At 36.3% G+C, this 72,089-nt stretch overlaps 4 protein-coding genes and 1 non-coding gene across 6 annotated transcripts in view; 2 read left to right on the top strand and 3 right to left on the bottom strand.

Moving 5' to 3' along the window:
- LOC128231493 (phosphatidylinositol transfer protein alpha isoform-like) overlaps nt 1–19,450 on the bottom strand; it is a 24,729-nt gene extending 5,279 nt beyond the window's left edge. Inside the window, exons 1-9 of the mRNA XM_052944389.1 lie at nt 19,348–19,450; nt 17,138–17,168; nt 16,091–16,296; nt 15,531–15,630; nt 9,342–9,419; nt 6,301–6,381; nt 4,962–5,042; nt 1,260–1,355; nt 219–341 (exon numbers count right to left, since the gene is read on the bottom strand). Coding sequence (XP_052800349.1) covers nt 219–341; nt 1,260–1,355; nt 4,962–5,042; nt 6,301–6,381; nt 9,342–9,419; nt 15,531–15,630; nt 16,091–16,296; nt 17,138–17,168; nt 19,348–19,370 — 819 coding nt within the window. The 5' untranslated portion in view covers nt 19,371–19,450. The remainder of the gene's footprint in view (nt 1–218; nt 342–1,259; nt 1,356–4,961; nt 5,043–6,300; nt 6,382–9,341; nt 9,420–15,530; nt 15,631–16,090; nt 16,297–17,137; nt 17,169–19,347) is intronic.
- Nucleotides 19,451–23,698: 4,248 nt separating this feature from the next.
- On the top strand, nt 23,699–53,053 carry LOC128230230 (twinkle mtDNA helicase-like). Its single transcript, XM_052942328.1, has 14 exons — nt 23,699–23,783; nt 25,529–26,182; nt 28,276–28,372; nt 29,836–29,986; nt 31,701–31,879; nt 32,560–32,731; nt 33,229–33,350; nt 36,742–36,913; nt 42,066–42,200; nt 42,476–42,549; nt 43,146–43,260; nt 46,344–46,529; nt 48,975–49,103; nt 51,210–53,053. Exons 2-14 carry the CDS (start codon nt 25,609–25,611, stop codon nt 51,372–51,374), a joined length of 2,271 nt encoding a protein of 756 aa, XP_052798288.1. The 5' UTR covers nt 23,699–23,783; nt 25,529–25,608; the 3' UTR covers nt 51,375–53,053.
- LOC128233112 (U2 spliceosomal RNA) lies at nt 38,825–39,017 on the top strand. Its single transcript, XR_008260611.1, has one exon. It is a non-coding gene; the product is annotated as a U2 spliceosomal RNA (small nuclear RNA).
- A 129-nt stretch (nt 53,054–53,182) lies between the features above and the next one.
- LOC128230232 (N-acetyllactosaminide beta-1,6-N-acetylglucosaminyl-transferase-like) lies at nt 53,183–54,892 on the bottom strand. Its single transcript, XM_052942329.1, has one exon. It carries the CDS (start codon nt 54,661–54,663, stop codon nt 53,350–53,352), a length of 1,314 nt encoding a protein of 437 aa, XP_052798289.1. The 5' UTR covers nt 54,664–54,892; the 3' UTR covers nt 53,183–53,349.
- Nucleotides 54,893–57,060: 2,168 nt separating this feature from the next.
- Nucleotides 57,061–71,468, bottom strand: LOC128232956 (uncharacterized). 2 transcript variants are annotated; one of them, XM_052946769.1, is made up of 4 exons: nt 64,330–64,410; nt 63,771–63,865; nt 61,608–62,466; nt 57,061–60,984 (listed from the first exon to the last, which is right to left on the bottom strand). In XM_052946769.1, the coding sequence occupies exons 1-4, from the start codon at nt 64,374–64,376 to the stop codon at nt 60,741–60,743; spliced, it is 1,245 nt and encodes a 414-aa protein (XP_052802729.1). In that variant the 5' UTR covers nt 64,377–64,410; the 3' UTR covers nt 57,061–60,740. The 2 variants fall into 2 exon arrangements, with proteins under 2 accessions (XP_052802729.1, XP_052802730.1); XM_052946770.1 differs by lacking the exon at nt 64,330–64,410 and adding an exon at nt 71,255–71,468 and having other exon boundaries at nt 57,092–60,984.
- Nucleotides 71,469–72,089: the final 621 nt, after the last annotated feature.

Genomic DNA, 72,089 nt, shown 5'->3' with positions numbered 1-72,089 from the left:
GAATTTAGAAGATTTATACACTTTGCTGTAAGGTGACATATGGTTCTTATTTAGCAAAAAGGGTCCTCAAAAAATCACAAGCTGATATGTCTTATGTGACATTTTAGTTGTTTAAAACTGCCCTGAATGAATTTTTTCTGAACGTCTAAGTAATATCTAATGCATGATGATAGGCCATTTAATGAGCTGAAAGTACTTCACGTTGTCGATTTGCTTACATTGTTAAGTTCCTCTTTTGTGGCATCTTCAATAGCTCGAATGTCGTCCATTGTCATACCGTGCCACTTGTCCGTCAGACAAAACACCTGACGATGGAAAACTGTAAAAAGCCGATGCTCTTGCTGAAAATACAATATACTTTGTTTAAGTCAAACGTTTCTACTTTAGAGTTGCAAAACAAGACATAACATTATACTCATCTCTTATAAGCATGCTGTTCCACAAGGAAATGGCCTTATGCTGAGGGGGAAACCAGAGTGCCAGGAGGAGACCCATTAATCTGGCTTGATGATCACATAACACTAACATGCCCGGGGCTATAAGATCAATGTAAATAAAGTATTTTGGAAATTCTTTATTACATATGACTGAAGAGATACTAAAAATAAGAAAGTGACTTAAGTTAAGAAAAGTCTTAAGAATTTTATGAATACCGCCCAGGCCTGGACCCCATTTCATTAAAGGATCTTGTCATAACTTAAATAACATAAAAAAACTTAAGATTTGTAGGAACGTCACAGATTGCAGCGAGTTGATTTCTTTCATTTCATTGATTTTGTTTTCAACTTAAAGCTGCACTCTCACAGATTTACCATTTTTACAACTTTTTTTATTTTTTGTCTTAGAATGAGCAAATTTTTGCATAAATACCTGCAAACCAATGACATAAGATTGCTGACAGAAGATCAGATCGCAATTTTGTATATTTCTGTTCGAAAATTAATGTTTTATAGCTTAAACTGTTTAAGAAAACTATATAAGACATTAATTTTTTAACTTAAATATAAAATTATGCGATCTAATTTTTTGTCAGCAGTTTTTTAAATGTTGTCAAAACGTTCAATCTGTGAGAGTGCAGCTTTAAGAAATGGTTCAAGTTCAATTCACACAAATATGAGGCAAAATAACGAAAATATGGCACTTAGATAATTCAACCAAACGACTAAAACTTATGTTTCAACAGGTCCCTCATCTGTGAAAGGGCCATGGCAGTCAACAGTTTTATGATAAGAGAGCAGTGGATTAAGAATATGTCTTACATTGTTGATGAACTTCTCTACCCGGCCTTGAAGACCAAACCATTTGAACTTCACAGTGATCAATTTGTAACAGCACATCACTGGTTCCACTTTGCTCTGAAATAAACATTTATACATGTATCAGAGGTAATAATGGCTGAAAGCAGCAATCCCTCAACTTCAAGGCAATGAAGCCCCCTGGCGGGTCCAGGCCAGCACCTTGGAGGGGGTCACAGGGTGCTCAGGTCCCTTTGAACTCCTGGGTTTGACGCATTTAAAAAGTTTGAGCTTGCATTTAAACATATCAGTGCTAGTTATTAAGAGTAACACCAGTTAAATATATACTTTAATTTAAATATAATACAATATACTGAATATTGATCCAATTTTTTAAAAAGAAATGAACCTTTTATTGATAAAGAACTCAGCTAAAGTAGAGTATTAATGAGTCTCCAAGAACACGTTTAAGAAAGATTTCAAATACCAAAAGTCAATGAGCCAATCAGTACATATTAAAGAGAGATTTTATCAACCGAGTATCAATGAGCCTATCAGCAAACATTTAAAAGAGATTTCACCAACCCAGTATCAATGAGCCTGTCACCAGTACAAGTTTAATAGAGATTTCACCAACCGAGTATCAATGAGCCTGTCACCAGTACAAGTTTAATAGAGATTTCACCAACCCAGTATCAATGAGCCTGTCACCAGTACAAGTTTAATAGAGATTTCACCAACCCAGTATCAATGAGCCTATCAGCAAACATTTAATAGAGATTTCACCAACCGAGTATCAATGAGCCTATCAGCAAACATTTAATAGAGATTTCACCAACCGAGTATCAATGAGCCTATCAGCAAACATTTAATAGAGATTTCACCAACCGAGTATCAATGAGCCTATCAGCAAACATTTAAGAGAGATTTCACCAACCGAGTATCAATGAGCCTATCAGCAAACATTTAAGAGAGATTTCACCAATGCAGTATCAATGAGCCTATCAGCAAACATTTAAGAGAGATTTCACCAACCGAGTATCAATGAGCCTATCAGCAAACATTTAAGAGAGATTTCACCAATGCAGTATCAATGAGCCTATCAGCAAACGTTTAAGAGAGATTTCACCAACCCAGTATCAATGAGCCTATCAGCAAACATTTAAGAGAGATTTCACCAACCGAGTATCAATGAGCCTATCAGCAAACATTTAAGAGAGATTTCACCAACCCAGTATCAATAAGCCTATCAGCAAACGTTTAAGAGAGATTTCACCAACCCAGTATCAATGAGCCTATCAGCAAACGTTTAAGAGAGATTTCACCAACCCAGTATCAATGAGCCTATCAGCAAACATTTAAGAGAGATTTCACCAACCCAGTATCAATCAGCCTATCAGCAAACTTTAAAGAGAGATTTCACCAACCCAGTATCAATCAGCCTATCAGCAAACTTTTAAGAGAGATTTCACCAACGCAGTATCAATGAGCCTATCAGCAAACATTTAAGAGAGATTTCACCAACCCAGTATCAATAAGCCTATCAGCAAACTTTTAAGAGAGATTTCACCAACGCAGTATCAATGAGATTTCACCAACCGAGTATGAATGAGCCTACCAGTCCATATTTAAGAGAGATTTCACCAACCGAGTATGAATGAGCCTACCAGTCCATATTTAAGAGAGATTTCACCAACGGAGTATGAATGAGCCTACCAGTCCATATTTAAGAGAGATTTCACCAACCGAGTATGAATGAGCCTACCAGTATATATTTAAGAGAGATTTCACCAACCGAGTATAAATGAGCCTACCAGTCCATATTTAAGAGAGATTTCACCAACCGAGTATGAATGAGCCTACCAGTCCATATTTAAGAGAGATTTCACCAACCGAGTATAAATGAGCCTACCAGTCCATATTTAAGAGAGATTTCACCAACTGAGTATAAATGAGCCTACCAGTACATATTTAAGAGATATTTCACCAACCGAGTATAAATGAGCCTACCAGTACATATTTAAGACAGATTTCACCAACCGAGTATCAATGAGATTACCAGTACATATTTAAGACAGATTTCACCAACGGAGTATAAATGAGCCTACCAATCCATGATTAAGAGAGATTTCACCAACGGAGTATCAATGAGATTACCAGTACATATTTAAGAGATATTTCACCAACAGAGTATCAATGAGCCTACCAATCCATGATTAAGAGAGATTTCACCAACGGAGTATCAATGAGCCTACCAGTACATATTTAAGAACAATTTTACCAACCGAGTTTCAATGAGCCTATCAGCAAATGTTTAAGAAAAATTTCAAATAACTTAAGACTCAAATTGCAACTTTTGTAAGCACAAGTGGCTACATATGCATGTACATGTGGTTTTTTACAACCTCTTAAATTATTTGAAGTCTCCTTAAAAAAATTATATTCAAGATTGAAGATGTAAAAACAATGCGATTTTACAAGTTGTAACTTCCATTCGGAATCCTGTGAATTTCATTTTCATTTTCAGCTGCAATTAATCTTGCAGGATGCACCATTAAGTCTAGACCATGTTTGAACGGTTTTGCAAACAATTTTTTGTCTGTTAAATTCTGAATATGTTCGGACAATATGTAAGATCATCTCACACAGCAATCAAACCACTGAACTAAGAGTGACTCACGGGTCAATAGTATTACAGCTGTATCATTACTTTCAGCTTTGCTTGGCACAGCTGTTCCTCTCACTCAATGCCTCATTCAGCAAAATACAAAACATGAACGAAATGCTGTTCACTAGTAAGGCATGTGTTGTAATTAATCTCTCCTAAAAAAGCAATATACATGATCCTGCTCAAGAGATTTCTTTCTTACTGAGATGGAGATATAAGGAATATGTTGTGATAAATAAATTCACATTGGCAATATACATGGTCCTTCAGTTTCCTGAGATCTTAAAATTGTAGATATTGGATCTCTCTCAATGAAATTATTTTCATGAGAATGTACATGGAGATGCATGTTTCCTATTGATACATACAGCAGGCCTTAAATGGGAACATTTAGCTTCACTTAATATCAGATTTAATGGGACTAGACACCATATGGACCCAAAATCGGCTCAAACAGTATTTCCTCATAACAAGTCTAGAATTATCAATAACAGCTAGTAGGAGCCCGAAAATACATTATTTTACATGATTAAAATAAATCATATAATATAATATTTTATTGATGACACATTAAAAATAGCGCATACTGGTTTCCCAATTTAGTGTGTATATATTCAGCATGTAAAGGTCCCCTGATTAGTACTGATACATGATTTGTAAAGTAAGATTCAACGCGTTTTACACATAGATATCAAATTTATGTAAGTTTTTGACAATTTTCTTTTGTTCTTGCAATGGTATCATCTGGTGTCTAGTCCCTTTAACAAATGCAGGAATGGATTTTAAGGCACATTACACAAAAAATACTTCTGCCAGAGTTATGGAACTTGCTACATGCATATGTGCACACTGTAAATGTGAACATGGCTACAAATTTTCATGAGATCTCAAGTTACAACCAACATATAAGATTTTGCATTAACAATACACATGTACCTCAACTTTTTTTTTTAATTTCAAAGCTAATGTCCATATTCTGAAACAATTCACATACATATATACTACATGAAATTGAATTCATGTTCAAGTTGATCTTTTCCCGTGGAACTAATACTTACAATCCAGTCTTTACTATCTAATGGTCCTCTTGCAGTTTTCTCTGATTTGTATAACTTGGGGTCATACTCCTTTTTGTAATCCTGAAATACATAAAGTTCATTAATTTTGTTTATTCGAATTAATTTAAGCTCAATTGATAAGACAGCCTCAAGCTGATGTGAATCACCCTCTGGCTCGGTTCCAGGGCAGAAACCAGTACTGGAAATGTGTCCATTTGTACGGTCAAGAGAATGTTCCCCTAATGGGAATTAGGCCAACAACCTCTTGGAGGCAAGCTGGAAACCTTCAGGACTTAACTACTTTAACCTTGGTGGGATTTGAGCCCACAACCTTTTGGGCACAAGATGAACACCTGAAGAAATAAACCACTTTAACCTTGGTGGGGCTTGAGCCCACAACCTCTTGGGTGAAAGGCGGACACCTTAAGAAATAATCCACTCGTACCTGGGGATTTGAGCCCATAATCTCTTGGGGAAAGGCGGAAACCTTCAGGTCTAAACCACTTTAACCTTGGTGAGATTTGAGCCAATAACCTCTTGGGGGAAAGACGGACACCTTCAGGTCTAAACGACTTAAACGTGGGTGGGACTTGAGCCAACAACCTTTAGGGTGAAAGGCAGACACATTCAGGACTAATCCAATCTAACCTTGGTTGGATTTGAGCCCACAGCCCCTTGGGTGCACGGCAGACACCTTCAGGACTAATCCACTCTAACATTGGTGGGGCTTGAACCCATGACTTCTTGGGTGTGAGGGGGACACCTTCAGGACTATTCCACGCTAACCTTTGTGGGGCTTCAGCTCAAAACCTCTTGGGTCAAGGCAGACACCTTCAGGACTAATTCACTCTAAACCTTGGTGGGGCTTGAACCCACGACTGCTTGGGTGTGAGGGGGACACCTTCAGGACTAATACATTCTAAACCTTGGTGGAGCTTGAACCCATGACTGCTTGGGTGTGACGGGACACCTTCAGGACTAATCCACATTGGTGGGGCTTGAACCCATGACTGCTTGGGTGTGAGGGGGATTCATTCAAGACTATTCCACGCTAACCTTTGTGGCGTTTCAGCTTAAAACCTCTTGGGTCAAGGCAGACACCTTCAGGACTAATCCACTCTAACCTTGGTGGGGTTTGAACCCATGACTTCTTGGGTGTGAGGCAGACACCTTCAGGACTAATCCACTTTATGCTTGGTGGGGCTTGAACCCATGACTCTTAAGGTGAGAGGGAGACACCTTCACCACTAGACCAATCTATCCCATGTGGGGCTTGAACCCTAAAGTAGGTCTTTGAATTACAGATTTTAACGATATGATAATGTATACATGAACATACCTTCTGTGCCACTGGATCATTGGCAATATCTATAACTGTAACATTTCTCTTCGTCAATTGTTCACCCATTAAATCGTGTATCTGCAAGGAAACATAATCATTTGATATATAAATATTATACTTCTTAAGATATTATGTAAAGGGTTCGTATGCCATGCTGTGCTTTAACACTGCATGCTTAAAAGCAGAAAAACAGCAACTGTGAATGCCCAAATCAAACAAAAAATAACACTTCATAATTTTAATGATGCTTAAAACAGATCTATCACAAAGACAAATAATGTCACTATATAAGTGTGGCTTGATTACGTTTGAAAAATAATGAGCCTATGACATGTAATTGCAAATACCTGTATGTCAAGATATTTGCACAGTTTCGATCTCTTTTTCAGGGTACAGAATACTATAATTTCCTGAGACACATTCTAATGTAAATAGACAACTTTCAGACTGCCATTTTCTAGCTGCATGTTTTTCAAGTATTTGAAAACCATACAATTCCTTACAATTCAGTTTAAATACAATTGATTTAAGCAAAAAGGTATGTCATGTTTCTCCTTAGAAAATTCCCTGGCTTTGAAGTTGAGTACATTTATTTTATTTGTATATTTTATCTATTTGCATTCGGCCAGAAGTTAGCAAAATTCTTATCCAGCAGAAAAGATATAAATCTGTAAGATAGTCATGTATTTTGTTCTTCTTTTGATCGCAGGTATTGGACAGAGTTACAATGTATAACATATGTGTAATTGGCATTACTAAGACTGAAACAAAATATTAAAACATGCATTCTCCATGTTTAATAAACAGGGTGAATTTTGGACTACATTGGGACACTTGGCATTTAGTTATAGCATACATTCTTATAGTTAATACCATGTGTATTTTATGAAAATGGGTAATGATATTCATATCAATTTCATTTCGACCTTTTGGTTTCACATAATTATCAGCTTAATCAGACATTTGACATTTCAAAACCTACTTTAAATGTGCATGATTATTCCTATTCATGAAATTATTAAGATTATTTTTCTGAACTTTTCTGAATTTATCAGCAAATAATTTACAGAAAAAAAAGGAAAAAACCTATACTGATTTTGCATGAAAACTTCCTTACACACATTAAGATTATAACCTACATTTTAAGAGTACAATAAGTATCAAGAATTATTGTTAAGATTTGTAGTTTTACAACATAACAAACATAAAATTTAATATGGTTTCAGACCTGCTGAAAGTAGGTTACAATCAAAGACATTTAGAACAATCTTAATGACTAAGGTTGACTGGCTCGTTCGGCCTTCAGAGTTCTAAATCTTTAAAATTTAATCTCACAGGATTTGTTTTAATTATAACTTAACACGTATATTAATATGATACCAACTTTGCTTGCTGAATTGAATCCCTGCATTTTACAAATTTACATGGAATTTAATGGAAAATCTCGGTAAAACCATTATGATTTAAGTTTAGCAACTGTGTAACAACAGAGATAAGTTGTTTAATCAGCCATGAGGTACAATTATGATCAATCTACTTTTAAGCTGCACTCTCACAGATATACCGTTTTGACAACTTTTTTCATTTTTTTTTTGTCTTGAACTGAGCCATTTTTTGCATAAATATCTGCAAACCAGTGATACAAAACTGCTGACAAAAGATCAGATCGCAGATTTTCATATTTCTGTTCGAAAACTAATGTTTTATGGCTAAAAGCATTAATAGCGGTTTAAGAAAATTGCATAAAACACCAACTAATTTTTTGTCAGCAGGCTTATATTACTGGTTTTCATGCATTTTTTTTAAAAAGTTGTCAAAACATTCAATCTGTGAGAGTGCAGCTTTAAAGCTTTTAGATGGGGAAACTGAATTACAAACCGTATCAAGTACACATGTAATAGTTGACATTGCCCCATATATGGCGCAAGTGCAATAATTGTTATCAAAATAAATACTTGCATTATCATCAAGTGTAAATTGTTAACTCATCAGCATAAATGTAGATAAGTAGGTAGGTGTTGATAATTCAATGACAGCCATTACATGGAGTGAAGTATGCAATAAAAGTGCTCATCATATTGTTAGAAGTTATCCCTCATTCAATTTTCAATTCAACAGTTTTACAAATCTATATTAATTATCCTCATTAGTATGATGTTATGTGACAGAGTGTTCTTGCATTGTGGGTGAAACTAGTGTCAACGTCACTAACCCGTTTGCCCAGCTTGGTGACAAGGACCACAACCAAACTCACAAACCGTCAGGCTAAGAATTTAATCCGGGAGACACCCAGACATCCTTACTTTTATGCCATTATTAAATACAATTTTGTAGGCATAGTCCCACCCAGACTTTTTTCTAATGGCAGATAGAAAACAGATTTTTTCCAAAGACAAATTTAAGACTTAACTTCTTTTTTTAATTTAGGTCAACATTTTGAAGTCAGCATAATTTTATGTCCGGTCGGTTAAGCCACTTACAAACAATACATTTTTTTATGAATAGCGATGGACGTTTAATTTTTGGCTTAACCTTGGTGACCAGCTTGGGCCAAATTCCATATGGCCAAAAATAAATAATAATAAATGTTTGGTAGGGTTACATCTTGTCCAAAATCAGGAAGGGTAGGTATTTTTTTTTTTATTATGTCTTTATGTTAGTATGCTATTGTCGTCATTGGGAAATTTCTTAAAAGTAAGCTTCATATAAAACTTTTTAAACACACCATTTTCTTTTGTTACATTTTTTGTACGAAGTATTATTTTAACTGCAAGCCTATGAAAACGGTTACCGGTAGGTCTAGGTATTTGCTACTAGGTAGAGTAAACTGAACTAGAATTATTTTTTTAGGCTTTACCAACTCAGATCTAATATAAATTTCAAAGAGGAATCTGAGAGTTTTTATTGGAAAATAAAATCAATTGTTTAATAGACTCAATGGAATCACTGAGGCATATATATCCAAAGGATAAGAACCATATTGAAAACCATCCCAGGATTCAGCACAATTATACATGTTTATATATAGTGTTACTTACATTGTCCATCTTTCCTCGATCTGCAAAATGCATAGTTTCAATTTTGATGTAGAACGCATCCTTCATGTACCCTGGGTTCTGAAAACATGAACAAAGTGAATAATTAAAGACGCTCTCTTACTCCCAAATAAGATGTACCACATTTAATACAATGGTTTGAATTTACCCAAAAGGATGAATAAATATTGAAAACAATGGTTCTTATGAAAAATACCGTGTTTAATTAGAAAGAAAGGTGCAGAAAACACGGTGTTCCTACCTTATGAGATGATAGTTGATCACTATAAATATTTTAGGACCCGATAGTCATTTAATATTTGTGCGTTTTCAGCTTTTAAATACAGGGTTACAATCTTGTTATCAGTAATTAATATTTTCCACAAATGCATTATTGAGTAAGTTGTTAAAGGTTTCTGACTCAAAATGAATGTTTGTTATACATGTTTTGCTTATGTTTCTTGACCACTATGGCCAAAGCTCCATGGTTTTACTAAAGAGTTATGGAAGTGGGCTCCACCCTATTTTTTTTATAGTACCCTTCTGCCTTCCTGGAATAAAATGCTTAAGACTGCCAAACCCTTGTTTTTGTTTTTCATTAACACTTATAAGATGATTTTAAATATATATACAAACATATAATATTTGTTTGTTCAAATCTAATACTGTGAAATCATTAATGTTCGTGGGACATTAATGTTCGTGTTTTTCGTGGGTTGGGTGATCCACGAATTCAAGATCCCACGAAATATAAACCCTTTATTCACTTTTTCAATTGCCATGTTGTGTACATAGTGATTGAATTTTTAGATATCAGCAATCTTTAGGGATTATTTACTCAAATATACGGACCTTCTCAGTGTTTTCAGTTTGCAAAATTCTTAATTGGTATTCAATGGCTTTGCCTATCTGTATTTATAATCAGAGTTCATCTTCTTTTATGACCTTAATTTCCAATTAAATTGATAATTGACATGGGAATGTGCACTAATTGGCATCTCGTAGCACTTAATCGAGTGTCATAAACCGAGTGACGTAGAAGACGGAAATCACGGGCCAGTGCCTGGAGATAATGTAGACGATCTAGAACAATCTCAGTTTCGATTATTATATTTTTCAAAAACGAAAAACCATGAATTCAAGTACCCACAAAATTGTAATCCGGAAACCACGAAATTTCATGCAAACGAATATAAATGATTTCACAGTATTACTTCAATTAAACACAATAATATTGTTATCATGTTCTGCAAAATTCAACATATTTACATGTAAGTTCTTCACAGCCTGATAAAATGTGCCCTATATGCCTTTAGGACCCTGTCTTTTCTCAGCATACTGAATTCATTTTAAAATCTAGCTAAAACCCAACATGACAAGTTATTACACGTGCCTCAATTTTGTTGCTTATATAATACACTGATTGCTACACAGAATTCAAGTCATGAAGTTTCTAAATTGGTTAATATCTACTGTTACCATAGAAACACTGTTACCATAGAAACAGCTACAAATCATCAATTATCATGTATGTATTGAAACTCTGCTATGATGATACATATGATAGGTTCTACAGAAGAGAAACATTTGTCAACTAATTGCAAAACATGATTTAACAGTTATACAACTATACAGTTATACAACTATACAGCTATACAACTATACTTTCTCTAACACATTATTACTTTTCCAAAAAGGCAGACAAAACCATAATTATGATATAATGATGCATGTACATGGACTTAGAGAGTTTGGGTCTTAGATAGTTACATATTTGCTTCTTTGAAAACAACCTTTTATACAGGTTCTTTAAGCTTCAAAACCCTCGGTTTCACAAGTTCTGACATTTGGTCAGTATGTTGGTGGAGCTGTACCACATTGGGCCAATTGTTCAGAACTTTGTTTAAGCTAAGAACAAGATTAACGACATCGCAAATACCACATTGGGCCAATTGTTCAGAACTTTGTTTAAGCTAAGAACAAGATTAATGACATCGCAAATACCACATTGGGCTAATTGTTCAGAACTTTGTTTAAGCTAAGAACAAGATTAACGACATCGCAAATATATGATGATATGTTCATACATTTAAATAAAACAAAAACAGCTAAAAACAGTTGTCAGAAAGCCTGATCTTGTTAGAAATACTGCAGTTCTAAAATGTGTCCATAAAATGTTCCTGAGCAGTCTAAGATTTGAAAGTTAACAATGATGTCATTTACAACATTGTTAACAATTGGGCCATTGTTTACAAAACTGTCTAGACAAAAAAGTTATGATTTCTAAAGAACATCTCACCCAAATAAAATGCTCTCAAAGAAGCTGCACCATGTTTTTTGCCAAGGCATATCACATGAATTGCCCCATTTCAAACTATCAAAAGCGCAAAAATCATTAACATTCTTCCCGGAATTAGTAGCAAAGTTCTGCTTATTTGAACTTAGAAAGGGCAAATATTTCTCCTGACTGGTGAAACCAATATTGATCAACATCACTAAAACAGGTTCTCTTGGATGTGATTTTAACGCTGGATTATGGGTTACCAATACTTCCTGCACACTTCATCTCCTTCAGGGAAGGCAAATGCGACCCATAGAAAATTACAAGATTTAATTATAACGAGAGATGTTTGTCAAACATTATGCCCCCCCTGAGCGCCATGTTGTCAGGATTATATGCACAATTGAATGAAATATGCATGGACCGAAATGACGCCTGATTTGTCACTGACATTGGATGCCGTTGAGGCAGTTTTAAGATTATGACCATTCAAAGTTTGAGGATAGAGTGTGTTATGACCATGACCTTTGACCTCAAAATCCATAGGAGTCATCAGCTGGTCACCAAAAATCAAAAGGCAAGTTCGAGGGCCATGGGTGCAGGCATTGACAAGAAATCACACAGACAAGCTTTTTTCGTTCAAGGTCACTGTAACCTTGACCTTTGACCCGATGACCCCTAAAATCATAAGGGGTCATCTACAGGTGACACAACACCAAGTCTAGTTTGAGGGCCATGGGTGCAGGCATTGTAAAATTATCATTTGAAACATTTTCGCATTCAAGGTCATTGTGAACTTGACCTTTGACCCAATGACTCCTAAAATCAATAAGTGTCATCTCCTGGTCAGGCCCAACTTCCATGTCAAGTTTGATGATCATAGGTTCAGGCATTGTTGAGATATCACTGGGAGAAGAATGGTTAACTTTTTTGTGTTAAAGGTTACTGTGTCCTTGACCTTGGCCCGATGACCCCCAAAGTCATGAGGGGTCATCTACTGGTCAGGCCCTACCTTCATGTCAAGTTTGATGACAATAGGTCCATGAATTGTCAAGTTTGCTTTCAAGGTCACTGTGACCTTGACCCCCTTAAATCAATAGGGGTCATCTACTGGTCAGGCCCAACCTCCAAGTCAAGTTTGAGGGCCATGGGTGCAGGCATTGTTGAGTTATCACTCGAACAACCTTTTATCGTTCAAAGTCACTGTGACCTTGACCTTTGGCCCAATGACCCCCAATATCAATAGGGGTCATCTACTGGTCAGGCCCAACCTCCAAGTCAAGTTTGAGGGCCATGGGTGCAGGCATTGTTGAGTTATCACTCGAACAACCTTTAACCATTCAAGGTCACTGTGACCTTGACCATTGACCCGATGAGCCCAAAAAACAAAAGTGGTCAGCTACTGGTCACGCCCAACCTCCAAGTCAAGTTTGAGGGCCATGGGTGCAGGCATTGTCGAGTTATCACATGGACAACTTTTTACCATTCAAGGTCACTGTGACCTTGACCATTGGCCCGATGACCCCCAAATACAATACCGGTCATCTACTGGTCAGGCCCAACCTCCAATTCAATTATGAGGGCCATGGGTGCAGGCATTGTTGAGTTATCACTCAGACAACTTTTTACCATTCAAGGTCACTGTGACCTTGACCTTCGACCCGATGAGCCCCAAAAACAATAGGCGTCAGCTACTGGTCAGGCCCAACCTCCAATTCAATTATGAAGGCCATGGGTGCAGGCATTGTCGAGTTCTCACTTGGACAACTTTTTACCATTCAAGGTCACTATGACCATGACCTTCGACCCGATGAGCCCCAAAAACAATAGGCTTCAGCTACTGGTCAGGCCCAACCTCCAAGTCAAGTTTGAGGGCCATGGGTGCAGGCATTGTTGAGTTATCACTTGGACAACCTTTTACCATTCAAGGTCACTGTGACCTTGACCTTTGGCCCGATGACCCACAAACCAATAGGGGTCATCTAATGGTCAGGCCCAACCTTCATGTCAAGTTTGATGACCATACGTCCAGGAGTTGTTGAGTTATCACTCGGACAAGCTTTGGTCTACCGACGGACCGACCGACCAACCTACATGCCTGTGCAAAGCAATATACCCCTCTTCTTCGAAGGGGGGCATAATTATTGTTGCAGTTTTTTTCTTTTTCACACACAAACATGTACATTCAATGTTATTTCTTTGGGTATTGTTGGGTTTTAGCCAGATTTTCAAAAAGACAGGGTACTGCAGAAAAAAGGAGAGGGTGCTGCAGAAAAAAAGGACAGGGTTCTAAGAGAGAAAGAGGCACATTTTGTCTGGCAGCCACATTTTGTCTGGCAGTGAAGAATTTAAACATTATGAATTTCACAAAAAAGCAGGAATCAGGCTTAATGTGCATGTACTGGTCTCCATGAGGGCAGAAGGTGCTGCCAAAAAATCACAGGGCACAGCACCCTTCCATAACGCTAAAACCCTAGTTTTGTACATATGCTGGCTATGGCAATTAGGGTTTGAACTTCAGAAATGCTTACTTGTTCAACACCATAGCAGGTTTTCTTAAAATTCACATTTGAACATTTGCAGTCCAAAGTTTTCCTTTTTAAGCCGTCCTTTAACAATTTGTTTGTTTGCTGACCGTCCTGCATTTTTCTAACGAAGTATTTAGACACAGAATGATAATTTTTAGGCTGAGGGATGACTTATATTAACACTAAACAAAGTATAGAATAAAGAGCATGTTTTTGCTAACCTCAGTTTCAACCAAACAATACAAACTATATTTGTTGGTTTGAATCACATCATGACATAAATCTTTAGTCAATTATATTTGCATTCCCCATAAAAAAACCCACATAAAAATGAAACTTTGGTCAGCCAATTACTCCATGAAGTACCCTTACAATGGGCCAATTGTTATTATTGTTAAAGTTAACAAGTTGTTAACATCAATACTGTTAACTTTAAAATATTAACTGCTCCAAAAGTTAACTGAATTCCCTTTGTGTTCTGCTGTAGAACCATAACAAGGTGTCAGTTGTTCCGAACGTTGACAAAGTTAACAATGTTGTTAACATCATTGTTGTTAACATAGAATCTTTACCGCTCAGAAAGTTTAATGATAGCCTGAGTAATATGTAGTATTTCTAACAAGATTTAAGACAACTGTTTCAGCTGTACTTGTTTAATTTAACCCTTCCATGCTGGGTAAATTGTCGTCTGCTCAAAAATGTCGTCTGGTTTATTCTAAATTTCTTTCAATTTACTTAAAACTTTGGGCATATATTGACTGAGTGGCAAACAGCTTGGAACCTGACCAGGCGCCGAGTTACTTGGCGTCTGGTCTGGTTCCAAGCTGTTTGCAAAGCCTTTAAAATCACCATCAGCAGCCTAAGGGTTAAAGATGGAAATGCATGGTAGGTAACCAAGAATATAAGACTGCTGACAAAATCAGATTACATAATTTTATTTTGAACTCATTTCTGAAGTATTTTTTTGGCCTTTGGCACTGTGAGAGTGCAGCTTTAAAGCTGTACTCTCACGGATTTAATGTTTTGACAACTGTTTTATTTTTTGTCTTGGAATGAGCAAGTTTTGCGTAAATATCTGCAAACCAGTGATAAAAGACTGATGACAAAAGATCAGATCGCAGATTTTCATATTTCCCCTCCAACATTAATGTTTTATGCATTTTTCTTAAACCGTTAGTAACAGTTTAAGCCATAAAACATTAAATTTGGAATAGAAATATTAACATCTGCGATCTGATCTTTTGTCAGCAGTCTTTCATCACTGGTTTGCAAGTATTTACGCAAACATTTGCTAATTCCAAGACAAAAAATAAAAAAAGGTGTAAAAATGGTATATCTGTGAGAGTGCAGCTTTAAATACCTTGTTTAGAAGTGAGTACTTACAGTGACTATAGTTCTGCAGTAAGGATATGCATTCCAGGCAGTTTCGTGAATTTCTAGAGATCCCTTTGGTGCTATGGCCCTGATGAACCCTGGAACTTTACTGGAGAAAAAATATACATTATAAATAAGTATGAATATAATGATTACCAATAAATATATTGAATTTAATCTGTAATGTGACCTTTTTGGGGTAGCAAAACAATTTGTCTGGAGTCTATATTTTATTTGCATAAAACTTCATTGTACTTTAATCCCGGTTAACTGTTAATATTACATAAAGGGTATTAAGACACCTTTAAATCAATTACCTTACAAAGCAAATTTCCTTTTCATAATGTGTATTTGACTGCTTCAGTTTTGTAATGTTTAACTTACAATTTGTATTGGCAAATTGATCCTATCGCAAATTTTAAATTTGCGAAATGCTCATTGTTACGTTGCTTCTTTTTTTTTTATCAAATAATACATTTGCAATTTTTGAACATTGAGAAATTGGCCCAAAATCGCCAACTTAAGCTAATATAAGCAGTTCTTTCTTCATCTTTTGGTTCACTGCTTACCTTTGCAGGTGATATATTTTATGAGTGAATTGTCCCTTTGAGTATGCTTTTCCATTGGCTTGTAGCGGACTTTCTGGCACCCTGTCTTTCGGTGTTTTTGGGTCTTCTAGGTCAAACGGCTCGTTCACGAGAACCTCAATACCTTCCCCACCCCCAGTGTTGTCTTTTGAGGCTTCCGCTACTGAGTACAGCTGTGCCACTTGGTACTGAAAAAATACAAGATAGTGAGACCTTTTTATTGGGATTTTTAATTTCTAAATTAAAACTTATTATTCTGTCAGAATCTGCAACTTCCAGGAAGTTCCATATCTTTACTTACAACTTGTTCTCAATACCAACCGGCTGCCAGGCAAAATGGATGAATTAAAAACTTGAGTAAAGGGCCTCGATATATGATTACAAATGTACATTGGCAACATCTGTACCAAGTTTCATTTGAATATCTTCACGTTTTTTTAGTTCAGACCACAGTTAAAGTTTCTGCAAGCTGATAAAACAGCTGACATAGACACCAAGGATATGATAATACCAGACTTTTTTTCTTGGAAAAAAAAATACAACAACCCAGATGAGCTAAAACCTGACCATTTACCTTAATTCAGTTTCATGAACATTTTGTTTAATTGTTGTTTTAGCAAAATACATTGAATCTTTAATTTAAAGGCCTAGTTTAAGCCTTCTATAAGTGACCCCCCCCCCCAAATCGGGGTATAGTACACAACCTCTGTGTATTGATCTTAATCTACTTGCCTTGATCCCTCATATCAGATCTCCAATCTGAGTATCCTGTTGTGCAGTTTTGGAAGTTTCATTATAATATTGGACCCTAAATGGCCCTAAGCCAATAAACCAATATACAGGAAACTGGCCCCTACTGTGACACCAGTGCAATTAGCAGAAGATGCACAGCAGGGGATTATCATGCCAAACATTCCTTAAACTAGGCCATTAAGTATCAGATACCATGAAATGATAATAATCATGTATAATTTGTTTTAGATTTGTTACTTTGTAATGGAACTCCATAGATACTTTAAGAACACATACCTCATCCACAGTCATTGGCATGATCACCCGACTGAAAAAAAGAATTGTTGTCAGTACAATGTGTTTATCTTCTATTGATGCAAACTTTATTCTATCTCTAGTAATACAACAAGCAGAAAAAAACATAAACATATTTTAAAGTAGTACCGTATTTTCTCGACTATAAGACGGGGAAATTGGGTCCCGATTTTTACCCCCAAAGTAGGGGACCCGTCTTATAAGCGAGTCGATAAAATATTAAAAAAAGATTCAAGTCAAAATCAGTTAAATTTTACATAGGGTATTCGTCTATCCAGTCTATCGTCTGCTGATATAAGTATGGGGCAATTAAGTAAACAACAACACGAAATCTCTTCACCGCGCGTGCTCTGACGTCACACAGTGTACCGTTATATCTGCATTTTTTCTCATGGCGCGTGTCAGTATAATTAGTATGACAGATATATCAAATCAATAAATTGGAATGTTAATATGATGTAGGTACCTAACTGTCAATTTGATTAAGCAAACAAATGACAATGCGAATATGAATCCTTTATGTTCGTCGCCAATCAAGGGACAATATTGCCTAAAGCATTATTGCTAAACAAACACCTATTCATGCCTCGGCTTTTCGCAGTTATGTTACTGAAGCCATTTATTTTGCCGAAGAACTTCATTGGTGTCTTCAATAAAAAATAAACTAAAACAAACATATGTTGTTATTAATTAATTATTACAATTTCGATAAGTAACGACCTGTCCTGCAAACGTATGTACTCATTTTTAACCTACCTCCAAATAGAGAGCTCACAGTTGCCCGCCATTTTCTTTGAGTAAAACAAAAACAGTTACCGCGAAAGTCGATAATTGTCCGTTGAGCTTGAACATTTTTACACATTAGGAAGAATTTTAGCATTTTAGATTTGCTTAAAAATTGACCCCGTCTTATAAGCGAGTCGAAACAAAAAGCACCAGATTTCATAGGCAAAGTTAGGGGGCCGTCTTATAAGCGAATCGCCTTATAGTCGAGAAAATATGGTAAAGTTGTTGCAACACACAAGTTTTTATGATACTGCCTTGCATAGAAAAACTTGATATGAATTCAGCTGTTGAAACCACATGGACTTACTAGAGACTTAGTTCAACCTTCCTTACTACATCCTCGCTATTTTTCTATAATTCTAATTAGCATTGTTACCAGTTGACCCAGTTTGATAATCCACCAACTAACCTGTATTATCAAGCAAACCTAGGCGCATGAATGCCAGGTGTACATTGTAGCGTTTGAAGGCAAAAATGCCGGAATACAACCAGGTTTGCTCAACAAGTTTCAGCAGTTTACCAGCAGCCAAATTTATAAAACTGGATATTTCTTTGATTTGATTCAAGGTAGCCAAAACGTTTATCTATTGGTCAATAGCAATCCAATAATTACTTCAGCCCAAATCGAATTGCGTGTCCAAATTAGATAAAAGATAACTTACGGATAACTTATCCAGTTTTATACAATTTACTAGAAACTACCTTCTCTAAACATTTGGCAGTTCTAACCAATGATATACAAATAAGTTAACCTGACAGAAATATGCCCCCAAAAGCTGCCATGAGTTCAGTAAACCAGTTATCAAAACTAGTCTTTTGGATGAACAAGCCCGAATTCATATACTACTGCTTGGCATTACAATTTCATTGCAGGCTTGTGCTAATTTCGACCACTGGTTCATATGGCGAACATTTGCTGTTTGGTTCCCCACTTTCAATAGGGGTACAAAACTGAAGACTACTTACGTTTGGCAAACGCTCACCCAACTCAAGACACCAGGACATTAGCGAAGATGCCCTTCAGAGGCAGGTTCATTCCAACACACACAATTTACTAAATGTCTCTTGCATTAGCCCTTTGATAGATCCCGACACAATTAAAGCGAAGGCACCTGGTTACGTGCAGGTCTAATAATCAAGATCACCTCTGAAGATCTACTGATTTAACTAGCCTGCCGTCTAATTTAACACACGATCAAATATATCTGATTTCTGCGAAATTTAGATGAACTAATTAAATAGAACAGTGATTAATCATTATGATTCAACTTTCGAAATGATGTTTCTGAAAGCAAACAAAATATGCCGGTTTAAAACAAATATGTTCATATAAATTATTGATGATCATTGAGATTTTGTATATGGCATGCTTAGCTTGGCTCTTGTTTTTTAGTACAGATACTTACTATTCATGAACAATTACACCCATGATTATTGTTTAATTTTGGGAAAATAACACAGTGTTGTCCAAGCTATGGGAGGAACTGGAATGACGTCATAACAATTTCCGGGTCAAACCCAACCATCGGCGAAGCAGACAACAGTTTAATTTACACACACAAGCAAACAGCTTTCTTCTTCTTTTCACTTCATCACAACTTATCAAGCCTGTTAACCTTTAAAGCTTAAAATATTGAATTATGTGTTCGTGTATTAAAATGAAACAAGCATATCTTAAAGAGTCATTTTTCTCAAATATGACGATCCAAAGTTTATTTCAGAAAGCAATCGATCACATGAAAACATTAATATTCACATTTACAATTATAAGATAAACACATATTTCGTTCATTATTATTCACATTATTATAATATTTTATAATATTGAATAAATTAAAAGAAAAATGTTTAAAAAACATTATAAATGATGGTCCATAAGTTTCTGAAGATGGTCCGTAATGTCCCTAAATCTGGTCCGTAGTGTCCCTAAATCTGGTCCGAAATGTCCATGGTCCGTAGTGTCCGTGACCCGTTAGAAGTACTGCAGATCACAAGAATGTGTCCATGAAACTTTTAAAATAGTAAAGATTTGAAAGGATATTATTAACTTAAACAACGTTTTAAACCATCGACTATTTTCATATATCATTGTTTCTTACATGTATGAAGTTTATACATATAATCTACATGCAGACCATTTCAGGAGTTGTTCAACCATTAATTGTATTTAGAGCGCTAGAGCTAGAGACCACAATTAAGTGCGATGCGTGTAAGCCTAGCGGCTGTCAGACTTTTCAACCCCAAGACTTTTCAACCCCTTTGTCATTTGTGAAATCCAAGACTTTTCAACCCCTTTGTCATTTCAACCCCTAAAAGTGCTAAGACTTTTCAACCCCACCTTAAACGAAGACTTTTCAACTCCTAATAAACGAAGACTTTTCAACCCCTTAATTTCTCACCATTTTAAGAAAATAACTACAACAGTTAACAATTTATTTTGAAATTTCTTTTAAAAATCAAGAATATATTAAGACTAAAAATATAACAGACAAAAAATGTGTAATACATACAAAATATACATACTTGAAACACATGATAATACAATAATTCATTAAATATTTACATTGAAATAAATATAAAAAAATGCACGACTGACCATTTAGCTAATTAGTCACTTAGCCATAAATCTTCCCTATCTCCCTGAGGAAATCCTCACACGATATATCATGTGCATGGTACTGCTCCATAAATTAATTGAAACAGCATTTTTTTTCTTTTAGTTTTTTTTTAAACACTTTTTTAAAAACATTTGGTCATCAATAAAAAAACACAATAAAATGAGTTAAACTTTAAATAAGATTCTTCATAATATTTCAAAATATCTAGATTTAGCAGACAATGTTTAAGAGATACAAAAGTATACATTGAGTTCAAAGTTGTTAAAAATGTATTATAGATTGAGTTTCAAATGCTTTCAAATTACATAAGTGTAACATAAGATTTTATTAACGTTTTTTTTTTCTCAGATTAAAAAAAATCAGGACATTCTATAATGAAGTGGTTTATATGTAAAAACAATGCTATAAGCATTGTATTGTCTTTTCATATATGCAATTAAACAATGGATCGAAGGTCGCACATCCATTAATGGGCAACATGTGTGACATGGTCATAAATTCCTAAGGGATTAAGGGGCTTCATAACACCTTTAATTGAGGCTATAGTAACTTGAAAGTGACAGTTAATTAAGATTCTAATACCATGGCCATCATTCCAAACTATGGGCAGCTTGATAAATTTTGTGTATGATTTTCAGGATTTAAAACCAAACAAAAAATCTATTTAATTTATTTATACCCCCAAACTCTGAATTTCTAGATAATACATTATCAAGAACTAAAATCAAACTGTACTGAAATAGCAATATGGTACTACAAAAAAAGTTTCCACTGTTGCACTTTTTTAAAAACAATGAAACTTTTATAAATGTTCAAGTTCAGGTTTTTATTCGCATTCTACAGGCACAAAAAGGTGAATGTTCCGTAAATCCTTCTTTGCATTCATTTTCTTTTGCAATTATTCAAATTTGTTATTTAAAGAACAAAATTATGGTCATAACTTTGTACATAATACATGTGAATTCGCAGAAATATGTAATATCCTTCAGAATAATACAACAATTGCATTTTCGGGATAACCAGGCATCAAAATCTTACTTTACTGTACCATTGTTAATGTTCGGAATATTATTTTGAAAAACACTAACCATCCAGTGCTTAGTAAATCAAGGCAAAGCCTTTGTGAATTTCATCCAATACTTTGGAGAAAAGTGTTACAAATAAGAAAAAAACAAATCTTTAATTGTATTTCAATAACAATTGGTTAAGTTTCTTGCAAAAACAATGAAAAAGACAACACCTGGCTGACAAAAATAATAGGGGTTGAAAAGTCTTCGATATAGGGGTTGAAAAGTCTTCAATATGGCTTTCAAAATATTTCAACTAGGGGTTGAAAAGTCTTTGATTTAGGGGTTGAAAAGCCCAAACAGGTAGGGGTTGAAAAGTCTTTAAAATAGGGGTTGAAAAGTCTAAGGGTTGAACAGTCTTCGTTTTGAGAAGGGGTTGAAAAGTCTTGGGGTTGAAAAATCCTGCTCCCAGCCTAGCTAGTCGAGTCATGACAGCGTTGGTGAGACTGTATGTGCATTAATTGCGACTGCAAGTGCATTACTTTCTAGTAAGTCGGGCTTGTCGAGTCTTTCCAGCGCTGATGGTGACTGCAATTGCATTAATTGCTTGTAAGTCTAGCTGGTTGAGTCTTCATAGCGCTGGTAGAGACTGCGAGTGCATTATTTGTTCGTGAGCCTGGCTATAGATGGGTCCTTACAGCGCTGGTGTTGACTGCACGTACATAAATTGCTTAAAGTTAGCATGGCTAGTTCAATCATTATGTACAGTGCTGGTGGTGACTGAACGTGCATTGATTTCTTTTAAGTCTGGCTAATTGATTCCTTATAATATAACAACTATGGTTGAGACCGTCGAAATGCATAACTTGATTGTAAATCTGGCTGGTTGCGTCTTAACCGTGCTGGTGGAGACTGCAACTGCATAAACTGCGTATAAGTCTGGCTTGTTGAGCCTTTTCAGCGCTGGAAGAGACTGCAAGTGCATTAATTGCTTGTAAGTTTGGCTGGTTTAGTCCGTACATAACTAGTGGAGACTGCATGTGCATTAATTGCTGGTAAGTCGAGTTGGTTGAGTCGTTACAGCGCTGGTAGAGAGTGCAAATGCATTAATTGCTGGTAAGTCGGGCTGGTTAAGCCTTTACAGCGCTGGTGCATCAATTGCTGGCAAGGCTGGCTAATTTAAATTAGTCCTTATGAACAGCATTGGTGGATACTGCAAGTGTATTAATTTATTTGTCGGTAAGTCTGGCTAATTGAGTCCACATTGCGCTGTTTTCTTGTAGATATAGCAAGTGCAAGTTGCCTGTAAGCCTGGTGAAGCCACGAGCGAAAATATAAAACTACTACGCAGTCGTCCAGTTAAACGTTAAATCTTTAGTACATGTACAGTGATAAATGATATAACATTAAATTAAATTAAAGTTCGGGCAGGTTTTTTTTTTAATTTGTTTTGAACATTCAGCTTCAAGTTCAAGAAAACGTTGTTGTTCCTGTTGTTGTTAAAAAACAAAAAACAACAACAGGATTACCATTTTTCTAATAAACGTTATGTTTATTTGCAAAACTATCTTTATCCAAACATATGCAACCTTTTTTAATATCAAGTATTATTCTTTGTAAAATTTACTGCTTCAAAGGTGATGAGTTTAGTCTTGATCACGGAAAAGTTACTACTCCTAAATTGAAAAGAAGTCAGTCTGGTTGATACTTTCACTCTTTAGTTTGCAGTGAAAATATCAAATTGATCTTTGTTATTTCACTGACAAAACTCCGTATTTTCACTCCAATGTTTAGGGCCTTAACAAGCGAACACTAGGAACGTAAAACATATGTTGCGGTGGCCGAATGGTTAGCGTATCGGAAGCAGTATCAGAAATCGAGTGAGGGGCTCCATACCCATTCTCAGTATCGTCCGTCAATGATGAGTAAATGGTTTTCATCCAGATATTGTAATGGTGAATGTTTCTTAATGACATGAACATGACAGATTTTTAAAACAACCGAACATCTGTTCTTTTCTTAAAACCTCTACAGATCTTATGCTAAGTGTTCGTCATTGCGACTTAAAATTCATCTTGTATAACCTATTTTCGGTAGACATTATATGGAACGAGTCTTACCAAAATGACAACCGGAAACAGCATGAAAAACTTCGCGGAAAATTTGACGGTTCTATATTTTGATAAATTGCGTAATAATTATTGGTCGTCTGATTCGGTACATATACTGTTTCAATTATATTTGATTAACAACGTAAATGCCATAAAATGCACACTCCATTAGTAATCAGATCTCCCACTTAAACTGTTCATGTTTGACCAGTTCATATTTTTATTATGCAACTATTAATATTATGTATGCTCATTCAAAGTGGTTAAGATATGTGAGCGAATTATGGCCTTGGCAGAAGTCCTTGAAAACGCCTAACATCTTATAAATTATATCTTCTGACACTTAAACCGAGGCTTATTACTAAAAGCTGTTACATACATTGTACAATACAAACTGTTAATTTTAATATATTAACTATAAATATTTTTTAACTAATTGTCTCTTAATAACTTGCATTTGTCTAGGAACACAAAGCGCAGTAAATATACAACTTAATTTGTAACAATAATGCACCAGTCAATTGTAACCACGGCACCCCAGGTCCGGGGATAGCCGGGCAAATGGGACGTGTATTTACCTTCCAGGTGGCCCTGCAGTGCCAGGTGCTAGTCCAAATAATTGTACGTTGACGGATTTTTTTAGATTTTTGATATGGCAAATCCTTCACGTACAAATTGTTTAGTATCAAAAGTGGGTAGTTGTTCCGATCAGGATTCCAGGTTAAAGCATATAGCGTCTATAAAATATCATAAAAACAAGAAATATTACCAGATAATGTTATATTATATTAGTTCCGTACAAAAAAAATAAATATCCAACTTATAATTATGAGTTTGACAACTTTTCTTCATTTCATTCTGTCAAAACATAACGATATATACATGACGGGCACCTGCAAGGCTTCAGGGCACAGTTTTAAATCGCTCGGAACATTTCGGCCATGGCCGAGTTGCTACGATTGTGTAACGAGGTCTATCTCGAAGCTTTGTCGGAGGAGGCCGAGTTATTACGATTGTATCGAGTTGTTCCCCTTCGCATAATTGTTTTCTGTGTCAGTCAACTTTCGTTTTATTGGAAAGGTAAACAACTTGTTTTAATGCATTAAATGCTTGTTTAGTGCAAAATAACATTTCACTTACATGGATAAATATGAATATAACTCTTTATGATCAATTTCAACCATAAAATACTTCATTTAAAACAATTTCAATATTTTTAAAACACCCCCGTTTTTTGCACATTCCCGTTTAGACGTTAGGGATTGGAAGAATCCCGTATAACAGGTCTATTATTTGAGACTATGCCGGGTGCATGCGGTGGTTTTGTCTTCGCAAAAATATAGCCAGGAATGGGCGTAGCCTAGGGTCCAGGAATGGGCATAGCCTAGGGTCCCTGGGGTGCGGGGTCAATTGGCTGGGATTTTACCATCTGTTCATCTCCGCAGGGCGAAGATTTTACATAGGGTTGGCTGGACCGAAAGTCAAAGTCCCCGCTATTCCCCTGACCTGGGGGGGCCGTCGTTACAATTGACTAGTGCATAAATTAGATGATTAAAACCAGACACTTTGAGAGGCCTGAGGTTGACACTATCTGAATCTGTGTTTCTTAAGACTTAAGTTAAGTATTCTGTGAGTTTCTGAATCTTTAAAACTTTCTAACAAGTAACAAGTAATGTTTTGAAGCTAATTAACCATAAATACTCTTTTTTCTTTGATAATGAAATTTTCTTTTTCTGAACTCTGTGATGTTGACTCTTAAATTCTGTCAGTGAATAGTCCTGCAGTATTCTACGCCAAAACATCTAATGTGTGACACTGAAGGTTAACGGATGTTTTTCTTGTAAATTACAGTGATGAACCTGAAGGAATGAAGATGGAACAGATGAAAGCTAAGACAGGTGCAAGAATCTGTGAATAATATTGAAAGAGCCATGATTTTGTATTCATGTACCACACCAAATCAAAGATGGTTGGTCCTGCTGTCAACAAGACTAAAAAGTCTCCATACCAGTTGCAGATCAAAAGCTCACTTGAAAAGAAAAGACAATCTGGTATCAGTATGTTTTCCAGTACTGCAAAGTTCTGAAACTGGCCACCAACATTCAATGCGATTCAGTCTTTGTCTGAGACTTTATTCAACAGATGGTGGGAGTAAGGACAACAATGAGAAAACGAAAATAACTGAAAAGGATGGGAGCTCAAAATCACTCGAAGATACATCAAAAACATCTGTGTCAGTGGATCAAAGGGTCGAAAATCGTTTGACGGAACAGTCGGAGGCTAGTAGTGAAAGAACTAAAGTGGCTCAGAGTACAGCACAGGCAATGGATTTCTCTGAATCGTTCCCAAAGAATGGCACTGGAGAAATTGTGAAAGTGCTCAATGAGTTTGATATCCCCTACAAGAAGGGACATACATGTTACTTCACTGTGTGCCCCAAGCTTGGAAGGATGGCAATGAAGAGAATGAAGGACCACAATCTCATGTACATCAATGCAATCTCAGGTAAGACCTAAAAAAAATAACTGTATTAAGAGCAACTGGACGGTACCTGGCAATACCCCTCGACCTTAGAAAAAATAATCTGATTTTCAGAATTTTAGTTGTTGTTACCATTTGTAATGTTTATAGTTAAAATCATGAAGTATTTAATATAAATACAAAATATACCCAAATGGCATTGAAAGCATTTGAGACCATTGCCACATACATGTAAACTCAGGTATTATTTTTAAGGCCTTAGGCCTAAAAAAAAAAATTGTTTGGTTAGGGTTACATCCTTAAAAAAAATAGGTAGGGTAGGTAGGCTTTTTATTTTTTTTTATTTATTTTTTTTATTAGGTTTTATATAAGAAAATAATTTTCATCATTGGAGAATGGTGTTAAAGCTATCTTCTGTATAAGCATTTAAGGTTTAAACTTAATATTAAAAACCAATTTAAAAAAAAACGAGATTTTTTTTTTTTTTTTTTTTTTTTTTTTTTTTCATTTTTTTTTTCAAATTGACTATAAAAACGGTAGGGTCGGCGCCTATTCCGTAGGTAGGGTCGGGTAACCCGAACCAAATGTATTTTTTTTAGGCCTTATTAAGCTTCATGTACAATGGTTTTGACATGCAACTGACATACTGATAGTTTTTAGAATCACGCTCTAGTCCGTCTCCTGGGTAGAAACCAGTTCCAATGTCTTGTTTGAGATTCATGAGAAAGTGTTCTTTTAAGATAAAGTTTTTGTCTTAAAACATATATATATATGAATTAATCTTTTAATTAGATAAAAAAAAAAAATTCTATAAGACCTATGCTGCTTGTTGCGCTGTTTTACCATATTATACTAAGTATAGGACGCTAGCATAGATAGGACACAGGCCAAAAAAAAATGGTGGGAAAACGAGTAAAAACCTTAAATACAAAAGATAGGACGCAACGGAAAAGTGTCAAAATCGGAGCCAAAAAATTTAGGTTGGTAGGCATTTATTACATATATATTAAATCAAAAACAAAAAAAATTCTTTGAATATAAGGCGTATTTCGATATCTTTCTTGTGTAATTCGGCAATTATCTTTGTATTTCGGTGATTTAACGTATTACGGCAAGTCCAGTATCCGCCATATTTGTTTTGACGATTTATTTTTTTGGGGTCGTGAAAATGGCAAAGGTCAATATAAACCATGCGATATTAAATTTTATAGCGAACTAATGTGTTTCTTTGTTTAATTCATGTAAATTTATACATAAGACATGATGCGCACAAAAAGTAACAGTAGCACAAATAATAGCACAGGTCCTGACGACGCTTTTCTCCAATTCACCTTCGTCGTCGTCTGATGGTGTATCGTAAATTACAATGATATAAGTCTTATAGTATGCGTGAATGTTCTCAAAATGTCAACCACCTCAGCTAGGTATTACAACACGTGGTAAAGTGCGAACAAACAACCATACTATCGCAATAGTTTGTTCTATTGATGTTTTTCTAATTTCAGACAGCAGGTGTTTTTCACACCTTCGCACATTTGAAAAGATTTAATACTGACAATAATGCTACTTTGCGGTATGCACATTCCTTTATTATTACTTTAAAACAGTAACATACAACAAAATATTTTGTAAAATATCAAAACGTTAAAATCATGAACAACATTTAATTGATATTTACCTTATATCCCGATTTTTCGTTGCCGTTATAAATCAATCCAGTTAAAGCGCTTGACTCACATCGAGTTCTTGTGAGTTGCATCCCTTATAGAAAAAAGTAAACACTCTTGTTTGTTTTCAATTTATTTTTCAATAAATCATTTTAATGTAAACATTTAACATATTTATGCATGTGTTAACTTGCATGATTTTACCTACGTCTGTTGTTCTCTTCGGTGGACACAGTACCAGACCGCGTTCGTCTCCAGACAGACACTCGGCCTGAAATGGACTTGAGAAAAACTGATCAATCCTAATAGCATACAAAGGTCGCAGGCAATTTTTTAGACAATAATCTGGGGTAAAAAAGTGCGTCCAATGCATAGTATAATACGGTACTTATGTTTAAATGGAACAAAACTTCCAATGCTCTATTACTGGTAATACTTGTCATGTTGCAGGTTATTTTCGGTGCAGTGTGTGTGGAAAGTCAGGTGACTGGCCTTATCTGCAAGACAACTATGCAGCACTGGCACACCTTAAACCCGCAAACAGGAAGTAAGATTCGTAAATTGTACCTGTAATTCCTACTTTGGGTGAATTTTACCCGGGCTTGGCTGGACCGAAAATCCCCGCTATTCCCCGGACCGGGGGGGGGGGGGGCTTGGTTACAATTGGCTGGTGCATTAGTTTATTGTAATTGACAAAGTGTAGTCTTCATCGACCATTAGTCATTGTAAACCTCAAGGGTTCTAAAGTTCAGGACTAATCCTGAAATCAGGATTGAGTGTATTTAACTTTAAACTATAGTAGACTTGTGACAGTTTTTCTTCCACTTTAAGGGAATTCTTTCGAGGCCCTTTGATAGCGGAAAAATAGTGTCGTTTTGACATAATTTTAGCCTTGGGGGTGAAACTAATAAGATTCATATTATTTTCAACTTGTTTTGAAACCTTTTATTTTCAACAATCTATTGACATATTTATGAATTGCACTATATTGCTACATTTGCTAAATGTTGAGAGGTCTTGAAATGCCCCTCCAAAAAAAAGCGATAGGGTTACCTGGGCATGGGAAAAGATATACCTGGTAATACTTTTCAGAAGGGAAATGGGCTGATTTTTTTTCCTTAAACGTTTGATACAAAACTTTGCTTTGGATAGGAAGACTTCAAACTCAACCTCCCAGCTATTTTTCAAACTTAACAATTATCAGCAGTATGACCTTTAAGACCTACTGTCTTATTTGACAAACTCCCTGCTTCTGCGAGTGTCTTTTGACCAAGGTGTCATGCACATAACGAAACAGTTTTTGTCATAGCTACAATTTAGCTGATTGTTTCTTTGACATTTGTTTGTATCATTCTGTTTATATTGATGTGCAATACAAATCAGTGTTTTTTAACTATTTTATGGGAATGGTGGCTGGGACCTTTGATAGGGGAAAAATAGCGTTGTTTTGGCAAAAAAGGAAAAATACTATAATATGATTCATATAATGTTCAACTTGTTTTCAAGCCTTTTAATCAACATACATGCAGTGATTATTTTTTTTGGAATTATTTTTACCGCCTGTGCCTTGCAAATTGGGAAAAAATGTCACCTTTGGGAAAAATACAAAATCAGGCCAAACTAGCTAATATACATGTTTTTACTTTTTTATGCATACATAATGCTGTGAAAGAGTAAGTTTTGTCGAGATTTTGTTTATATTTCAAGAAATTGATTGCTTTTTTATTTTATAACGTAATGGACTTTTATCAAATCAGGAAAATAATTTAAAAAATGGACAGTTTTTCGCAAGGGGAAACAGCCTTTAGAAGGCAGTAAATTGCACCAAAAAAAAAATCACTGTACCTATTGAGCTATTCATGAATGGCTCTTTATTGCTACATTTGCTTTATGTTTAGAATTGGCTGGAAAAAGACACTTCCAATATTTGTCAATGTAAACAAATAATAATTCAAAAATCTGTACTCTTAAATAATTAAAGAAAATTAACAAATATCTTATTTATTTCAGACACATGGAATGTTTTAAAGATGTTCGCGATGTGAAAGTAGAGCCAGTTGAGCCTCATAAGGAAGTTTTACGACGCTACAATCAGGCACAAGACTTCTCCGCCCTATCCGATGATGAATTTGAAAACCTCCTGTCTATATTTGATTGGTCTGTAAGTAACTTTATGCATATTTGATGGTTTAGAAAAATAATATTTTCAGTGATTTTTCAAAAAGTACCCTAATCAAAATTGATAAAATTTATTAGTGTTTTGTGTCAGTTGAGGAATTTCTATGCCAAGTACTTTCCATATAAAACAACCAATATCTTGCTTTGTTACGTTAATGTATGAAAACTTGAAATGTGGCCTAAAAAAAAAATACATTTGGTTCGGGTTACCCGACCCTACCTACGGAGTAGGCGCCGACCCTACCGTTTTTATAGTCAGTTTGAAAAAAAAATGAAAAACTAAAAAAAAAAAAAAAAAAAATCGTTTTTTTTTTAATTGCTTTTTAATATTAAGTTTAAACCTTAAATGCTTGTACAGAAGATAGCTTTAACACCATTCTCCAATGATGAAAATTATATTCTTATATAAAACCTAATAAAAAAAATAAATAAAAAAAAAATAAAAAGCCTACCTATTTTTTTTAAGGATGTAACCCTAACCAAACAATTTTTTTTTTTAGGCCTGTCATTGAATGTTTTTTCACTGTTTTGGGAATGGGACCCGGGTCTTTCAGATTGGGAAAAATGCAAAAATAATTTTGGGGTCCAATTTTTTTTAAAAACTTGACCTGGAGTAAATTATAAAATAAGGAATATTATTTTCACAATTGTGAAAAAATGGCTTAAAATTGGTCAAAATAAAAACACTGTCATAATTACTATTGAAATGATTACGAAAAATGATTTTATATTTCAATTGTTAAACATAATAGAACTTTGTTTAAATGCAAAAAAGGTGCATATTATAAACCAAAATAGTAAAGAAGTTTTATTATATTATCAACATCAATATGAAAAATATATTATAAGAATATAACATTAAAGGTAATGTTTAAAGAAAATAATATTAGAAAGTCTTGTGATTGAAAAGATATAGACTACTCATAGATATAGATTGCTTTGAGAATGGAGCTAATTTTTGCCACAGGTCTACATTATGTCAGAAAATCCCTGACTTAAGAATTGCTTTTAAATAGTTTTAGTTTCATTATTTAAATGGATTACAAAATTATCTACAGATCTTATTCAAGGGCATTGTGACATTTCGTTAGAAGTATTAGTATGTAATCTTTTTTTTCGGTGTAAATTTAAAACAAGATAAAACTCTTTTAAGATTTTAGTTTGAAAAAGACTGACATTTTACAATAATACTGAGATGGAAAAAATGTAAATTGTTCAGCTGCATGTCAATTATCAGAAAAAAACAACCCCGAAACTTTATACTGGTGCTTGCCATAAAAAAAAATTCTTAAAGCCCTGCTATATAAAATCTAGAATTTGAGCAAACTGAAAAAGCATTTTACCAGTACAGAGCTTACAGGCTTGTGGTAATATCAACCAAATGACAGTGTGCATCAGAAAAGGGATTTTCTCCGCAAAGGTATGGGTGGAGCACCCAACTGTGACTCTTGAACTAAACCCTAATTGTTAACAATAGGATACTAGTATGTCATCTTATTCCTGAGTATTATTTTCATCGGAATCTAGATCCAAAGAATGTTTATTTGAACAATGTCTTTTTATGTGTCTAAAATTATGAAATTGACGCATCATTTTATTAATCAATGTCCAAGGGTTTGCAATTTAGCTTATCCATTATCAGGCTCTATGGCAGAACTATTGATTGACATAATTGATTTCAAATATCCATACCCCAGGGCCTACACCAGAAGACTTTCCAGAAGTTTGGTGTTCGATGGACGCTAGATGGGGGAAAGTATCAGGTAGTGTTTCCAGTATTTTCTCCACAAGGCGTTCTCACGTCCCTAAGGGTTTTCACGGGAAGCCTGTCTGAGGAAGGGGACATCAGTGTAGGGCCCACACACAGCTATCCAAAGTGAGATATTAGAGTTGCAATAAAATTATGGATTTAAATGGTTGCTATATATATTTTTAAAAATCCAAATATTATGAAAATGTACCATTATCAGTAAAATTGTCAATGTTGTTATGAAGAATAAGCTTGAATACATAGTTTAGGCAAAATTAAATCACAAATGTGTATATATGTACGATTGCTCATGTTGAATTTTTTTTTTCGTAAAACTGTATGTAAATTTATGTTATGAAATTCAATCACTATTTGAAAAAGTATTATAATTTTAGAGAACTTATAAATTTACAACTGTTTCAGAAATTACTATGTTATCTTTCAGTTAATTTTTAACTACAAGTATACAATTCGGGCTTTTGTTTTGTCACATTGTTTCTAAGAAACCAATGAATGTGTTTGGCTGGGAGTGGCCAAATCTCAGAAGATTTAGGCCCTAACATATGGTCACAACAATAGAAATATTATAACAATGTTTGCAGGAAGGTTGACTGACCCTTACAGGGGCAGATAAATGTTTGAGAATGAGGCCCCAACAGGTGATCACAACAATCAAAATCTTGCAACAATGTTGCAGGAAGGCAGCGGATGTGTTAGGCGGGCTTGCGTTTACAAGGTTGGCTAAATCTTGAAGAGTGAGGCAACAGATGGCAACAACGATCAAAATATTGTAACAATGTTTGCAGGAAGGCAGTGGATGTGTTTGGATGGCAGATCCTGACAGGGGCAGGTACATCTCGAAGATTGAGGCCCCAACAGGTGGTCATAACAAACAGAGAGGTGAATGCAATGGCGGTGTTCCAGGAGACAGGAATTCCTGCCTTTGTGTTGGAAAATGCATCACACCTACCTCAGGAGGTAAGAGCTAATATGACTTTTGATAGCTTTAATCAGACAATTAGATAATAATTATAATGTCCACAAGTAGTAGAACAGGCTGCATTTTAAAACATGCTTGTTAACCTAAATTTTATAATTTTGGTAGGAAATGTTACATTCCATAACCATATTTGCCAACGTTTGTCACAAACCCACATGTATTTCAACCACCCAACTGCACTTTTAGCAACAGTTGCTTGTAAAAGATCTTATTTTATCATCTGCTAATTTGCAAAGTAAAATAATAGTGAACTTTAGATGTCTGTCTCTCACCTAAGAGGTTGTGAGTTTGTTCCCAACCAGATGTACTTTTTCACAGCCTCACTAAAAGGACACCAATACCTGTTTTTACCCAGGAAACGTAATCAAGACTGGTTCATATCGGCTTACAACTTTCTTCACATTCAAGCTAAATGAATTAATATTAAATAAAAGATGAAAGTTCCTTTCTACTTACTTGTTACATGTATCTGCAGTTGTTGCCTTACCTGGAGCAGTTTGAGTCCATTATTCTCTGGCTTGGTACGGACATAACAGCCTGGCAGAATACAAAACCATTCGCCAAGAAACTCGATGAGAAGAGAGTCTATATATTTAGGTAAATGGGAGGAGGTTTATATCTATATAAAGGAAATTGTGGGAAGGGTAAAGGCGAGAAGCCAGAAGGGTCTACATTTACTTACATTAAGGAAAGTAAGGTCTTTATAGTTTGGTAAGGGAAAGGAGGGTCAATTTAAAACAGTTAAATATATTAACATGAAACTTGGTAATCATGTTTACAGTGCTGCTGTATCTATTCCCATTACTATGGTTTGAAATATTCCTTTTTGTTATATACCCAACATAAATCCACACGCAATACATATCGCAAAGTACGGTAGTCCGTATTCCACTCCAGTGCAATACGGCCATATTCCACTCTTGTGACGTCATGTCATAACAAGCAGGGCTTCTAAAAACCGGCAATTTGCCGGTCTGGACCGATTTTGACCAAGCCAGACCGATTTCAGTTTCAATTAGTGTAAAAAAAATCAGAGATTTTCTCATTTTTTTATAATTTCGAACCAAAACAATAAGTCAGTAAAATTTGTAGAAATTGTAATACACAAACATTCATGGATCATTCACACATTCGAAACTACCCCTAATAGGTAATAAAGTGTCTTAGTTACCATGAGACCAATGCGACCAGCTGCTTTTTCCACTACGCTGATCACTCTTAATTACTGTATAGCCTATCTGTAAATTAGCAGACGCTTGCAATCAGTCCGATCGCGTGTATTGGTAGGTCGGCAATCAGTCCGATCACGGGTATTGGTAGGTCGCAGAAGACACAATTAAACCAAATATGTGTTAATTATGTCCTTGCAGCTATCCTGATCATTAAAGTGTTAAAATCGGTCCATATTTACACATGGCAATATGCCATGTCGTCGTCGTCGATCATTACATGAACGGTTAAATTTAAATTGTAATAAAGAACCATTGCTGGTTAAAAACAGTTTTAAAGATGCATTTGTCATTGTTAATCCGCGAAAGCAAGACAAATCCGAATTAATTAACCTAGTCATATATTAACAGCGACACGCTTGATTAACTACATAGTAGGAAAGCTGAGTGTGCCGCTTACGTCATTTTAATTTGCACTAATGAAAAAATCGTTGTCGATATCACACTTATTGCTAGAAGCCCTGATTATAAATCTCTATATATATTATTATTCAAGATTATCAGTTGAATGTTGACCTACTGTAGGAGCATTAAGCAAATAAATCATAATACTGTTTCACTTTTTGTCGTCTGACCGCTTACCGTCGGCCACAGTTAATTACGATCGCAGTTGTTCTTGTTAGAAACGCCGCAAAACTCGAGAGAATCTCGTTTGATTTAAGCTTGTATCAATGACTATCTGAATCGGCTGTGCTGGCTCTAGAGCCCTCTTACGAATTGCCACATCGCTAAAAAATATTGACTGAAAAGACGTCGCGAAAATGTGTGACAATTCTATATAATAAGACTTTTGAACAGGTCTTTCATTTTTATACGCCCGAAGGGTCATATTATGTTATGGCCTCCATCGTCTGTCCGTCTGTCTGTCCGTCCGTCCGTCTGTCCGTCCGTTAGCAATTCCGTGTCCGGGCCATAACTTGGTCACTAATAAAGTAATTTTCAAATAACTTTATACAAATCATCACTACATTAAAAGGATGTGTCGCGCGCAATTTCCAGGTCCATACCTCAAAGACTAGAATCACCATGGGGGTGCGTTAGCAATTCCGTGTCCGGGCCACAACTTTGTCACTAATAAAGTAATTTTCAAATAACTTTATACAACGCATCATTACATTAAAAGGATGTGTCGCGCGCAATTTCCAGGTCCATACCTCAAAGACTAGAATCACCATGGGGGGGGGGGGGGCGTTACAACTTTGTCACTAATAAAGTCATTTTCAAATAACTTGATACAAAGCATCATTACATTAAAAGGATGTGTCGCGCGCAATTTCCAGGTCCATACCTCAAGGACTAGAATCACCATGGGGGTGCGTTAGCAATTCTGTGTCCCGGCCATAACTTGGTAACTAATAAAGCGATTTTCAAATAACTTTATACAAATCATCACTACATTAAAAGGATGTGTCGCGTGCAATTTCCAGGTCCATACCTCAAAGACTAGAATAACCATGGGGGGGGGCGTTAGCAATTCTGTTTCCGGGCCACATCTTTGTTACTCGTCCGTTAGCAATTCCGTGTCCGGGCTATAACTTGGTAACTAACAAAGCGATTTTCAAATAACTTTATACAAATCATCACTACATTAAAAGGAAGTGTCGCGCGCAATTTCCAGGTCCATACCTCCAAGACTAGAATCACCATGGGGGTGCGTTAGCAAATCCGTGTCCGTGCCACAACTTGGTCACTAATAAAGTAATTTTCAAATAACTTTATACAAAGCATCATTACATTAAAAGGATGCGTCGCGTGCAATTTCCAGGTCCATACCTCAAAGACTAGAATCACAATGGGGTGCGTTAGCAAATCCGTGTCCGGGCCACAACTTGGTCACTAATAAAGTAATTTTCAAATAACTTTATACAAATCATAACTACATTAAAAGGATGTGTCACATGGAATTTCCAGGTCCATACCTCAAAGTCTAGAATCACCATGAGGGGGACGTTAGTACTTCCATGTCCAGGCCATAACTCAAAGACTAGAATCACCATGGGGGGACGTTAGCAATTCTGTGTCCGGGCCACATCTTTGTAACTCGTCTGTTAGCAATTCTGTTTCCGGGCCATAACTTGGTAACTAATAAAGCGATTTTCAAATAACTTTATACAAATCATCACTACATTAAAAGGATGTGTCGCGTGCAATTTCCAGGTCCATACCTCAAAGACTAGAATCAACATGGGGGAGCTTTAGCAATTCTGTGTCCGGGCCACATCTTTGTTACTCGTCCGTTAGCAATTCCGTGTCCGGGCCATAACTTGGTAACTAATAAAGCGATTTTCAAATAACTTTATACAAATCATCACTACATTAAAAGGACCTTAAGCCGAATCTTCTTCGGGCGTATAATGCTCCGTTTCGCGGTGCTCTTGTTTTTAAAGGTGTGGGGGGTTGTTGCCGGCTCCGAATTGATTGAGGTTCCAAACTTTTAGAAGCCCTGATAACAAGTATCATTGTGCGATGTTAAAATGAAGTCGTAAAACAAAATAGTGCGTCGTTAAAATGACATTTATTATGAAAACATGTGACTTTTAAGTGACCTTACCAGTAATGTATATAATAAAAGGGTTATTAGTACTGTGTTTTGATCAGGAATGTCGTATTGGTCTTTCGTGTTTTTTTTGCAGATTTTGATTTCACTCGGCTTACACCTCGCTTACGCCTCTTGAAATCTGAATCTGCAAAAATCCACTCGAGTCGAATACAACCACTGGGATCAAAACACAGTACTAATAACCTTACTATCTTGACAGGCCAACAGTATTGAAGCACATGCCCTTGGAGTGTGTGCAATGTGGGGATGACGTACGTGATGTGCTCGATCAGGCGTGTTTCATCAGCCACAAGGACGTCCTCTCCACCCTCAATTTGCGCGATGAGGTTTACGCAGAACTACAGCAGTTTGATAAGGTCGCAGGGGTCAAGGTCAGGGTCGTTTTTGTTTTAAGAGATGGAATTGAGATCATCTAAGCAGAGATTATTTTATAAACCAAAGTATGTCAGACTTGATTAGGCAGATGTTCTCGACAATATAAATTCTTGTATTTTTGAAAACACCAAAAAATCATCATGAAGTAACATAATTATATATTTTTTATTTATAAATGGTGTAACCTCCTTTGATGTTTCATCACATATAAGTATGGTGGAAAATGTGCTCGTCATATAGTGATGCTTTATGTATTACGCCTTGTTAATCATCTTATTGTGATATAAATAGAATATCACACTATGAATTTATGGAATTTTTTTACTCAAATTTATAAGAACTTGCCGTTTTTTATTAGATTAAATTAATTCAATATATATATTTTTGTTAAATAACTTGAGTGAAAACGTTTGACATGATGTTATACAAGTCTTGTAAGTGAATGGCATTATGCATTGTGTGGATTCTATAATAGAAATGTTTTGTTCAAAGTGATTTGAATCATCAAATTATAATATTTACACTTCAACTTCCATTCCTTAAATAAACTGCCTTTCCGTAATTGCGGTTATCATCCGATAAATGCAACATCTTCGGATATGTTCAGATCGCAATTCATCGCATAACAATACACATGGAAATAGTTGATCCTGTTATTGTTTGTATTGTGTCAGCAGGTTCTGTTTACTATAAATTAACATTTTAGAAAGTGTTAATTTATGATATGTTAAATGTATTGTTGCCATAAGTGTTTCAATTTTAAGTTTAAAAAGGGATTTCCAGTGGTTGATCTTTTCCTGCGTTATTGTGACGTCATTTGATAAAATGTTTTCTTAAATGAAATGAAGTATTTTTTAACGATTCTTGAATCAAATTGGTGTAAATAAAAGTAATGAATTGCGGGCTTGATGTCATTATCGGGGATATAAACGCAATTGGGCTGGTCAAAGACTGCGTGGAGTCCTTCATGCCCCGATAATGACATCAAGCCATACATTCCTAAAATAAATAACATAAATAGTATTTGAAACCTGTGGTCACACAACTCACAATTTATTTAACTCATTTACTTAAATTGATAACAGCTGGCTACTTTATTTAAGAGATTACAATTTAAAATACGTATTATATAGATTATAAAATGACAATATCAGAAAGATATTTAAAATAAAAGAATCAAATAGGATCAAAATAATTTGATAAGAAATGAGATTCTCAAAGTTCTTGCTTAAAAGTCTTAGTTAACAGTTAATCAGTATAAATATCACTAAGAGTTGTTTTCATGTCATATTTGAGTTGTCTTTCTTATGAACGTATATGTGATAGTTGAGTTGTCTTTCTTTATTCAATATTTACACTGCTTGCTGCACAGGTATGAGGTTTTATGCTAAATTTGAAGTTTATATCTCCATTTAACTGAAATTTAGCACATTATTTATTTGAGAAAAATGATTTAGAAAGTGTACAAATGAAACTAGCCAAATACAAAACATTAAAATATCAGTGCTGGTAAACCTGTTAAGATTTTATCAGTGTACACAGTAAATCAATAACGACAACCACATGGCCTTTCATTCTACAGGCTGCCTTACTAATCTTTCTTTGCTATGCTCAGCTGGTTCTGCTATTTATAGCAGTTGAAAGGTATATCCGATAATGTTTAAACAACTAAATTCTGTTTTATTTCAATTATTAAGCAATTTAATAAATAAATTTATTATGGTTTAAGATTTTGATGAATGTGGAATTTCTTGATCAATGTAATTATGCAAATAGTAGTTCGAAATGAAAGGTAACTTATTTATTATCAAAGTTTAAGAACTAGTATACAAATCAAAAGCATTTTATATCCTACAACTGTAGTTATAGCCTTTGTCTATATAAACGTGGACCAACCTTTGTCAGGTATCGCTTCTCGGCCTTTTGGCTAAGATCAAAGTGTAGTATCTGTTCTTATCAGCTTAATATCTGATACGTCCCCCATTGGGGGACTTCGATATTAAACTGATTTTTGAACACAGATGAGAAGTCAGGGGCTTGCTCCGCTCTCGTCACGGGTTGGCCTGGTATTGCAGTACCTCCAGGATCGGCCCACTCCCCCCCCAGGGGAGAAATAAACAAACAATCTTAATATAACAGAAACAAGAATTTAGGGGCTTGTTCTACTTTTGTCACGGGTTGGTGCAGTATTATAGAACCTCTGGGATCAGCCCAGTCCCCCCCAAGGGGAGAAATAGATACAATCCTATATAAAAGAAACCAGAATTCAGGGGCTTGTTCCACTCTAATCAAGGGTTGGTCCCGAATTGCAGAACCTCTTGGATCGGCCAACTCCTCCCCAGGGGAGGAATAAACAATCTGATAAACAAAAGAAACAAGAATTCAGGGGCTGGTTCCGCTCTCGTCAAGGGTTGGCCCCGAATTGCAGAACCTCTAGAATCAGCCCACTCCTCACCAGGGGAGAAAAAATAACAATCCTTGAATAATCAGAGGCGTGAAGTCAAGGGCTTGCTTCGCTCTCATAAAGGGTTGGCCCCTAATTGCAGAACCTCTGGGATCTGCCCACTCCACCAGGGGAGAAATAATAACAATCCTTGAATAAACAGAGGCGTGAAGTCAAGGGTTGGCTCCGTTCTCATAAAGGGGCCAACCTCTCATTGCAGAACCTCTGGGATCGGCCCACTCCACACCAGGGGAGAAATAATAACAATCATGTCAATAATTAACTGAAGTTGCTAATATTTTAGGTGTACTTCAATAGAAAAACACTATACAGCTAACTATACTATGGTGTAATGATATAGTGATTCTAATAAAATTCATGTACCGTATATGTTTCACTTGTATATGTTATATGTTTAACTTGTATATGTTTAACTTTCTGTTACCGGTAAAATGTAAAATTTAATTTCAAAACAAGGGAATTTCAGGAGATCTTACACATGAGGAGTTATAACATCCTTAAGAATAAACCGGTATTCCAGTAATATTATTATAGCCCCCTTCAAAGAAGAGGGGTATTAAGCTTTGCACAGGCATGTCGGTCGGTCGGTCCGTCCGTCGGTAGACCAAAGCTTGTCCGAGTGATAACTCAACAATTCCTGGACGTATGGTCATCAAACTTCACATGAAGGTTGGGCCTGACCAGTAGATGACCCCTATTGATTTTGGGGGTCATCGGGTCAAAGGTCAAGGTCACAGTGACCTTTAATGGTAAAATAATTTTAAAGCTTATCCGAGTGATAACTCAACAATGCCTGCACCAATGGCCCTCAAATTTGACATGGAGGTTGGGCCTGACCAGTAGATGACCCCTATTGTTTTGGGGGGTCATCAGGCCAAAGGTCAAGGTCACAGTGACCTTGAATGGTAAAAGGTAGTCCGAGTGATAACTTGACAATGCCTACACCCATGGCCCTCAAACTTGACTTGGAGGTTGGCCCTGACCAGTAGCTGACTCCTATTGTTTTTGGGGCTCATCGGGTCAAAGGTCAAGTTCACAGTGACCTTGAATGGTAAAAGGTTGTCCGAGTGATAACTCAACAATGCCGGCACCCATGGCCCTCATAATTGAATTGGAGGTTGGGCCTGACCAGGAGATGACCCCTATTGTTTTTGGGGGTCATCTGGCCAAAGGTCAAGGTCACAGTCACCTTGAATGGTAAAAGGTTGTCCGAGTGATGATTCGACAATGCCTGCACCCATGGCCCTCATAATTGAATTGGAGGTTGGGCCTGACTAGTAGAAGACCCCTATTGTTTTTGGGGGTCATCGGGCCAAAGGTCATGGTCACAGTCACCTTGAATGGTTCAAGGTTTTCCCTGTGATAACTTGACAATGCCTGCACCCATGACCCTCAAACTTGACTTGGAATTGGGCCTGACCAGTACATGACCCCTTTTGTTTTTGGGGGTCATCTGGCCAAAGGTCAAGGTCACAGTCACCTTGAATGGTAAAAGGTTGTCCGAGTGATAACTCGACAATGCCTGCACCCATGGCCCTCAAACTTGACTTGGAGAATTGGCCTGACCAGGAGATGACCCCTATGGTTTTTGGGGGTCATCTGGCCAAAGGTCAAGTTCACAGTGACCTGGAATGGTAAAAGGTTGTCCGAGTGATAACTCGACAATGCCTGCACCCATGGCCCTCAAACTTGACTTGGAGGTTGGGCCTGGCCAGAATATGTCCCTATTGATTTTAGGGGTCATTGGGCTAAAGGTCAAGGTCACAGTGACCTGGAATGGTAAAAGAATCCGAGTGATAACTCTACAATGCCTGCAGCCATGGCCCTCAAGCTTGACTTGGAGGTTGGGCATGGCCAGAAGATGGTCCCTATTGATTTTAGGGGTCATTGGGCCAAAGGTCAAGGTCACAGTGACCTTGAGTGATAAAAGGTTGTCCGAGTGATAACTCAACAATGCCTGCACCCATGGCCCTCAAACTTGACATTGAGGTTGGGCCTGACCAGTAGATGACCCCTATTGATTTTAGGGGTCAAAGGTCAAGGTCAAAGTGACCTTGAAAGCGACCTCGACAATTCCTGGACCTATGGTCATCAGACTTGACATGAAGGTTGGGCCTGCCCAGTAGATGACCCCTATCGACTTTGGGGGTCATCAGGCCAAGGTCAATGTCACAGTAACCTTTAACGCAAAAAAGTTAACAAATTTTCTCCCACTGATATCTCAACAATGCCTGAACCTATGATCATTAAACTTGACATGGATGTTAAGCCTGACCAGTAGATCACCCTTATTGATTTTAGGATTCACAGAGCCAAAGGTCAAGGTCACAGTGATCTTGAATGGTAAAAGGTTGTCAGAGTGATAACTCAACAATGCCTGAACCCATGGCCTTCAAACTTGACTTGGAGTTGCATCTGACTTGTAGATGACCCCTTATGATTTAAGGGGTCAAAGGTCAAGGTCACAGTGACCTTGAACGAAAAAACTTGGCTGTGTGATAACTTGACAATGCCTGCACCCATGGCCCTCGAACTTGACATTTGTTTCTGGTGACCAGCTGATGACTCTGGATTTTGAGTTCATAGAGTCAAAGGCATAATGTTTGACAAACATCTCTTGTTTAGGAATTAAATGACAATTTTACCTTTGATAAAGATTAAACTGGCATCTTTTTTTATTTCAGTGGAAACGTTATGAGAAGTTGAATGAGATCTTAAAGGGGCATCGGCGTGGGGAGTTGACAGTCCTTACAGGGCCAACGGGGTCAGGGAAGACAACGTTTGTGTCTGAATACTCACTGGACCTCTGCATGCAAGGGGTTGGGAAACATTTTGTCTGACTTTTGTAAAAAAAATCATGAAATTTATTTTCGTACACATTGTATTGTTATTAAAGAATTTTCTTACCAATAGAATGCTGTGCTAATTAAACATTTACAGACTTTGAAATATAACAGAGATGTATAGAATTTTAATAGGTTTCATTTTATATATTAAAAGTATGTTACCAAAGATATCAAAAATAGAATACCAACAACAGACTAATTTATGACAATGAATATATAATCTTATGTGGTATCCATTTTGTAAAAAGGTGAACACTCTATGGGGTAGCTTTGAAATCAACAATGTCCGGCTTATCAAATGTATGCTACAACAGTTTGCAGGGTAAGTTGTCATCTTCAGTGTACAAATTTTCACTCTTCTTTCTAACATGGCATAATTTGATGTGAAAATCAGAGAATGTATGAATGTGTTCATCTCATTGGGAAAAAAATATTAACATATCTGTTGTCCGGTTAGCACAGTGGTTAGTGCACAGTCTTCTCAACTAGGCAGTGTTTGATTCACTGACTGGGCGCATGTGAGTTTGATTTATGGTCACCAAGCTGGACAAGTGGGTTTCGTCCGGGTACTCAGGTTTCCCCCACAACACAACACCACACTCTCACGCAACATTGTGCCAACGAGATTGATTAATATAATGTTGTAATAACTTCTTTTGCAATTGTTTTAAAATAAATAAGTTTACTCCAAACTTATTAAAATGGTCACTTTATGTAATTTTATGTCTTGAACACAAAAATGACTGGGTTTTATTTATCAAAAAACCCTCATACCTCAGTATTTGTTGAAACAATGGTCACATCAGGTTGCTGATCTATAGATGAATGTCTTTGACTTTTTTCAGTCATAGCATGACCTGGCCACCCCATTTTGATGGCAAGGTTTCGGACATAAAATTTATAATTTCATGTTTTCAGTCGTAACATGACGAAGCATATCAAGGACTTTGACGAAGTGTACGGAGAGTTTTCCCGACTTCCCATGTACTTCATGCGGTACTTCGGTCAACAAAACATTGATAAAGTGCTGGAGGTAAAAATTTTCTCAGTTGAGGCGATGGCCGAGTGGTTACCACATTGAAATTCAGGATCAGAGGGTCCTAGGTTTGATACACAATTGGAAGTTTCATTGATGATTATAACTGGTTATCACCCAGGAATGGTAGACAGTTTTTAATCACATGTACCTTGTACATAGCAGATTAAAAAAAAAAAACTGTATGAACATATGCTTGTTGCTAAAAAGCTCTACAGGTTGTCTGGTTAGGGCACTCGCTTCTCAACTCGGCAACACTGGTTTGATTCCTGGCCTGGGTGCATGCGAGTTTGGTTTGTGGTCACCAAGCCAGACAAGTGGGGTTTTTGCGGGTTCCCTGGTTTCCCCACAACAAAAGACACACTATGACTTAAAATCGTGCCAACAAGAGTGACTTACTATAAGTAATTATGCCCCCCTTCGAAGAAGAGGGGTATATTGCTTTGCACAGGCATGTCGGTCGGTCGGTCCGTTGGGCCTGACCAGTAGATGACCCCTATTGATTTTGGGGCTCATCAGGTCAAAGGTCAAGGTCACAGTGACCTTTAATGGTAAATTAATTTTAAAGCTTGTCCGAGTGATAACTCAACAATGCCTGCACCCATGGCCCTCAAACTTGACATGGAAATTGGGCCTGAGCAGTAGATGACCCCTATTGTTTTTGGGGGTCATCAGGCCGAAGGTCAAGGTCACAGTGACCTTGAATGATAAAAGGTTGTCCGAGTGATAACATGACAATGCCTGCACCCATGGCCCTCAAACTTGACTTGGAGGTTGGGCCTGACCAGTAGCTGACCCCTATTGTTTTTGGGGGTCATCTGCCCAAAGGTCAAGGGCACAGTGACCTTGTATGGTAAAAGGTTGTCCGAGTGATAACTCAACAATGCCTGCACCCATGGCTCGCATAATTGAATTGGAGGTTGGGCCTGACCAGTACATGACCCCTATTGTTTTTTGGGGTCATCTGGCCAAAGGTCAAGGTCACAGTCACCTTGAATGGTTAGAGGTTTTCCGTGTGATAACTTGACAATGCCTGCACCCATGGCCCTCAAACTTGACTTGGAGATTGGGCCTGACCAGTACATGACCCCTATTGTTTTTTGGGGTCATCTGCCCAAAGGTCAAGGTCACAGTCACCTTGAATGGTTAGAGGTTTTCCGTGTGATAACTTGACAATGCCTGCACCCATGGCCCTCAAACTTGACTTGGAGATTGGGCCTGACCAGTACATGACCCCTTATGTTTTGGGGGGTCATCAGGCCAAAGGTCAAGGTCACAGTGAACTTGAATGGTAAAAGGTTGTCCAAGTGATAACTTGACAATGCCTGCACCCATGGCCCTCAAACTTGACTTGGAGGTTGGGCCTGACCAGTAGATGACCCCTATTGTTTTTGGGGGTCATTGGACCAAAGGCCAAGGTCACATGTACCTTGAATGGTAAAAGGTTGTCCGAGTGATAACTCGACAATGCCTGCACCCATGGGCCTCAAACTTGACTTGGAGAATTGGCCTGACCAGGAGATAACCCCTATGGTTTTTGGGGGTCATCTGGCCAAAGGTCAAGGTCACAGTGACCTGGAATGGTAAAAGTTTGTCAGAGTGATAACTCGACAATGCCTGCACCCATGTCCCTCAAACTTGACTTGGTTGTTTGGCCTGGCCAGAAGATGGTCCCTATTGATTTTAGGGGTCATTGGGCCAAAGGTCAAGGTCACAGTGACCTGGAATAGTAAAAGGTTATCCGAGTGATAACTCGACAATGCCTGCACCCATGGCCCTCAAACTTGACTTGGAGGTTGGGCCTGGCCAGAAGATGGTCCCTATTGATTTTACGGTCATTGGGCCAAAAGTAAGGTCACAGTGACCTTGAATGATAAAAGGTTGTCTGAGTGATAACTTGACAATGCCTGCACCCATGGCCCTCAAACTTGACATTTAGGTTTCTGGTGACCAGCTGATGACTGGATTTTGAGTTAATAGAGTCAAAGGTCATGGTCATAACACACTCTTTCCTCACACTTTAATGGTCATAATCTTAAAACTGCCTTAACGGCAACAAATCAGCTGTCATTTCAGTCCATGCATATTTCATTTAATTGTCCATATAATCCTGACTACATGGCGCTCAGGGGGGGCATAATGTTTGACAAACATATCTTGTTAAAACTTTCTTCACAATCGCTGTAAAATAATAAAGTTTTGAACTAAAAAAACTCTGCAGAGCTTTTGTTAAATGTTCATCATAGGGTCACAAGTTGAATCTTTCCTTTACCTTTTAAAGTTATCTTAACCATTTGGATTTAGAAGTTTTATTGGAATTTTAAATTCATTGGTTAATATTTTGGAAAAAGATATTTCTGTGTTACATTCATTGTAATTTTATTCTCAAGCAGCAATTACTCGAATGACTTACTGCAGTGTTAAGAGGTGTGTATAAACAAATACTTATGTGATAATAGAAAGTTTTCAGAAGCAATACCAGACTTCCATTTTAATTAAGGTCTGGCACTTGATTTAGAATGTTAAAAACGACAGCGACATACAAGTATGTACAATGCCTTGAAATATAGATTTTTTTGTACATATGGAGGATAATTATTTGCTTCAGTGTAAGATAGCAATACATTTCACTAAGCACCGAAAGTTATATTTCATGAATGGCTTTGCCTCAAGTGAAACTATTGGTGCTCACAAGGTAAGATATACTGCAATCTTACACTGAAACAAACATTATCCCTCTTCATTTCAAGATTAGATTTCACCAAAAATAATAATAAATTGATTCTTAATTGGAAAATCTTAGCCAAATTTTGTTATAAAAGAAATGGTGCCATTGAATCTCTCTTCACAGCGCTGTATGCGTTTAGGTTTTTAGGTTTGCGATAGGGGGTTCATTGAAAAAAAGAAAAAACTATTAAAATGGTTTTAACTTGTCCTACTAAAAAAAGGCTAAAATGGGAGAAGCAGTGTAAAAATGTTAAGATAATCTCTTTGTTTCAAATGGTGAGTTAATCTGGATATAATTCACAATTATTAATCCATCAAAAAGCATGAAATAGGAATTGTAAATGTGTTTGTAGGTGATGACTCAGGCCGTCTACATCCACGACATTAGCCATGTGGTGATCGACAACCTACAGTTTATGATGGGCATGGACTATACAGAGTTTAACCGCTGGATAAAACAGGATCTTGTTGTCAGCATGTTCAGACAGTTTGCTACAGAGAAAAACTGCCATGTCACACTCATACTGCATCCTAGAAAGGTTTGGAACCTTTTTGGTTAAAGGGCTTATGATACTGGCCTCAGGGCTGTCTAACTAGTGATTTTGGAACTTGATTTTGCTCAATTTCCCATCTTAAAAAATATATATTTCACCTTATTTTGAGTCCCTTTCTGTCTGTCCTTTCCATGAACAAAAATATGGACAAACATCTGACCATAAATAATAGAGGCATTATTCTTTGGCAATATCTGTAGTCACAAGTTAAAATGTACCTGTATGAAATGTTAATATAAATAAATTGGCATTAAATAATATATACATGTGATATTAACATATGAATAAGTAATACTGTGTGCATTTAAAATTCCTTTTTGATGTGAAATTCCCCTTTGAAAGATCCCTCAGGGCCCATTCCCCTACAGCTGAATAACAATTCTGGCTTACATTCTGAGTCTGTGGGGTTTAAAATTATATTTTATTACACAGAAATAAAAAGTGATTTTTAACTGCCTTTGCTGATGTATATTGACCTTTGCTGATGTATATTGACCTTTGCTGATGTATATTGACCGGCTGGTGGTGTATATTGACCGGTTGCTGATGTATATTGACCAGCTGCTGATGTATATTGACCGGCTGCTGGTGTATATTGACCGGCTGCTGATGTATATTGACTGGCTGCTGATGTATATTGACCGGCTGCTGATGTATATTGACTGGCTGCTGATGTATATTGACTGGCTGCTGATGTATATTGACCGGCTGCTGGTGTATATTGACCGGCTGCTGATGTATATTGACCTTTGCTGATGTATATTGACCGGCTGGTGGTGTATATTGACCGGTTGCTGATGTATATTGACCAGCTGCTGATGTATATTGACCGACTGCTGATGTATATTGACCTTTGCTGATGTATATTGACCGGCTGGTGGTGTATATTGACCGGTTGCTGATGTATATTGACCAGCTGCTGATGTATATTGACCGACTGCTGATGTATATTGACCAACTGCTGGTGTATATTGACCGGCTGCTGATGTATATTGACCGGCTGCTGATGTATATTGACCGGCTGCTGGTGTTACATTGACCTTTGCTGGTGTATATTGACCGGCTGCTGATGTATATTGACCTTTGCTGGTGTATATTGACAGGCTGCTGATGTATATTGACCTTTGCTGGTGTATATTGACAGGCTGCTGATGTATATTGACCTTTGCTGGTGTATATTGACCGGCTGCTGATGTATATTGACCGGCTGCTGATGTATATTGACCGGCTGCTGGTGTATATTGACCGGCTGCTGGTGTTACATTGACCTTTGCTGGTGTATATTGACCGGCTGCTGATGTATATTGACCGGCTGCTGATGTATATTGACCAGCTGCTGGTGTATATTGACCGGCTGCTGATGTTACATTGACCTTTGCTGATGTATATTGACCGGCTGCTGGTGTATATTGACCGGCTGCTGATGTATATTGATAGGCTGCTGATGTATATTGACCGGCTGCTGGTGTATATTGACCGGCTGCTGGTGTATATTGACCGGCTGCTGATGTATATTGACCGGCTGCTGGTGTATATTGACCGGCTGCTGATGTATATTGACCGGCTGCTGATGTATATTGACCGGCTGCTGATGTTACATTGACCTTTGCTGATGTATATTGACCGGCTGCTGGTGTATATTGACCGGCTGCTGATGTTACATTGACCTTTGCTGATGTATATTGACCGGCTGCTGGTGTATATTAATAGGCTGCTGATGTATATTGACCTTTGCTGGTGTATATTGACCGGCTGCTGATGTATATTGACCTGCTGCTGGTGTTACATTGACCTTTGCTGATGTATATTGACCGGCTGCTGGTGTTACATTGACCTTTGCTGATGTATATTGACCGGCTGCTGATGTATATTGACATTTGCTGGTGTATATTGACCGGCTGCTGATGTATATTGACCTTTGCTGGTGTATATTGACCGGTTGCTGATGTATATTGACCTTTGCTGGTGTATATTGACAGGCTGCTGATGTATATTGACCTTTGCTGATGTATATTGACCGGTTGCTGATGTATATTGACCTTTGCTGCTGATGTATATTGACCGGCTGCTGGTGTAACATTGACCTTTGCTGGTGTATATTGACTGGCTGCTGGTGTTACATTGACCTTTGCTGATGTATATTGACCGGCTGCTGGTGTTAGATGAAGGAGAGCCAATGTGATTTGTTGACTATTGTCATTTCATTTTAGATTGTTTTTCTTATTTGCTATGCTGTCTTTTTCTTATTTGCTATGTTGTCAAGTGACAAACATTTGTTTATTTCATGTTTGCTTTGTGATACTGTCATGATTTCAAGCTGTTTTCTGATTGGCTAGGTGCATAAAGGGGAAGAGCTTTCCATTGGTGTTTTATTTCAAAATGCCATTATGATTTGATCATGTGACTTGATACTGTTCTCTGATTGGTCAGGTGCGGGAAGGGGAGGAGCTTTCCACTGCTGCCATATTTGGAAGCGCCAAGGTCACTCAGGAAGCAGACAATGTGATACTTATTCAGGATCAGAGACTGGTCAAAGTCATGGGCAAAAAGTACATACAGGTAAAGTATTGGTACACATCTTAAAGGGGCTAGACACCAGATTGTCACAAAATCTGCAAATACATTATTTCCACAAGACAAGCCTAGCATTGTCAATATGAGCTAGTATGAGGCTGATTGTGTATCATTTTACATGTTTAAAAGAATATTTTGTCACTGTCTTAGCTGAGTTAACCTGTTTAAAATTAGCGCTTAATGATTAAATTTTGCGGACACGAAAAATAAAATCCAGTATTTTTTGTGAAATAAAGCAAGTATTCGTCCATAAAAATCATAGGCCCGCCGGGCGTACTGTCTGCCGATTTTGACAGGCCCGACGGATTTTTTATACACCACAGGCATCGGGCGTGTGCACTGTGTGGGAACGGACACCAGATATAGTTCAAAAAGTGATCAATAAATAAGCGTTTGATTTTGACACATGGACAGTTTTCTATCATTTTTTTGTATTTTATGGTGATATATTTAACAAAATCGAAGAGTTTTGAATTACTTGATACTTTGCAATATACGATTATGATGGAAATGTGTCTCCTCTTTTGTATAATAGCACAATTTTCGCCGAAAGTTGAATGATCGCTCACAAATGTTAATTTATGTGGTACAATTTCAAACATAAATCAACAAATTGAAAATAAGAATAAAAATTGAATCGAGCGATTTCATTGTAATTACATAATCTAGTAATGTGTAAAATATCAATATGATATCTTTTGCTGTTACGGAAATATTAATACCTTTTGATGCCCTGGCAGTGTACTGGGGATAGATGAAGCAAATAAATAACTGCACAGGGGATAGCTATTAAGTGGACTGAGGATAGTAATGATGTATTTAGAAAAACAAGACTGTGATAATGATTACGGCTATTATCTATACGCGAGCTCGAGGGAAATTGTTCGAGGTAAATATTTGAAATACGCCCGTAATTGGATTTATTGAGTAACACAAAACATATGGCCAAAGAATGTATGTGGTGTTTGCTATTCATATATATAATATTGCTTTGTAAATCAAGTAGGTACGTTTTTGCAAACAGAAAGTCACCAGTAGGGAATGAGATATTGTGATCAAATTTGAAACACATAAAGCTTTTTTCTAAGCTTGGGTCAATGTTGGTATTAGAATAATGGTCTCTGCTCGTTCACTTCAGTGAGAAAGAATGTATTGTGACCAACCCTGATATTTACGCAGCTTGCATATATACGTTCATTTAGGAGAGCATGGATCAAACTCATGTTAACTAAAGTTTGCTCAATAATTTCTTATCAAATTGTACTCTCACTTTTTGCTGATTATTTGAAAGTTCGAAATAGACATATACATGTATAATGTATATTAACAGTGTTACTATCAATTTTTGTCCCATTTTACATGTTATCGCCAGCACACACATTGCTCAACTTTGAAACTATCCCCAGTACATTATATGGCTATCCCCAGTACAGTACTGTGAACATTTCTAAGGGCACATCTTTAACAGTTTCTTACAATAAAAATAGTTTATTCTTGTGAAATCCTTCGAATTAGATTTTTTATTTATTCGATATATTTCCTACAAATAACAATACTTGTAGAAATTCAGTAAGTTTTGAGGTGATCATCTCAGATTTGAAGAAACATTTTACGAGGTCTGCTAAACTCCCATTTTCATAACTCTGGTTATGGGTGCAGTATCTATTAATAAAGATTGAAAATCAGACCCATACCATTACCAACGATCAAAATAATCGGAATAGTTAGTTTTATTTATCATCGATTTTATAAGCCAAACTGAAAACCTTAAGGGAAAGGATCAGTTGCCAAAATTTGTTTCTAACCTATATATGCACAAATAATTAAGTGAAACATTTGGTCCATCAGAAAAATCAACTTATTTTGAGAATAACACTAATTGTAGTCAAATCCATCAAGAGTGTTAAGGGGTTAAAATACTTAATTTGGGCAAAAAATTCCAATTTCATGATGGAATTTCAAATAAAAGTTCTTATATGCTAGCGAAAATCAATTTCTTAAAATTTTAATTGATTATTACCAATTTCGGGATCAAACAACCAACTTTCGACAACACTCAGTCATTATTTTCTCTCTATTACATACTTACAGGTGGTAAAGAACAGGTTCGATGGTGACTTAGGAATGATCCAACTGAACTTTGACAAAGCCAGCAACAGCTTTCTCCTCGGCAGACAGAAACAATCCAAACCAAAGCAGCCAGAGAGTGTTGATGAGTCTTTTCAATATGGCGATATAGATGGCGACAAGGACTGAAACCATGGACAGCTTTTGCTGCACGGTTTCCTTTGACGGAAAAAGCTCTCCTATTGTGACTTTCAAAGTGTGATTCCCAGCAAGTGCTCTAGATGTGTTGTTAGTTCTTAATATTAATTGTTTGCGCCAGTGCTGTTCATAATGATGTGTTCAGAAGTTTAAGTTGTTATATATTAACAAGTTGCATTGTGATCCTTCAGTGGTTATATGGTTGAAGTGTGAAATGTTTTGCGAAGAAATGTGCTGGGGTTTTTTGGTGAATGCTATAGGTTGTGTTCAAGAAAAACCTTGAGTGTAGTATTACATGTTGATCAATTACAAGACTCTCTGTGCCAAATGTTATGTTAATCTGCTAGATTTTTATTAAATTTATTATTATTAAATTTATTCTGTGGAGCTAGTGGGGGGTTTTTGAGAGAAAATGGGGCCCAATTTCAGCCCCTTTCACAATCCCAAAAATTATACTATTTTCACACAACAATGGAATCAAATTCAACTATCGAAAAAAACTTTTCTCCAACTGCTATCAAGTCAGTAAGTACAATTACGTTTAAATGCTGTCTTATTCTTTTAAAATTTGGCCAGTGTTTGAATTATACATTGGCAAATTTTGAGTCATATTTTAGCTATTCTCACAATTCAAAGGTCATTAAAAGGTGGGGGGAAAACTTTTACACAAAAAGTAACTTATATGATCTTGAAAATACCTATCATTGTCGAAACCTGCCACAGTTTGTGCCACCATTCTGGGTGTTTTTTTCAGTCAAAGAAACTATGATGTTATATTTGATGCTTGCATCATAATTTATTGTAAGACCTTTATCCGTTTGTTGCTATCATATGCTGTACGGTTGCATTGTAGATTATACATGTGCTTGTGTAGAATAGCAAATTCCCAGTAAATTTATTAGTATTATATTGTTAAGGTGCTTTATATCTGTGTTCTTCCTATATCAATATTATCCGTGTCTCATTATCATTGTGTTGTTAAAAAATGGGCCGATTGCTCAGAACTTTGTTAAAGTGAACAACTTGATTAACGATATGTTGTTAAATTTGAAACATGAAATATTTCATGATGTGCTCAAGTATTAATATAAAGTGAGTACAACTGAAAACGTTGACTCAAATCTTGGTAGAAATACTACAGATAAAAGGAATATCCATATTAAACTTTCAGAGCAGAAGAGATTCTAAATGTTAACAATGTAGACGTTCACAATGTTGTTAACTTTTACAAAGTTTGATGAATCGACCTGTTGTTTTTGAATCTTGTTTTGTTTTGCTTTAACCCCAATGTTTGTAAAAATACATGTCTTGAAATAATAGGAAAACTGAGACAAAAATATCTTGTATCAAATTTTATCTTCTGACATTGATCTTTTTTTGCAAAAAATAATTTTTATTGAACATGAATATTGATCATGCATTTGTTAAAATACAACTACTGTTTGCAAAAAAAAATAAGCCAAGTATACTCATCAAGCAGTTTATAATATCATGTTCATAATGTCATTTTGCTGAAAAGAGTCTATTCCAGTACCGCCCCAAAAGCAGTATTGAAGTTTTTCGCACTTCGAAGATATTTGTTTGTGACCTTGTGAGAGTTATTTAAAGCTTCTGTTTAAGTGTTGAAGTGAAACCAATTCAAACTGTACATGTATAGATGCTTTGCGGGATTTGAGCCGGCCTCTTTAGTAGTTTGTTTATGGTGATAGGTCAAAGTATATGCCATATCACTGTTGACTGCAGACAATTTCTTTTTATGTTGGAAGTTGATTAACAGTCTGAGTGATGTTGTGCTCGATATAAAATTCACTTGTCAGATGTTTGCTACTTTAAACCCAGCATCATTCAATGCATCAAAGACATAAAATGCCAAGTTCATTTGCAAACAAAAATATAATTATTCTTGATAACAGAAGTGCAAAACAAATTATTTAAGAAATAATATCAACATGAAAACAATCGATTGTTATGCTCCTGTAGATAGTTTATCATACATAGCAGATTCCAGACACGTCAATGCTGCGGGCTCGTAATCCTCGTAAAACTTGTTAGCCACCATGTATTTATTATCCAGTAACCATGGTAAATCACCGACACCATAAACACATACATTATGCACATATTTTCCAGAGCACGATTTAGATTTATCTGATCGCCAAATCACTGCTCTTGAATGGTATTTGCCATTACTGTAACGTCTTTGTTCAATATCTCCACCTGGAGTGGAAGGTAACGCATTTAATGTGGCCCAAATAATTTCTTCGGGTGCATAAGTATCTTCTAACCACTTCATGAATACTTTCACAAAAACGTGATCTAGGACAAAATCCACAAAGTCCCTGCTAAACATTCCATAAGCACTGCCTTTCTGCATTTTAATATCAATATGAAAGGGAATTTTTTGTTGTTTTGTGCGGTAGATTTTGTTATTTCCTATAGTATGAACTTGACCTAATCTGTGAAGCTCTCCTGCCGGAATCTGGTAGCTTTCTATGTCGTTGGAGCCGTTAAGGATTTTTAAAAATTGCACAATTTCACTTCTTGTTTTGAGCATGAATTCCTGCCCTGTTAGGTTAATGTAATATTTCCACTTGACATGAGACGTTCGCACTGCTTTTAGACATTTCATCTCCGCTTCCACTTGTCGTATGGAAGAGTATATTACGGTAACAGGCTCGTTTATTACAACAATATTATTGAAGCATTTTTGAATCCTCTTGAAGGAATGAAATATCTTGGGTGGTGCTTTTCCATCAACATGAATACAAAATACATCTTTTGGTGTGTAAATATAACGCAACAATCTAAATGCCTGGTTTGCGTTGGTATGAATCTTTATTCCATAAGCGAGAGGAAAATCAGAATTTTCAAATTCAGATGTACTCTTTCTATAGATAAAAGCATTCCTGATGTCTAAACAGCTTTTTTCTACCTTTTCAATTCTGCAATCAGTATTATGGCTTAACTGGTCACTTATGGTTGAAGGGACCCTGGACCCTTGGTTGACGTAATGCATAACGATATCACATATTCGTCTGTTTGAACTATGATATTCATCCATGTCACAAGTTCCACCTGCTTTGATGTTATCATTCTCAAAATCCTTGGAAACTGTTGACTGGACATAGTCTTGTGCCTTTTCAATCTTACTGGAATCACTGCGACCATATTTGGGGTATCTAAGGAACAGTATTATCCCCACAAATATTAGGAATGCTATATAAGGGTATTTTCTGCACCATCCTGTAACATCAAAGAAAACATTTCTCATTATTTCCATGAAAAGTGCAATTTATTAAATAATATTTTTTTGCTTAAAGATACATTTATACAATCATGCCAAGAAAAACTGGCGAAATTTATCACTTAATTTCTACATGAGAGTCAAGCTACACATTAACCCCTGATTGACCGAGAATTAGAGGTCAAATTCTTTACTATATGTTAAAATCATGTTATCATTTCTTGAGATTTTTGTGGTTTTGGTGATTGAGATTTGGAAGAATGTATTAAATTTTGCACAGAAAGACGTGAGAGAGAGAGCAGAGAGAGAGAAAGCAGAGAGAGGGAGCAGAGAGAAGGGGGGGGGGCAGAGAGAGAGGGAGAGAGCAGAGAGAGGGAGCAGAGAGAGAGAGCGAGCGAGAGAGAAGAGCAGAGCGAGAGAGAAGAGCAGAGAAAAAGAGAGGGAGAGCAGAGAGAGAGAGGTGAAATTACAATTAGATTTTTTTGTGGCTTAAAGATAAACATGCAAGAGTATGGTAAACATTTTCATCATTTATTTAAAAAATATATTTTTTGAAATCATATTGTACACAAATTTTAGTTGCTAAATTTTGTCTTCTTTCCAAAACAAGATGAATCAAGATTAATCATATGATAGCAAATATTCTCATGTACATGTAGTGTAATACTTACTTTTTCTAAGCTCTTTCCTCAGTATATCCATTGCCAGAAAATTGCTCGACTTAAGCCAACTTTCCTATGTTAAACGCATAAGGTGTTTACCTATAGGCTGATTGGAACTTACTATTTATGTTACCAATAAATCAATGGCTGAGAAGTGGCCTCAATATTAGAAAATACTTATGAAGACAGACGTCTTAAAGGGACTGTTCACCTGATTGGCACCAAAAAAAGTTTTTTTCTGTAACGAATCTCGGGACAATTATCAAATAGAATGTGTTACGCTTTGATATCATAATTGTAAAAAAAAAGTAACAAAATGTAAAAAAAATAATTTCAGAATGCACAGTTCAGTTTTTAGAATAGAAATACTACATAAACAGTGTGTACTAGTCCTAAATATATCTAAGTATGGATCAATTTGATCTTAGCCAAAGATGCTTTTATTGTGTTATTGGTAGAATTTGTTTCAATTTGTCTGTGATTTTTATGGGGTTTTTTGTCAAACCTTATTCATCTGATATAGCATAGGTTTATGTTCATATCTTTTAAAATGGAAGTAGACTGGCTTTAGCATGTAAAAACTTTGTAGCAGTGAATGTATGGGTGAATGAAATATTTCATATTAGTCATTTAATTACAGAGGTCAATTTGATGTAAGCGAAAGACTTTACACAAGTCACTTGATTACAGTGGTCCAAAATTGCGGAATTATTTGGATTTCAATTATTGAAATAGTATTGTGCAATCATTATTATGCAGCAGATGATTTCTTTATAACTCCCATGATAAATTGTTTAATTTTTTTTTCAATATTAATGTCACGGCTACTGAATGGCACAGGTTAGAGAGTATTCGAGTTATCTGGGCTTGTGAGCTTAGCTGGTATAGTGTCTGACTTGCAAGAAGGGGTAGCTGGGTTCTATCCTCGGACCGGCCACATTTGTTCTGAGCCTGTGAAATTTGGCTCCCAATGTGGGTCAATGACAGCCCTGTTGGTCAGCATTATACTCTGTGAGTGTTTTGCAAAAAGCCTTAAAAAAACACACTTTAAGAATAAAATGCCACTTCTTAAATACTTGTCATATGCTAATTATTCACCTCCATATTTTTTGTTATTATGACTTAGTGATCTTACAGCATAACAAGCTTTGTTTCTTCTATTTTCTTATACCTAATTCTCTTGAATAATTAATATTCGGGTTAACACTTACAGTTAACTGGCACCACAAAAGAGGTCAATAAAGTTACAAAACTTGAGCAAGGTGAAAGCAAAAATGTTCTAACTGCCTGCGTATTTGATGTCACTTAGAACCTTTCTCCTTCATCTCTCAAAATGGTATTTTATCAATACTTACTTATAAACACACTTATTGTACTATTCTAATACTGCATGTTATGGAAAACCCTAGTTCCTATAGTACTTGAATGTGACGTAAATCTTCAGTTTAATCTTTACTTGATTGTAATATATTCAATATATATTTATTTCAAAACCAAGTTACACGCGCGCGCGCACACACACACACACACAGAGTAAAATCCCCTGGGAAGACATCACAAAACATGGCATGTATGTACATAACACAGTCTGGTAATACAATTTCTATACTTGTGCATAAGCTGATTTGATACCAGTCTCATGGTATTAGGACTTACTCTGGCTGAGAGAGGTCTTACTTTGTAGAGACACAGCAATTTAAGCAGATCTATCAGTTTATTGGAGATCTATTTAAAATGAGGGTTCCTGATTTTATCTGCTTGCTTACCTTAGAATGAAGAGTTCTTTTTTTAGTTTAAACTTATTTATTTTACAACGATTGTGAAGCAAGTTATTACAACATTATATTTATCACGTTGGCACGATTTTACGCGAGAGTGTGGTCTTGTGTTGTGGGGAGAACTGGAGTACCCGAAAAAAAAGCCACTTGTCCGGTTTGGTGACCACAAACCAAACTCACTTGCGCCCAGGCTAGGAATCAAACCTGGGTCAGTGTGGTGAGAAGCGAGTGTGCTAATCACTGCACCAACTGGACAACCATGAGTTCTTATTTTGTTTTTCAGAATGAAAATAAGTTAAAGTTACTATACCCACAACCCGAGTTATTGAAATTATATGCTAAATTGTTTTGTACCCTGTTGTCAAGGACAGCATTCAATAACTAGCATGTGATATAACTGAATAGCATTGTGATTTATCTTCACAATTTTGAACTTATTTTGCATCATTGGGACTCTGAAAAAACTCTTTTGTTTTGTAAAAACGATATAGTAGACCCTATAATGGTACCAGAGACCTACATTTGACAACCATGAGGGTCCAAGCATCCTAAGCTGAGACTTCCTTGGGAAAATCCTAGATTGAGCTCAGCCTTCTTGTTACCTGTGCCGATATGGGACTTAATGTACAGGGCCCAATTTCTTGGAACTTCTTAAGTCCCTTATAACAGGATTAAGCTTAGAAGCTCACTATTTTTGTCTTTCAATTATTTGCGTAGTATTTACTTTTTTAAGAATTTTTACACTTAAGATAGGAATCATCTTCAAGATATTACAATGAACCATTTTTTATCAATCAAAATCCAATTTAAGTATATATTTTGGCTAATTGAAATAAGCTACTTAAGCCTGTTAAGCTTAAGAAGTTTCAAGAATTGGGGCAATTATTATAAGACATTTCTATGATATATTAAGTTATTTACCATATTATGTTCACATTACACAAATTCTTGTCAGTACGGCTTTAATACCAAACTTAGATTTCAAGAGAATAATTAAGAATGTTCATAGATAATTTGGACAACAAAAATGTAGGTTTCAAATTTTATTAGCATTAATTTGTTAAAAGTTCTTAAAATAGCAGACCCTGTGACATCTAATGTAAGACAATGTATAACATATCAATAGAAACACTATGTAATAGTTTATATTATGATGAAATGTTTAAAAGTATGTTTCTGATTTGAACACTACTTAACTACCGGTTTTTGAGTGATTTTACATTATGATAATAAATTATTGTTATCAATTTATAATCAATGGATGGTCATGGATTTATAGAACACTGTTTTATGTGAAATTAGAAAAAAACATTAATCTAGAAAGTCAATGTTAATTTTCACAAAATTTTGCTGAACAAAGTTGGGAATTTCACAACCAAAGTGTGCAAAACCAAAGGTTATTTTGTGCAAAATGAAAGTAACTTTCTTTGAAATGAAAATTAGCTTTGTTGGTGCATGTCCCATAACAGTAGCGTTTAATTTGACATACTAAGCTGAACATATAGCACAAAATTACCTTAGGTTTGACACATAAGGTTGTCATATTCAGAACTTTGTTGTACAAAATTTTGTTGAGGTGAACCATGTCATTCTAGACTTAAAGCTGTTTTCTTATTTCTTATAATACACTGTTATACTATAGAGAATGTTCAGTTCTTATATCTAATAACTATGAAACAGGCATGATATATGTAATGATAGGTAACAAAATGTGTCATCATCGAAATTGAGTCTAGTGGAGGAAAAAGTGATATAAAAATACTTGCAATGTATGGTGACTCCTAAGTAAGCAAGCGTAGCAATTTTGACATAAATTGAAATTAAAAAAATATAATTTCTAATTCATTTGTGATAAGTTATATAACTTTGGTCATTTTCATTTCTTCTCAATATAAACATGGCCGCTTCAACCGAACCCATTTTCGCTGACGACATTACGAATGTTAAAGAAAAACTCTTTAAAAAAGTCATAACAGAATACAGCAAGGTTGGTTCAACAAATATCACAGATAGAGGAACTAGTACTAACATATTAATCAACAAAACTTGCCATGAAAATACATGATACCTGGGAGTAGGTCCCAGATGATACCTTGTATTATTTTGAAGTTTCAGTTTGTTCTGACAATCAAAAAAAAATGGCAGTTCAGAACTAAAGTTAACAACGTTGTGAACGTGAGTGTTGTTAAATTTTTGAATTACTACTACATGTATGGATGTTTTATTGACACATTTGTGATCTGCAGTATTTCTAACAAGTTTTTGTTCCAGCTGTACATGTCCTATGCGAATATATGAGCATCAAATATTTCACCCCTAAAAGTTAACAACGATTCCGTTAACAACGATTCTGTTAACAACTCTCCCGTTAACAACAATCTTGGTTAACAACTCTCCCGTTAACAACTCTCCCGTTAACAACAATCTTGGTTAACAACTATCCCGTTAACAACGTTGTTAATTAAACAAAGTTCCGAACAATCGGACCAATTGTGTATGTTCTTAAATTGATACTTGTTTATTATCTAAATGGTAAATTTATGGTTAAATGAATTAAATGAAATACAACAATGTAAGCAAACATTCCAAATAACATTTTACCGACATTGAACTTATTTCTATAAAGCCGTTTGAAATATGGAATCCAAATCCTAAGAGTTTAAAATACAATTTAGTCACAGTATGAAATTTCCCATTATGTCATATGAGGCTTTAACGGGTGTGGCGTTTTGGGAAAAGAATTTCACATCGTTGATTAACTTTTAATTTAAAAGAGTCATTGGCTTAATTTGCAGATGTAGTCAGTTTTCCATCAAATGAAATATTTAAATGATTGTATAAATTGAGCTACGAACACTTCTACATTTATGTAGATTTGTCATGATTTCTATGTAGCGAGAATTGGCATAATTGCGATTAATATTCCTGAAGAGCCATTTAATATGTACGAGCCATTTAATATGTACAAGTCGTGACTATATACAACAATTACAATTACATAGCAATAGATATATTATGCCTAGCTTGCAAGCACTTGCGTTCTGTACCAAAGAAAATGTTGAAAGCCGTCATTCAGAACTCCTCGGCCATTTTCCATCGAAAACAACTATGGAAAATGTCCGAGAAGTTCCGAATAGTTTTCCATCCAAATCTGATTTCCGTTGCTAATGAAAAAAATGAATGAAACATTTTATACAATTCAGAAAGCTACAGAAGCAATGTTTCCCTAACAAAAATACAGGATTACAATTGGTTTACCAACCACACAATGGTATTCAAAGACGAATCTTGTACGTATATAATATATATATTTAGAAACATGTTTCGTAATTACATTATGTATACGCATGGGCATTTTTGTCTAGATGTACTCGAAAATAAACTGTTAAACACCAAGATAAATTCGCAACTTGCCGTTTTCCCTGTAAGTGGCCTCATCTGGTTCAACAAACATCGTTTCACACTCTTGTAAACTTAAAAAAAAATGTAACTTATTTGAAAAGATCATTAACTCTCACTTCCATAACGCCTCCCCAACAGTCCAGCTATGACTAAACACCGTACACAGTCACTAAATCCACCCAGGTATGTCGAAACCATACAAACGCGTATGAATACAATTGTCCTGTTGGGGTGGAATTGGGCTTTAGCGGTCAGCGCTAATAATACTACACTAATACACGAAAGCGAAATTTTTGTATCTATAGTGTATGCCGCCCTGCTTCTTCTGCATTTCTTGACGTTTCTTGTTAATGACTTCCGAAATCCATTCCTTGTCCACAGCGAAGGCCATGGGTCGCCGGGGTATGGTATTCAGGAAGAAAGTCTCGTTGTTCTCCATGTGGACTTTGGGCGGGTCTCGCTCCGTTTCCGGTTCCGGTAGTTTCACGGTGTACGGTAACCTTCGAGCCACTTTCCTGTTGGGAGAAAGTGTTTAAATGGATTACAGAATAGTATTTATGATACTATGTAGGAAGCAAATGTATGGACCGTCGGAAGTCATGAATCTTTTTGCAAGTTTATTAGAAAATTAATGTACTTAAACTTGAGTTATATTTCTCTGAGATACTTGAAGCGTCGCGAAAGAATGGCAAAAGAGAGTTTTCAAGCGCCTTTTTTAAAGTGAAACTTTTTTCAAATCAATACATACACATGTATAGCACACATCAATTTTGACTAATAAACCTTTAACTGCTTACTAGTAATGCATTTATAAAAAATATTAATTACTGATAAGAAGATTGTAACCGTGTATTTATTAGCAGAAAGCGCAAAAATATTAAATGATTGGTGAATGCTAAAAGATTTACTGCGATCTACAATGGTCTCATTAGGTAGAAATACTGTGTTTTATGCGCATTTCTTTCCAATTGAACTCGGTATCCTTCATAAAAACCATTGTTTCCGACATTTATTTATCCTTTTTGGAATATTAAAACAATATTATTAAATGTGGTAAATCTTATTTGGGAGCAAGAGTGCATCTTTAAACATCGTCTTTAATTCTGTTAATCTGAAATTTATTTCCCTTATAACTTACTTGATTTTCAATGGATCCCCATGTACCTCCATTGGCCACCCGTGCTTTCTCGTCTCCTCAAAGTAGTCCGGCGTCTCACATCGTTCTCCCTCCACTTGAAGATGTAGTTCCATCGTCTGCGGAGACGGTGCCCTAGGTCTGAGCGGCGTGTTCCGCCCAGAAGGCGGTTTTCCGACGGAACCACGCGAGGAGACACGCCTTTGGACCGATCTGTCGGAAACAACTGGTGATGGCGCTGGCGGCCGCTCTGGTGAGAGGATGACTCTGTCGGGAAACTGGTTGTAGCCATTCGGATAGTCAAGGTCCGCCTGTGGATGTGGCCACGTGCAGAATGCGGGCGGCGTCGGCGGTGGAACAGGTGGTGATTGAACAGGGGACGGCGACGGGCGGAATGACCCGGCGGATTTCACTGGACGTTGTGGTTTTGAGGGCGTGTGGCGACGCACGGTTGCACTTTGTACACGAACAGCTTTTCCTTTAGGCGACGGGACTGGTGACGATATGACTGCCTGTGGGCTAGGTGTCGGACGGGTGTACATTGGTTGTTGGGATGGCGCGGGTGATGGCTGCGGAGGTTGGACTGTAATTTCCGTTTGCGGTACATGCGTAGACCAACATTGTTGAGGTGTTGGGAGGTTTAATCTCGGAGGGGGCCTATAGGTTGTGTGGATGGGTGCGCTGCCTACTCGGAATGCAAGTTTGCCCTGATGTGAAGACGAGCCAGCTTTGGAGCCGGTGGACTGTGGACGAGCGGCGGGGGACGGCGAGGGACGAGGCGGCTTTGGCGTCCGCTGCTCCGGTGGTGTCGCCGGCGCTGTGTAATATTTGCTATCTCTGTAGCGATAGAGAGCTTCTAACTCTGAAAAAAGACGATTACATGTATGAGCGGAGTTTCTATAATGACTTATTAATGCATTCTATCAAATTATAGATCGATTCGTCATACATTTAGTCTAATACCCGTATGACATCTAATGAATACGACCATTCAACGCGGATATGATTTAATTATCATCTGACAATCTAATTTAGGTACGAAAACAAAAATCCGTAAATCTGCACAGCAGGAGCTCAGATATTATGGACAGAAAAAACTTCCCATTCTATATTATAAAATTACAACGTTTAACTCATTAAGCAATTACGAATTCTCATATAGTTCTGATATTGACGATTGTCGTCAGATTGATCAAAGTCATTTTATAAAACAAAATGTAAATAAACACATAACAGCAACAGGAAGATCGTCGGAAAATAAAAAGCTCAACTCGTTCACTTTTCAATAGCTTTGTTACAGCTTTCATCGAAATGAAGCTTTTCCCGTCAGGCGTTGCATGATTCACGTATAAATTAGCAGTGCATAATGCACCGGTCAATCGTAACCACGTCCCACTCCCGAGTGAATGCGGTGGTGTTGTTTTCGCTCCGAAAATAGCGGGGAATGGACCTTACCTAGGTATCCCGGGGTGCGGGTGCATTTAGCGGTGATTTTACCAGGACGGGTATTTTACCCGGGATTGGCTGGACCGAAAGTCAAAATCCCCGCTATTCCCCGGACCTGGGGGCCGTGGTTACAATTGACTGGTGCACAGACGCAAGATAAAGTGTTACCAGGCTAATGTAGAATGAATGGTAGTTCTAGAATCTAAGCGTTGATCGATATGTCAAGCTAGTGCTTCCCGAATGACAGTCATAGAATCTACGATTTGAAATACCAGGATAGTGCAGCTTGAATTGTCGTCATAGACACGTAGGCTTTGATCTGTCTGCCTAGTGCAGCTTGAACTGTGGTTATATGCGGGGATTTTACCATGAGTTTGTCCTCGCAGGACGGGTATTTTATCCGGGATTGGCTGGACCGAAAGTCAAAGTCCCCGCTATTCCCGGGACCTGGAGGGGGGGGGGGCGTGGTTACAATTGACTGTAGCATAAGCCATTGTTAATAAAATAACATTTGGGTGCCAGGTGATTTCATGTATGTGTTGTATCATTGTAAATAGTATTGCTTGCTCGTTACTATTATCTGGTATCAAACCAGAAAGGATTGCGAAGGAGACGTACGGACACTTATAAGTTATATATTTAAATTGTTTGCAATTTGGATTATGAATTTGACATAAAAACACACTTTTAAACGTTAGACAGCCCACCCCGTTCACTTACGATATGGTGTTAGGGTGTCTAGTCGTCTGTCCTCGTAGACATTTTTGGCAGAAGGATACCACCCATACGTCTGCTCCGCCATCCTTCCGGTCCAACTGAAAAAGTAGTCCCAACAATTATTTTTTTCTTAAAACTATAATTCCAGTATTAATAAACACAAATATCACAATTTTCGCAGTTTACGAAAAAAATAAATATGGTTATTCCGAAGCAGTTCTCATAGTTTTTTGTGTTTTTTTTAACAGACGAGTTACTTCTGATTTTGTTATTGTTAATTTTACTAATTTATAATATATCACCGAATCAGCAAGCTTTCGGGGTCAGTTCTCGTTGGCTTGCATTGAATTTCAAAAGACGAAATTGAAATGTATCCAGTATCTTATTGTTCGAATATTTGTTTAAGACAAATGTTCCTATTGTTGCGAATGACAGTAATTGATCGCTTGTACATTTAAAATTATCTTAAACTTTTAAAAATTCCGTTTGACGCTTGTTTTAAATCCTTTGAAGATATGACTATTTCCTAGTCTTTTATTTTAAGTTTATACTAAATTCACACCTCAAATGGATTTTGGGAAGAGAGTTACGTGTCTTTCCGCGAGACATGTTGCTTTTGAAGTGACTAGCACCACCTTAGTTACGCGTGTATTAATCAAAAACCAAACTCTGATCGAATTATAATCGGTTGATAAGAAAGGCCAGTTATTTAAATTATCTGTTAAGATTTGTTATTTTTGGCACAAATTGTATAGGATTTCTCTATTATAAAATTTACTCTTGATTACCTCAATCTTCCATTATATTCAGAACTGATTAAGTCTATCAATTTGAGGGGAAAAAGAGAACGGTTTTCCACCTGTCAAATCAATGGATATTGAACTTTACTTTTGCAATAATCGTCAAAAGATATGACTCGTATATGCAGGCCATTACCCCAAACATCATTACATTATACCGAATCATTAGAATTATTACAAAGTGTGACTTACTACAATATTTTCTTCCTAAATCTCACTTTATCTGTCGAATCCGGACTAGTCTTGTATCACACTTCGCACTTTTAACAATTTAAATGGAAACACGATATATTTGCTGAATTAAAAAAAATACTTCTTTGCTTTGCTGAAATAAATGTCTCAGTATGTTTTAAATAGCTCAAAAGGTTTCAAAGTACAATAAAATAAAATAAACACGGTGCCATTATAAATTTTGCGAACTCATTCAACGTTAAATTCTCATCAAGCCTTGATTGGTATCTCCAATGAGTAAATATTTAATTATTTACAATACCGATGCAGATTATCAGATTACATTAACCCTTGTCAATAAATCCCATTCAATGCCACACAAGGAATGCAAAATGGCTCATTAGCCAAAACATTAGTTCCTTATAAATACAGTAATTACTTAATGCGCCCGACAATAGCCTTATATTTATTTTTCTACAATTGTTTTATTTGTATTGAATGTTTCAGGCCAATACCTCGTATATAGCAAATCAACACTGTATATTTTGCGTACAAATGCTTTAAGACATTTCTATTGTCTTTCGAAATTTGATATTTCAAGATTTTCGTATCTGCTGACTATGTACATTAAAATATTTCTTTGTACATACATCTTTTTCGGTAAATGCTGAAAAAAATACGGGGAATTATAAAACTTTGGAAAAAAATCACTGTTTTAAAGCTGCACTCTCACAGATTGACCATTTTAACATTTTCTTTATTTTTTGCCTTGGAAAGAGCAATATTTTGCGTAAATATTTGCACACCAATGATATGAGATTGCCGACAAAACATCAGATCGTAGATTTTCATATTTCTGTTCGAAAATTAATAAACATCAATTTTTTAACTTAAGTATACAAATCTGCGATCTGATTTTTGTTAGCAGCCTTATATAACTGGTTTCCATGGATTTTCGCAAAAATAGACTCGTTCCAAGACAAAAAAAAAAGTTGTCAAAACGTTCAATCTGTGAGAGTGCAGCTTTAATAATACTTTTATGAATAAATAGATACAATCGTTTAACTAAAGCAACATCAAGCAAAAAGTTGTTGTATTTACTATATGGTTAAGTAATGAGATTCTCTAAAATATTACTTAAACGTTGCATAACATAACGACATAATACGGAGAATTGCCATATTTAGTTGAAATCGCAACGTCAGTTAAAGCTGGAACCTACGATAGTTATAAGGAGTATGGGATTGAAAATGATTCTGTTTTATATACCGTAAACAAATATTTTGACAGCTAAATCTTGTCCAATCTTACTCTGGTGCTGGTTATCTGCATATCATTGGAGACAAACATTGACAGAGAATTCGTTTACAAATGCCTTTGTTTGCCGAGGATTTAAAGGGCATGACTGTTGACATATAGCATAATCTTTGATTGGAAAATCTTGAAATCAAAGATCAACATGTCCGAAAATATCGTCTTGTTCGAACATGCGTCATACGTTCTATACAGACGTTTCTACTTTAGATAAACAGGACAACAGTTCATTTTGTATTTTGGCGTGATTTCAGAGCCGAAGTTTCTAAAACCACAATTCAAGCTGCACTAGTCTGAGAGTTCAGAGCCGAAGTTTCTTAAACCACAAGTCAAGTTGCATTAGTCTGAGAGTTCAGAGCCGAAGTTTCTTAAACCACAATTCAAGCTGCACTAGTCTGAGAGTTCAGAGCCGAAGTTTCTTAAACCACAAGTCAAGTTGCATTAGTCTGAGAGTTCAGAGCCGAAGTTTCTTAAACCACAAGTCAAGCTGCACTAGTCTGAGAGTTCAGAGCCGAAGTTTCTTAAACCACAATTCAAGCTGCACTAGTCTGAGAGTTCAGAGTCGAAGTTTCTTAAACCACAATTCAAGCTGCACTAGTCTGAGAGTTCAGAGCCGAAGTTTCTTAAACCACAATTCAAGATGACTGTCATTTGGGAAGCACAAGCTTGACAGGTCGATCAACGCTTAGATTCTAAAACTACCATTCATTCTATAATAGCCTGGCAACACTTTGTCTTGCGCCTGTGCACCAGTCAATTGTAACCATAGCCCCCAGGTCCGAGGAATAGCGGGGACTTTGACTTTCGGTCCAGCCAATCCCAGGTAAAATCCCCGACCTGTGGTGAAAAACTGCTGGTAAAATCCACGCTAAATGCCCCGCACCCGTTGACATCCTAGGTAAGGCCCATTCCCCGCAATTTTCGGCGCGACAAAGAAAACCACCGCATTCACTCGGCACTGCGGTGCCACCCTGGACGGTAAAACACGGCCCATATGCCCCGCTATCCGCGGTATATCCCCCGGAACTGGGGGGGGGGGCGTGGTTACAATTGACTGGTGCATTACTGTAAATGAAACAATTCTAGGGCTACACTTGCTGTTGTACCTTTAACGTAACATTTCAACATGCACAATCTAGAATTGTAATTCATGGCGTTCAAGTGTAGTATGATATATTATATACATTGTATTTCTAATTAACTGCGGTAAATATAAAAATAAATCGTAAAAGCTACCGCATTTACCATTAGGACATCATTAATTTAACCCTTTAGAACCAGTATCATCGGATCAGACACTAATTACTCCAGGACAGAATAAATTATTGTATAAGATAAGAACTTATTTCAATGGCGAATGTTTAGAGTAACCATTATTCCTACAACACTGGATTGAATGCTTTATCCTGAAGCAAAATATGTAATGGTTTAGTGGAATTAAACCTCCATAAAAGTACAGTTCTATTTGAACCCAGTAATTTACGTCTATGTGTTTAAATGGGTCAGCCTTTCAGATCTTTCTTATTCTAATGGCCTTGCATTCAAACCATTTGTATTAATAACATTTGATAAAGTGGTGTTATGTAGAAGACAATTAGTTAATGCTATTTGGCGTCCTCTTAAAAAGCGTAAGTTAAATGAACGCATTTAGTTTGTTAATTGTGATAGCACGTTGACATTTCATTTGATAAGGTTTTAATTTAACGAAAACAATTTTTTCTTGAGTTTTCAAATACTTGTAGGCGAAATGGCCATAACTTGACCAAAGGACAAAATAATCTCTTTTTCATTTATAGTACACAGTGATGATATTCGGTTCTCATATTTTAAAACATTCGGCGAATTACTTCGCAGAAAAACCTCAATATCTTGGGAAAACTGGGTGATTTCATTTCAAACTAAATTAGAAAAGAAGTCCATTTTAATGATATATGATACAACAATAGATCAAACACAAACCAAGGCTAAAATTTGTTGTGAAAAGATCCTGCCTGTTTTTTTTAATCTAAGAAACGTGAACAGAAAATGCGGAAGCTGCAATTCAGTTTAAGACAGCGGCATGTTGACACTCCACAAGTGGTTTATGGTAGTCTAAGTCCTTTTTTACTCCGGATTGCCATATTTTACATACTAGAGTGTAAGCGTGTTTATTTTAAGCCGTTAAAGTATTTGTATTCCACTCTTGTTTAAATACCTTAAGCAAATCAGTCAATGGAGTGTGCTATATTTCTGTCACACGAATTTAGGTTTCTTAATATTGGATTTAAGATTAGAATCTCGACGTTTAAACAAATAGTAAAAGTGAAATGTTCATCTGTTACCCCTAGGTATTCTTACACCTACTTTAAAGAGAACAGTTTAATTTAAAACCCCATTGTCATTTTTTTCCGTTCAAGGCAAACAAACCGCTTTGTTGATACAAGAAATGAGAACAGTCTCACGGATTCGTGTGTTTAACTCATCACTGACTGAAATATTTGAGGCCCTCATCATTTATTTAGCAGAACAGAACAGAACAGAAAAAAACAACAGAACATAGTGGAACAGAACTTAATTTTATTTGACGTATACCCACAAGGTACATAGTCATAGAATATAAATACATTTGTATAACGTGAATTCAAGGGCTGGTATTCAATAGTAGTCTTAATTAGATCTAAGAACGATGTAGCTAATCGGATTATTTATTATGAATAACTGACCAATATAGTGAATGAAGTCGGTGGTGTATGACCATGAGACTAACATAAGTTGAATTTTGAATACCACCCCTGATATGTTTTCATTAATCAATCACAGCTTATTGTCAGCGTTAACTTACAAAACTATTTTGTCCGAGAAGGTTACCGCAATTATGACCTCTAGAATTTGAAACCATGCATACTAGTTATTAACTTAATATGCAAAACTATTTTGTCAGGACACCAAGAAGGGTACAGCAATTATGATCTCTAGCTGTTGAAACCATGAATTAGCGTACAATGTGTGTATCCCCATTGCATACATTTGAATTAGCGTACAATGTGTGTAACCCATTGCATACATTTGAATTAGCGTACAATGTGTGTATCCCCATTGCATACATTTGAATTAGCGTACAATGTGTGTATCCCCATCGCATACATTTGAATTAGCGTACAGTGTGTGTGCCCATTGCATACATTTGAATTAGCGTACACTTAAATGTGTGCAATGGGCACACATTTGAATTTGCGTACACTATGTGTGCCCATTGCGTCCATTGCGTACATTTGAATTAGCGTACAATATGTGTGCCCATTGCACACATTCGAATTAGCGTACAATATGTGTGCCCATTGCACACATTTGAATTCGCGTACAATATGTGTGCCCATTGCACACATTTGAATTAGCGTACAATATATGTGCCCATTGCGTACATTTGAATTAGCGTACAATATGTGTGCCCATTGCGTACATTTGAATAAGCGTACAAAATGTGTGTGCCCATTGCATAAATTTGAATTAGCGTACAATATGTGTGCCCATTGCATACATTTGAATTAGCGTACAAAGTTTTTATGTGTGCCCATTGCATACATTTGAATTGGCGTGCAATATGGGTGCCCATTGCATTCATGTGAAATTTATGCAATATGTGTGCTTAGTTCTTGAATAAATTTGAATTTGCGTACAATGCACAAATATGATTTAGCGTACACTATGTTGAACTTTTAAGACTCTTTACTGAAATAACCACAGAAAAATCAATGAAGAAATTCCTACAATGTCAAGAAAACAAAAATGTTTTCAATATCATTAAGGTTATATCTAGCCATAGTCACTAAGTAAATATAATACTAATGTCAATCTTTGTCTTTTCGATTGAAACCAGGAGATTTGAAGTATCATAACGTAATTAAACACAGGATTAGTCCACCTAGTGCGTCTTTTTCCGTACAAAGTTGACACAAATGACCTGAAATATTTCCCGAGTGATAATACTAGTAAATTTAATAACCCTTTAATACTGACTCGGAAAACTGATTATCAAAAATTTGAAACTTATGATATTATATGATCGATTTTTAAAAGGGAATCAATTTAATATTCCTAAACGAAATAGATATATCGTCATTTGAGAGATATCAACAAAATGAGATGAATTTAAAATTGAAAGCGTATTGATCAAACACGTTCATTGATTTGGTTTGCAATTTGATATTTCATTTAATATTTTTTTGTAACTTAAGTAAATGCAAGCGACAAATGGGAATAATAAACTTGGCGGAGTGACTTAAAAAGCGAAATTAACTTATGAATGACAATATGCAACTATATTTGCAGAATGTTTTCAACTATTCATTTTACTTTAATGGCATTGCTGTAGCATTTTGAGTGGGTTTTTTTAGAAAAGATAATGATTCATAAACACTTGAATACAAGTTAATGGGGAGTTAAAATGATCTCGCAAAGCAAATATATCACATAAGGAAGCCCCGTAATCAAATATTTGAGCCATAATTTTAGATAACCCGGTAGTTTGAACCAGTGATAGACAAATAAATTGAAAAAAACCCTACTGATAACATTTTATTTTAACTTCATGAGACAGAAGATTAACGTAGGAGCATGAGCTCGCTTTGTCATGCCATAACTGGTAACAAAGCCACAGACATCGAACCTCATAAAAAATGGCATTTATAAAAAATAAGAAAAAAAATAGCGGACCATACACTGAACTCCAAATAAATCCCAGATATTGTATTACGGGAAACATAACGTAACACTTGTCAACTTATTCTTGTTGACTTTGATTTGATTTTAATGTATTTTGAATAAATGCCCATTATCAATCAACGCAGTGGGATTCTTGTATTTTTTCCTATATGCATGTACTAGTTTAACCGACTTTGGTCGCCTTTATATCCTTATAAATGGACAATATATTAAAAGCGTAATTCCATTCGCATTCAATATTCGACTGTTCAACAATAAACGTTCCGTTCCATTCCAAAATAAACGTTTAATATATTTTTTTTAAACTCGTTTAAGTCATTATTTTTTATCAATTTTGTTGTTAATGAAACGTATTTTACTTTTATGTTAGTTTGTGTGATATTTTAGCTACTGTCAAAAGTTGTAGCACGTTATTGTATACATAACAACTTCTTGATTTGTTTATCATGCTCCTTCATACAAACCATAAAACCTTAAGAAAAACTGCTACCGTCGACCTACCTTTTTGACACAAAATATCCAATACCAGAAGTTGTTTCTATAAATCTCCCATAATGTCTTTAATAACTTTTAATTCATTAACTTTCCACAAGTATTTATAAATTCACGTGTAATTGAACAAAATAAAGTTGACATGTATATTTTAGCACCTTGCTACCGCTACTAGCTTAAAGCCTCGTTTTCGCGGTTTCCAGGGACGCCATATTTGTTATGATTTGTCGTCTGCCTTATTTGATCCCAGGGTGCACCGCGATCTATTAAATCCGATGGCGCGTTGCGAAAGCAGACGACAAAACCGCTGGAGTCACGAAACAGAATTTCCGATTTCTCTCTCAAAGTCATTGATGGTTGGAGATCTAATAGCAGTTATGGATTGCAATTAATACCCGAGTGTGGTTTCAGGACAAATGCACGGATTAATGCCAGCAATGTTAATATCCGGGTGTAAGGATCGAACGTCATAAAAGGCGCGATAGCATTTGACATGTTTAATTCTTGGAACAACTGATCATTTCGATGATTATCAGGGGCGGATCCAGGAATCGATGTTAGAGGGGCGTAACGTAGGGGCGCGACTTTTTTTACGTGCTACCCTCCCTCACAAACGTTTTTTTTGTTTAAAATTTTGCCAGGGGGGTGTTGTGGATACTCTCCCATGATTTTTTTAACAGTTGTTAAAATGGTGTATTTTTAGCGTATTGATATTGTTTTTACTTTTTTCTCCGATATTGACATAAATGGTTAACATGGACGAATTTAGGGGATATATGGCGGAGAGGGGGGGGGGGGGGGCTGAGCGCGTCCCCACTAAATCCTCAATGATTCTAGCAATCAA

This window comes from Mya arenaria, chromosome 4, assembly GCF_026914265.1.
Source record: "Mya arenaria isolate MELC-2E11 chromosome 4, ASM2691426v1".
Lineage (NCBI taxonomy): Eukaryota > Metazoa > Mollusca > Bivalvia > Myida > Myidae > Mya > Mya arenaria.
The sequence above is the reverse complement of the archived record's forward strand: the minus strand, read 5'-3'. Positions and strand labels throughout refer to the sequence as shown.

Coding starts and splice junctions, on each gene's coding strand:
- LOC128230230 (XM_052942328.1), top strand. CDS start 25,609: ATGATTTTGTATTCATGTACCACACCAAATCAAAGATGGTTGGTCCTG. Junction 33,351..36,741: donor AAGAGAGTCTATATATTTAG/GTAAATGGGAGG, acceptor CTATCTTGACAG/GCCAACAGTATTGAAGCACA. Junction 36,914..42,065: donor ATAAGGTCGCAGGGGTCAAG/GTCAGGGTCGTT, acceptor TTTTTATTTCAG/TGGAAACGTTATGAGAAGTT.
- LOC128230232 (XM_052942329.1), bottom strand. CDS start 54,663: ATGGAAATAATGAGAAATGTTTTCTTTGATGTTACAGGATGGTGCAGA.
- LOC128232956 (XM_052946769.1), bottom strand. CDS start 64,376: ATGTCTCGCGGAAAGACACGTAACTCTCTTCCCAAAATCCATTTGAG. Junction 63,866..64,329: donor CTTCCCAAAATCCATTTGAG/GTGTGAATTTAG, acceptor CTACTTTTTCAG/TTGGACCGGAAGGATGGCGG. Junction 62,467..63,770: donor AGACACCCTAACACCATATC/GTAAGTGAACGG, acceptor GTCTTTTTTCAG/AGTTAGAAGCTCTCTATCGC.